The sequence below is a fragment of the Capricornis sumatraensis genome, chromosome 16 (genome assembly GCF_032405125.1).
Source record: "Capricornis sumatraensis isolate serow.1 chromosome 16, serow.2, whole genome shotgun sequence".
Lineage (NCBI taxonomy): Eukaryota > Metazoa > Chordata > Mammalia > Artiodactyla > Bovidae > Capricornis > Capricornis sumatraensis.
In genome coordinates this window covers 47,610,675-47,682,763 of record NC_091084.1, presented here as the reverse complement: position 1 = coordinate 47,682,763, position 72,089 = coordinate 47,610,675, and the positions used below count along the sequence as shown (strand labels likewise).

General features: G+C 38.2%; 5 protein-coding genes and 1 non-coding gene across 6 annotated transcripts; 5 read left to right on the top strand and 1 right to left on the bottom strand.

Annotated features, from left to right (window-relative positions):
• Positions 1 to 13,854: 13,854 nt before the first annotated feature.
• Positions 13,855 to 14,817, top strand: LOC138092860 (olfactory receptor 10A5-like). The gene has a single exon (XM_068988916.1). It carries the CDS (start codon positions 13,864 to 13,866, stop codon positions 14,815 to 14,817), a length of 954 nt encoding a protein of 317 aa, XP_068845017.1. The 5' UTR covers positions 13,855 to 13,863.
• A 13,190-nt stretch (positions 14,818 to 28,007) lies between these two features.
• Positions 28,008 to 30,362, top strand: LOC138092123 (olfactory receptor 10A5-like). Its single transcript, XM_068987991.1, has 2 exons — positions 28,008 to 28,938; positions 30,286 to 30,362. The coding sequence occupies exons 1-2, from the start codon at positions 28,008 to 28,010 to the stop codon at positions 30,360 to 30,362; spliced, it is 1,008 nt and encodes a 335-aa protein (XP_068844092.1).
• Positions 30,363 to 31,887: 1,525 nt separating this feature from the next.
• Positions 31,888 to 31,991, top strand: LOC138093329 (U6 spliceosomal RNA). Its single transcript, XR_011146062.1, has one exon. It is a non-coding gene; the product is annotated as a U6 spliceosomal RNA (small nuclear RNA).
• Positions 31,992 to 49,868: 17,877 nt separating this feature from the next.
• Positions 49,869 to 50,831, top strand: LOC138092861 (olfactory receptor 10A5). Its single transcript, XM_068988917.1, has one exon. The coding sequence runs from the start codon at positions 49,878 to 49,880 to the stop codon at positions 50,829 to 50,831; it is 954 nt and encodes a 317-aa protein (XP_068845018.1). The 5' UTR covers positions 49,869 to 49,877.
• A 12,356-nt stretch (positions 50,832 to 63,187) lies between these two features.
• On the top strand, positions 63,188 to 64,135 carry OR10A4 (olfactory receptor family 10 subfamily A member 4). Its single transcript, XM_068988915.1, has one exon. The coding sequence runs from the start codon at positions 63,188 to 63,190 to the stop codon at positions 64,133 to 64,135; it is 948 nt and encodes a 315-aa protein (XP_068845016.1).
• A 1,327-nt stretch (positions 64,136 to 65,462) lies between these two features.
• OR2D2 (olfactory receptor family 2 subfamily D member 2) lies at positions 65,463 to 66,449 on the bottom strand. Its single transcript, XM_068987990.1, has one exon. It carries the CDS (start codon positions 66,447 to 66,449, stop codon positions 65,463 to 65,465), a length of 987 nt encoding a protein of 328 aa, XP_068844091.1.
• Positions 66,450 to 72,089: the final 5,640 nt, after the last annotated feature.

Sequence of the window (72,089 nt, the reverse complement as noted above, 5' to 3'; positions counted from 1 at the left end):
AGCTCAATCCAAGTGCAAGAACTTTCAGTCCAAAGGGGAGCAGGCTGACATATAAACATTAGGACAATAGGTAATAACACATGCGTAATGATTAGAAGTAGTACCAATGTAAGAAGTGTGAGAAGGAGTCAAGGTTTAAAATTGTATGCGAGATAGGCATTCCAAGACAAATGAGTAGTAAGTGTAAAAGGTAACAGAAGCAAGTATTCCTAGTGTGTAAAAGCATAAACTCAGAGGCCTAAATGCCTGGATTGTAATCCTGCCTCTCTTCCTGAGTAGCTGTAAGATACTGGACAAGTTACGCAGCATATCTTGACTCCACGTTATCTACTGTTGCTGTTCAGTCACTTTTGTGTCCAACCCTTTGCGACCCCATGGATGGCAGCATGCCAGGCTTCCCTGTCCATCACCAGCTCCCGGAGCTTGCTGATGTCCATCGAGTCTGTGATGCCATCTGACCATCTCATTCTCTGTTGTCCCCTTCTCCTCCTGCTTTCAATCTTTCCCAGCATCAGTGTCTTTTCTAATGAGTTGGCTCATCGCATTAGGTGGCCAAAGTATTGGAGCTTTAGCATCCAATGAATAGTCCAATGAATATTCCAATGAATATTCAGAACTGATTTCCTTTAAGATTGACAGGTTGGATCTCATTGCAGTCCAAGGGACTCTCAAGAGTCTTCTCCAACACCACATTTCGAAAGCATCAATTCTTTGGGTCTCAGATTTCTTTATAGTCCAACTCTCACATCCATACATGACTACTGGAAAAAGCTCTGACTAGATGGATCTTTCTGGGCAAAGTAACGTCTCTGCTTTTTAATATGCTGTCTAGGTTGGTCATAACTTTTCTTCCAGGAAGCATGTATCTTAATTTCATGGATGCAGTCACCATCTGCAGTGATTTTGGAGCCCAAGAAAATAAAGTCTCTCACTGTTTCCATTGTTTCCCCATCTATTTGCCGTGAAGTGATGGAACCAGATGCCATGATCTTAGTTTCTTGAATGTTGAGTTGTAAGCCAGCTTTTTCACTTTCCTCTTTCACCTTCAAGAGGCACTTTAGTTCCTCTTCACTTTCCACCATAAGGGTGGTGTGTCATCTGCATATCTGAGGTTGTTGATATTTCTCCTAGCATTCATGATTCCAGCTTGTGCCTCATCCAACATGGCATTTCACATGAGGTACTCTGTGTGTAAGTTAAATAAGCAGGGTAACAATACACAGCCTTGATGTACTCCTTCCCCAATTTTTAACTAGTCTATTATTCCATGTCTGGTTCTAACTGTTGCTTCTTGACCTGTATAGAGGTTTCTCAGGAAGCAGGTAAGGTGGTCTGGTATTCCTATCTCCTTAAGATTTTCCCACAGTTTTTTGTGATCCACACAGTCAAAGGCTTTAGCATAATCAATGAGGCAAAAGTAAATGTTTTTCTGTAGTTTTCTTGCTTTTTCTATGAGCCAATGGATGTTGGCAATTTGATCTAAAAAATACAGATAATCACGGCACCTATTGCCTTACATTGCTGTGAGATTTAAATGAATTAAAACATATAAAACACTGTTGAAGACTAAAAAGTGCTATGGAAATGTTAAGTATGCTGGTATAATCCTGACAATGATGATGGTGATATCAGTGGTAATAATGAAAATGATAAGATGGGAGAGAAGTCTAGAGAAGATTGGGGTGGGGAGATAGACAGGGACCAAATATTCAAGTTTTCTTTGCTAGTACTGTGAATCTCACTCTGTGAACCAACTCCACTAAAAAATTTTGAGCACAAAGTAACAATCAGCTATGTGTTTGGAAAGACTGTCCTGGTTGTGGAGAATAAGTGGCAAAGGAAAAAAGCCTGTGAGACAGATACAATTGTCCGTGAGCCATAAACTCAGGGCAACACAAAATTACTTCTTAATCTCAGATTTTGAAGCCCTCCCTCAAAATGGGTCAGCAGAGGAAGCATTAAGCAGACCTGACTGATAAGAGGGAAATCACTGCTCCTCTGGATCCCACCCAGTCCTGTAAGCCTGCAGGCTATCAGGGGCTTGAGCTTCAGAGTCGGCCTGCTTGCAGCAGGATTTCATTAGGTGTGAATGTGCAGCCTGAGTTCATTACCCTCTCCCCACATCTGATCCTCTCTTTTCATCTAAGCTCTCCCTTCAGGCCCCCAGGGAGGCCCCTGGGAGCCTCCCTCAGCTGTACTCCCTGAACAGCAGTATGTCTCATTAACAACTTTTTAATGAGGTCACAGCCTGTGACTGCTCATTAATTGGCTGGTTAGTCTGCAGCCCCAGGGGTGGAAGAGACTGAAGACAGAAGCCAGTGAGAACAGAGCTCAGCCTATAGAGAGCTGAGGATAGGGAGAGAGAATTAACTTCCTTTTAGCAGAGATTCCAAGCTTTTACTCATGGGTCTCCAGGGTCCCTTTGAGCTCTCAGTGACTATAATTCTGCAAACTGAGGTCTGGACAGAGGGTGGGAGGAGTTCCAACAGAACCCAGTAATCCCAGACTTGATCCCAGCTCTTGGTCTCGAGAGATTCTTGTGGAAATCAAATGCTCCTCAGATCTTCTTTGATGCTTGGGTAAAAGGAATTTTGCTCTTGAAACTTTTTATCATCTTGCCTTACACAATCATGGATTCCTTTGCTATCTCCCTACATGTCTAAGTGGAGATTCTTTGTACTGTTTACCAAGTTCATTTAAACTGTACGTGTCCTGGGAGTTCAGTAGTTGGTCCTCTTCTATTTTTCTTGTGTACTATTTCTTAGAGATTCCACCATTGTCGAGATTTCAATATATCACTCTTGTGGCAATGAAACTTGAGTATTGGCTTATATCTCCCATGAGAATTATTACTAGTAATAATTGGCCTCCTAACTGGTCTCCCAGCCTTTGGTCATACTAAGTGTGTGTACTAAGTTGCTTTAGTCGTGTCCGACTCTGTGCAGCCCTATGGACTGTATCTCACCAGGCTCCTCTGTCCATGGGATTTTCAGGCAAGAATAGTGGAATTCTCTCCTCCAGGGAATCTTCCTAACCCAGGATCAAACCCACGTCTCTTGTGTCTCCTGCACTGGGAGGCGGGTTCTTTACCACTAGTGCCACCTGGGAAGCCAGTCATACTATAAAGACTTCTATATAGGCTCCACTCTCATTCATCCTTCCCACCGTCTCCGGAGTTCTTTCTAAATATGCATGTAATGATCCATCAAAACGATGTCCTAAATCCTTACAATTCACCCTCATCTGCAGAATGAAAGTATGTTCTTAGCATGTCATGCAGGCCTATGTGTAACCCAGCTCAAGCTTATCTTTCCAGTCTCCATCTTTCCATACTCCAACAGTTGAGTGCATATCAACAGTTGTCACACTGGTCAATTTTCTTTCTCCTTATATCATGCATTTCTAGTTTTTCTAAGCATAGTCTTTTTTCATTCTCTTCAACAATTTAGAATCTAAAAAACCTGTATTCAAATCCTGTGCCTGCTACTGAACAGCTTTAAATATCTATCCTTATACTTAATAATCTGTAAATGGGATGCAATGTAATAATATAACATATGCATAACCAGATTTAATGTATTTTGATATACAATAGAATTTAAATTACATGAGCCAATTACTCCCATTCTGGGAACTGTTTGATCTTTCTATAGTATCTCTTTCGATTCAAAGTGGAGGATGGGTTGTATAGAATTCTCAAGGATGTTTGCTATAATTGTAACATGAGAAATCTAATAAATGCTATCTCCTCCCAAGAAGCAGGGTGAATTAAATAGCTAACATTTATTGATAGGCAAATATGAGTTACACATTTTAAAATACAGTATCAGTTATTCCTCTCTGGTTTCATCACAATTTTTAAAATAGGATACTTGTTTCAAAAAAAGCAAGTAACTTATTCCATTGTCACAACTATTTAAGTATCAGACTAAAAGTTTCAGTCTCAGTATGAATCCAAAATATCAAGAAGTTTAAAAAATTTGCATATTACTTCTCTAAAATATAAAGGTATAACTTGAAAAGAGTTATATAAAATAAGTAAATTTTAAAAAATAATGTTTAACGCAGAAATTAAAATAGTTCCTAGGAGAGGGATAATGAGCAAAGATAATAAAACATAACAAAAAAAACAATATTGAAATCAACGTAAATAGAAATTATCTGATCTATTTGGTGATGAATGATTTCTCAGGGAGAATTAAAAGCTCTTATAAAATTACTTTTATTTTCTGAGTGAAAAATATAACTCTCACTGAATAAATATTCAATAAATGGAAGAATTTATGATTAAGCCTTGTATCTTTACACAATTTTTTCTGTCTAAAATTCCTCCATCTCATAGCTTCCTCCCTATACTAAGTTAATTTCAACTTATCTTTCAAGATTCAGCTCTAGCTGTATTCTCTGGAATAAAATGCTAATGTTTTCCTTCTAGAAACCCTCTCTGATTCCCATAGACAAAGCTAAGTTCACTAGCCTTTGTCACGCATATCTTGGGCATATATTGCCGCTAAAGCATTTAAGAAAATATTGTTAATTGTATTTTACATGCACATCTAATAGATGAGTATAAGGACAATCTCTCACGTTTATATTTCTTTGCCTGACACTCAGGAATACTCATAAATGTTGAGTGACCTCTCAGCCAAATGTTTTTCATGCTTTCCAGGTGTCTCCAGGACATTTCGGCTTATATAGGAAAGTATCTATCTAGCACAATGCTCTCAAACTATAATTTGTGAAATAAATTTTATGAAGATGCTTCCTTCTCCCTGATAATAGTACCAATAAACACAGCAGAGAAGTTTCCACTAATTTCCTCCCCAAAATGTTCTTTAAATATGCTTTCCTCAAAAGGGCCCCTCCAGTTTTAACCACCCAAACCCAACAGAATTGTTATCCAAACTGCCCAGTAAAAAATGTGAACATGAAAATGCCTTTACTGGTAAGCAGTTTTAATAGCTTGTGAGGGTTTATTTGCATACACTGATAAAAACAGCTCACCAAAAGTGAAAACCATCTGCTGTACTCCAATGTACAGCATGTTGTTTAAAACAACTTACATTACCCATAATGAAACCCATAACGATACATATGAATACCAACAATCAAACATGAATGATGCAACTATGATCCATGTAAAGAGAAAGAGATGCACTTGAGCACCCAACCACCCTACTCAACATAAATGTCCAAACCATACAGAACATGGAGCAAAGATCAGAGCTTGTTAAAGACATGCTGAACAGGTTAGCTAAGGGTTATGCACACTTCACAAGATAACTCCAACCCCTGTGTGATATGCCTACATGATGAAATTCTGAACTCATGCTTACTTAGAATAAAACACGAACTCATTTTCCAGTCATTATATCTAGACAATTATTTCTTATTATTTACCCTTCTTTTAAATTTAATTTTTCATTGATTTATGTTTACATTCCATCAGGAAACACGTGTACCAAATTCTCAGAGTACAATGGTGAACAAATGCACTGCTGTTCAGTTGGTGCTTATCCAGTAAATGGATCACAGAAATAAAATTAAAACATCATTCAATGTACTTTACTCTGCTATTAATATAATGCCACAACTTGATGACTGCTATTATGGAGTATACAACAAGTCTTCAACTCCTGAAAATTCTTCCTTAGAGACACTTTTTATTCATCTCTGTTAGTTCACATTCCCATTGCCAAAGCTGGCTATTTATTCCTCTTTTTGATTCCCCTTTTTGTTGCCATATCCTTTCAGTTAATCAGTGAATATTTACACACTGAGTCCGGAATGTACAACAAAAAAATGAACAAGATACTGCCCTGTAAGATTTCCTATGCATAGTGCTTCACTGTGCAATAATTCTACATGTTGGTAAGTGCTACAGTGGAACTACTCAACCAGTCTCTCAGTTCAGTTCAGTCATTCAGTCGTGTCCAACTCTTTGTGACCCCATGAATCGCAGCATGCCAGGCCTCTCTGTCCATCACCAACTCCTGGAGTTCACTCAGACTCACATCCATCGAGTCAGTGATGCCATCCAGCCATCTCATCCTCTGTCGTCCCCTTCTCCTTCTGCCCCCAATCCCTCCCAGCATCAGAGTCTTTTCCAACGAGTCAACTCTTCACATGAGGTGGCCAAAGAAGTACTGGAGTTTCAGCTTTAGCATCATTCCTTCCAAAGAAATCGCAGGGCTGATCTCCTTGAGAATGGACTGGTTGGATCTCCTTGCAGTTCAAGGGACCCTCAAGAGTCTTCTCCAACACCACAGTTCAAAAGCATCAGTTCTTCAGCGCTCAGCTTTCTTCACAGTCCAACTCTCACATCCATACATGACCACTGGAAAAACCATAGCCTTGACTAGACAGACCTTGCTTGGCAAAGTAATGTCTCTGCATTTGAATATGCTATCTAGGTTGGTCATAACTTTCCTTCCAAGGAGTAAGTGTCTTTTAATTTCATGGCTGCAGTCACCATCTGCAGTGATTTTGGAGCCCAAAAAGATAAAGTCTGACACCGTTTCCACAATTTCCCCATCTATTTGCCATAAAGTGGTGCAACCAGATGCCATGATCTTCGTTTTCTGAATGTTGAGCTTTAAGCCAACTTTTTCACTCTCCACTTTCACTTTCCTCAAGAAGCTTTTTAGTTTCTCTTCACTTTCTGCCATTAGGGTGGTGTCATCTGCATATCTGAGGTTATTGATATTTCTCCCAGCAATCAAATCCTGCTAATTCTTCCTTGGCAAAACTCTTCCGCATCTTTTGTTTGAATTCTCATTGACATTGCCTCTGTCAATGGCCTCAGTTCAGTTCAGTCACTCAGTCATGTCCAACTCTTTGCGACCCCATGAATCGCAGCACACCAGGCCTCCCTGTCCATCACCAACTCCCAGAGTTCACCCAAACTCATGTCCATTGAGCTGGTGATGCCATCCAGCCATCTCATCCTCTGCCATCCCCTTCTGCTCCTGCCCCCAATCCCTCCCAGCATCAGAGTCTTTTCCAATGAGTCAACTCCACATGAGGTGGCCAAAGTGTTGGAGTTTCAGCCTCAGCATCAGTCCTTCCAATGAACACCCAGGACTTGTCTCCTTTAGGATGGACTGGTTGGATCTCCTTGCAGTCCAAGGGACTCTCAAGAGTCTTCTCCAGCACCATAGTTCAAAAGCATCAATTCTTCGGCACTCAGCTTTCTTCATAGTCCAACTCTCACATCCATACATGACCACTGGAAAAACCATAGCCTTGACTAGACAGACCTTGCTTGGCAAAGTAATGTCTCTGCATTTGAATATGCTATCTAGGTTGGTCATAACTTTTCTTCCAAGGAGTAAGCGTCTTTTAATTTCATGGCTGCAATCACCATCTGTAGTGATTTTGGAGCCCAAAAATAAAGTCTGACACTGTTTCCACTGTTTCCCCATCTATTTCCCATGAAGTGATGGGACCGGATGCCATGATCTTCATTTTCTGAATGTTAAGCTTTAAGCCAGTTTTTTCACTCTCCTCTTTCATTTTCATCAAGAGACTTTTGAGTTCCTCCTCACTTTCTGCCATTAGGGTGGTGTCATCTGCATATCTGAGGTTATTGATATTTCTCCCGGCAATCTTGATTCCAGCTTGTGCTTCTACCAGCCCAGCATTTCTCATGATGTACTTTGCATATAAGTTAAATAAGCAGAGTGACAATATACAGCCTTGATGCACTCCTTTTCCTATTTGGAACCAGTCTGTTTCTCCATGTCCAGTTCTAACTGTTGCTTCCTGACCTGCCTAGCCAGGCCTTTGTTGCTGAAATGTTACTGTATAGGCCTCCTCACTGTGCTCATGGCTTCATTCTTTCTTTCCAATCTTCCTTCACACTCATGGCTAAGAACTGATTTACAAAATTTATAAATAAATATACAATTATGCAATGCTACCATAGCTATTAAGTAAAATCAATAATTCTCTGAAGAAGGTTAAGTGAGACTTTTAACATAAGGGAGGCAGAAAACTCTTTTCTTAGAAAGTAACGACCAAAAATCAGAAAGTCATTTCAGAAAATTGAGTAGGAGTTAACCAGGTGAAAATTAGTAGGAAAAACATTAGAAACAAATGAATTAACCTATGCAAAGATCCTAATGAAGGAAAGTTTGATGAATTAGTGGAAAATAAATAAGTCAGTCTGACAAATACTAAGTGTAGTTGCAGAAACAGTGATGGTAGAAGTAATCAAAGTAATGCTGTCATCATACACTCAACTGGAAAGCCCCTTTCTCTCCCTGATGGAAACCTTCAAGGCTCAACTCAAATAGTGTCTTGATCAAACCTGCTTTATATGACTTGGCATATTTTCTATACTTAATCCCTTTTCCTTTTCACAACAGGTATTAGGACATGCAGTAATTTTAAGATCTTTCTCTAGGTTATATGGTTATAAATTAATAGGGGAGGAACCAGAATGAAAGTATTATTTTGTTTCAAGTATCTTATTTTTATTAAAAATTAAATAAATTTGCATGATAAAATTAATTAAGAACAAAAGAATATACTATCAAAATATCTCCCTCTCAGGGTTGATCTCTGTTCTTCCCCACTTTCCTGACCCAAAGGCAATGACTACTATTAGTTCTTGGCATATCTTTCAAAAAATTTACTGTTTACACACTTTATATGTATGTGTATAATATTTAGCTCTATAAAACATATTTAATTTGTATACTGTGTATAGTTTCTTTCATCTTGCTTTTTTTAAAAAAAAATTTTATCTTGAAGTTTATTCCACATTAATATATTCACAGTTACACAGTATTGTAAGGGAGACAGGACACCATTGGGCTTTCCCAGGGACAGGCCTTCCCCCATATCTCCTGCTTTAGCTCCTGCGTGAAGTACCTAGATAATAGTATTTGATCAACATTTCCTGAGTTGTTTTGCAGATGTGAAAAAACTTCCCTCTCTTCAACAAATGGAAGATATTAACTACTTGACTCCTCCTGGAGCCTAAGGACCAATAATGCTAACCCCTGTGACACTACCTTGTTACCTTACCATCAGCCATTCAGAGAATTGTGCACAAGTTGATCAAAGACACTGCGACACCCCTCCCTTACCTGGCTTTTAAAAGTACTTTGCCAAAACCTTTCAGGGAGTTCAGGGCTTTTTAGGGCATAAACCTCCCATCTCCTTGTATGGCCTTGCAATAAAACTTTCTGTGCCCCAAATTCCAACGTTTCCATTTATTTGGCCTGATTTTGCATCAGGCACACGAACTTGCATTAACAGTATTCAATGGAAATAAAAATTTTTAATCAATTGCCTATTGATAGAATTAAGATAATTTTTATATTGCTTTACTATTAAAAATTGTGCTATAATAAGAAACAGTTTAACTTTTCCTGTGTTTAAAATTCTGTGACTCTTAAAGCCTAAGTGACTAGCTCTATCTTGTACTGCTCTCTGCTGCTGCTGCTGCTAAATTGCTTCAGTTGTGTCCAACTCTGTGCAACCCTATGGACAGCACCCACCAGGCTCCTCTGTCAACAGGATTCTCTAGGCAAGAATACTGGAATGGGTTGCCATTTCCTTCTCCAGTACTGCTCTCTAGGCTTTTCGAAAGCCAGTAGCCTCAATTCACTTGATCAACCTCTGGGTAAGGGCTGATAACAATGACCAGCCTACTATTAGCAAAAAAATAAAAAGATCCTATAAGAGAGGAAGCCTGTTTCAGTCTTTTCAGCAGTTTTCTTTTTCTTCCATCCTGGATTTTGTGTATGTTGTTTAGTCGCTAAGTAGGGTCTAATTCTTTGCGACCCCACGGATGTAGCCCTCCAGGCTCCTCTCTTCGTGGAATTTCCCAGGGAAGAATACTGAAGTGGATTGCCATTTCCTTTTCCATGGGACCTTCCCGGATCAGAGGTCAAACCTTTGTCTCCTGCTTGAGGTGGATTCTTTACCACTGAGCCTCCTTGGAAGCCACAATAATTATATAAATGCAGTTTAAAAAGAATGCAGAGCAATACGAATTTCATTATACAGGTCATCTTCTCTATGATAATAACAGAAGGCAACAGTGTGACAATTGTTGAAAGAAATCACTGCAGTCTACCTTCTTCCTGCAGGAAGACTACTTCAGGTCCCATGACTCACAGCTTGGCCTCAAAGATAATTTAACTTTCCTCTGCCCCCTTTACCTCTTTCCAGATTTGCTTCTAAAGGCTCTATCTGGCCTCCATTTCCTTTCTTTTTCTTTTTTTTTGTTCAATATTATTGTTCAATTGTTTTGCTAGGAGTCCAGATTCATTCATTCCAAGCACTCTTAAGCTCTTTTGGCAAGCCCCAGTGTTCAACACAAACATAGCCAGGGTGGATGAATATTATAGGTTACAGATCTCCATGGCCAAATTTTTAAAGTTGCATAGGACCTACTGTCTTTTCCAGTGAGGTTTCATTGCCTGATTAATCTACAAAAAATAGATATTAAGAGGCTTCTGAGCCAAAGCCAGGAACCAATGACCCCGTGGACTGTAACCTACCAGGCTCCTCCGTCCATGGGATTCTCCAGGCAAGAACACTGGAGTGGGTTGCCATTTCCTTCTCCAGGGGATCTTCCTGACCCAGGGATCGAACCCAGGTCTCCCGCGATGGAGGCAGATGCTTTAACCTCTGAGCCACCAGGGAAGTTGCATAGCAACTACTTAGTGTTAAAAGCTTAATTGTTTATTTGTTCAGTCCCTAGCTTCCCTCAATCATATGTAAGCTTTAAGAGCACAGGGACTTTGTTTTGCTTATTCTCTCTTTGAGGGTCTATAAACAATGCCTGGCATATAGTAATTACTCAATATTTGTTAATGAACATTACTGATTACCGGGAAGGTTATTATGAGATTCAAGATACAGTAATATATATGCTGTGTGTATGTTAGTCTCTCAGTTGTGTCTGACTCATTGTGAACCCACGGACTGCAACTCGCCAGGATCCTCAGTCTTTGGAATTCTCCAAGCAAGGATACTGGAGTGGGTAGCCATTCCCTTCTCTGCAGGATCTTCCCAAGCCAGGGCTCGAACCCAGGTCCCCTGCATTGCAGGCAGATTCTTTACCATCTGAGCCACCAAGGAAGCCCATATATGCTATAATAGAATATATTAACATCCTTGTTAATGTATCCCATCCTGTTCATACCAATCCTGTAAAATAAGCATATTTGTCTAAGCAATATGGAAATGGAAACTCAGAGAGTTTAATAAAGTTGCAAGGCGTCAGCAACCAGAGAGTTCCAGTGCTGGGATTAAACTTAGGTCACTCAGAATCCAAAACGTTTGTGCTTTTTCTCTACACAGTATCACACTCCTCGAGTATGGTTTTCCTTTCTTGAACTTCATCCTATTGGCATCTGACATTCCTTAGGGACTCAAAGAGTAGTGGAATCAAGAAAGGTCAGGTACCCTTGAGGAAGGGCAGGAAGAGGAGCAAAGTTGAGCCCAGAAACACCTGGGGGAAAATACAGGTGCCAGCCCTTCATGTGGCCCTGAGGACCAAAGAGGCACAGCTGGGAACAGATCTGTCACGACTGAGTGCAGGGCCAACCCATCTAGTCTGCTCACTCACACCAGACACAGGCTGCAGTGACCTGGTTTCAGGTCCAATCGTTAACGATTCATCCAGGAAAGGGAGTACGACTCCCTGGTACATTTTCTGGTTCTTCTGACAGCAGAGCCAGAGTTTGTCAAACACTCAGGGGCCTGCATGAAGCATAGGTATCAGGTAGAGCTGAACAAGGAAGACCTCCCTACTGGGCACAGGTAAGGATCTCATCAAGGGCCAAATCAACCCAGGCTCCTCTCAAGGTTCAGGTGCTCAGCTAGGCAAGGTTTGGTGGAACACCTAATTCCATTCCTCTCTCCACATTGGGACAATCATCAGTTTTCCCCCTTCCTGAGCCACAGTTTCCCCCTTCTTTGTCATAGGTGATATCTAAGACAACAAGCAGATTGAGATTACCCAGGGTTTTGTTCTTTTCTCCAGTTCTGTCCTGTAAATCTTTCTGGGTCAGAAAACTTCCAGTCACTGTAGCTTTGACAGAGCTTTGACAGATATATCTCCTGAAGTCTTAACTGTCCTCTAATTAACTCAGGGAAGACTTGCATCAGTGGAACAAGCTGGATCACATCAAGTACACTATTTCCTTAGGTCAATTCTGTGGGTATAGAAAGGCTAGAAGAGTGGGTTCCTCTTCCTAGGACAGTCAGTGAATGATTAGAAGAAGAATGTTTTTCTGGAAGTTCTAGAGGGACAGACAGGAGCCTGAAAGGTCTTTTGACTGTGATATGTGGTCTTGCCTTTTTGTTTTTATTTATTACCTGTCTGACTGCTTAAAAGATAGTTTCCCTATTCTAAGATTTTTCTTAAAAATAAATGACAAAGACCAAGGCATATTGGTATATTTCACACATTATTATATTGGTATATAATACAAACCTGTGTCTGTGTATTAAGGAATGCTTCAGTTTAAAAAGTTAGCTCAGTGATTTTTACTTTTTCCTAATTCTTTATTTTTATAATATTGTCACAATACAGTGCACCCTTGGTGTTCTGCACATCTTCAGCCAACTTCATTTTCATCCTTATTTCCTAGAAAGCCATCAAAGACATTACTAGTATCCCTTTTCCTTATACATTACCCCCACCAAGATACTGTATATTTGCTGTGTCAAGACCTTCACTGTGATTTTAATATAATTGATTATTTAAATATATCCTCCTTTAGATGCCAAGCTTCATGGAGGAAGAAAGCTTCACATCACCAATACTTCAATAGAAGTGGAATAGATATTGAATTTTCTCATATGATTTAAGATTCTCTTATTTAATATAGTCCAGGTTAATTATTTATTAATATTATCTTTTGAACATTCCCTCTAATCTTCCTCATATTTTTCACAGAATTTGTCTGAGTATCTGCTTCTTTTTTCCAATTTGTCCACTCTTGAAAGAGACGTAGTTGGACTCTACTGGGACATACTGTTTATCTACTTAGGTGTACTACAATACTCCTCTCATATCTTAATGTTGAAAGCCAGTGGATATTCTGAATTCTGACAATCGATTGTCAATTATAGCTTTGCTGGAATAAGGAGAAATATCCTAAGGTTGTTACCTCATAATCTAATTAGACAAGAAGGAATAAGCAGTACATGACTGGAAGTACTCTACAGTTCTTATATTGAAGGAGGAGAGAAAGAGCATTAAAACTATTACAGTCTGTAGATAGCCTTCCTTTGCATCTCACTGCCACATTTTCTACTACTTTGAGTCATGTCAAAACAAAACATGATAAAGCAATTGACTTTTTCTACTCTATACCCTCTCGAATACTCTTCATGTTTGCAGTCCTTAAATGTGTACATAAAGGTAAATCCTACTTTGGCAGTAGATGGAGAATATAAACACCATGAATCTTTAAAGAAGGGGGGATATATAATAGGTAAAAATGGAAAATTTCTACTGTTTTTCCACCTGACTCCACTCCATTGCCTCAGGACCTGTCTCACTTAACCCCACTACTAAGGTATTAAATGTGCAGCAGAAAATGAATGTATAGAGATATGATCCAAGTTGTTTTAGTAAATATGGTAACAAAACAGAAAGTGGATCATAAAGAGTAAGAGTGGGGAAGGATGAGACATTGCCCATTTCAGAACTCAGACTCCATTCTTTCTTCTTCATATTGATTCTTAGATAACACAAGGCACTTTCTGTTACAACTGAGATCCTGATTGTGCTTCTTTCCTGACACTAAGAAAGAGTCTGAAAACAAATCCAGAATCTGACTCTTCCAATCAAGAGTCTCTCTCCATGACCACACCTTCATTCATTTATCAATGGCTGAAGGAAACTGGACAAGAGTAGGTGAGTTTATCCTCATGAGTTTCTCTTCCTTACCTACTGAAATACAGTCATTACTCTTCCTGACATTTCTATTCATCTACCTGGTCACTCTGCTGGGAAACAGCCTCATCATTCTGCTGACCTTGGCCGACCCCATGCTGCACAGCCCCATGTACTTCTTCCTCAGGAACTTGTCCTTCTTAGAGATTGGCTTCAACCTAGTCATCGTGCCCAAGATGCTGGGGACCCTGATTGCCCAGGACACAACCATCTCCTTTCTTGGCTGTGCCACTCAGATGTATTTCTTCTTCTTCTTTGGGGTTTCTGAATGCTTCCTCCTGGCCACCATGGCCTATGACCGCTATGTAGCCATCTGCAGTCCCTTGCACTACACAGTCATCATGAACCCAAGGACACGTGCCAAACTGGCAGCTGTCTCCTGGTTTCCAGGCATTCCTGTAGCTACTGTGCAGACCACGTGGCTCTTCAGCTTTCCATTCTGTGGCAGCAACAAGGTGAACCACTTCTTCTGTGACAGCCCTCCTGTGCTGAGGCTGGTCTGTGCAGACACAGCACGGTTTGAGATCTATGCCATCATTGGAACCATTCTGGTTGTCATGATACCCTGCTTGCTGATCCTATGTTCCTACACCCGCATTGCTGCTGCCATCCTGAAGATTCCATCGGCTAAGGGGAAGCATAAAGCCTTCTCTACATGCTCATCCCACCTCCTTGTTGTCTCCCTCTTCTATGTATCTTCAAGCCTCACCTACTTCCGTCCAAAGTCCAATAATTCTCCTGAGAGCAAAAAAGTGCTATCACTGTCCTACACTATTGTAACTCCCATGTTGAACCCCATTATCTACAGCCTGAGAAATAATGAGGTGAAGAATGCCCTTGGCCGGACCTTCCACAAGGCTATGGGTGTCAGAAACTGCTTTCTGTAGACATTTTGAGGTGGAACTAAAGTTTATTAAATGAGGAACAATCAATTCCATGTTCGGGATTCCTCTCTGCCTCTGTTTTCGTCTTCTCTGGAACAAAACCCAGCTGCTGAAATGCCTGTTGAAAAGACCAGTGGAGGGAAGGAGCACAGAGATATATTATACCTATCATTATTATGTGCCATTTTCCTCTGTTTGCCCAAATGGACTTAACATTCCTTATCTTACTGGTACAAATGCTATTTTGAAACTTCTACGACCAATATATTCTAAGCATTTGCTTTGCTAATGTGCACCAGTGTGACATACACTGGGGACAGTGTGAAATTTCTTCTGATGTGAACTTGGGGACGTAAGAGTCTTCTTGATACTTTACTTTGTGTTCTGCAAGACTGACTCCATCAGTAGAAATACAGGCATGGATCCCCCATGCATCATTTGTCCCATTTATTCATTTCATTTCACATACCTGAGGCAGTTTTGGCTTTAAATTTGTTTGTATTTAGCATGGTAGAGAAAAGTGGATCACTAATCCCCACAACTATCCTTTCATAACTCCAATATCCTTAATCACCTCCTTTCAGGCTATTTTTCTGAGATAGAATGGCCAGAGTTTCCACTTTTCACTTTTGTTCCATACTGAGGTTTTTAAGCTTTGTTGAAGTAATTCCAAATTTTCACAAACTTAATTCCAGGCATGGTGCTCCTTTCAAGGCTTGCAATGGATCCTAGCTGTTCCTATATGCCTTATTAACAACTCTTATGCTTTGCTTACTTTAGTGCCTTTTAATTTTCAACTTTTGTGTATGTTGCTGTGAAAGTACAAAAGGCCATAAAACACAATTACTGCATTCAGAAGTTTATCATTTCATCAACATTTGAAAACATGAAAGAAAACTATGAACTCCTGAAATAACGAAATATTATACAACATAAAAGGGCCTTGCCTGTGTTCATATTCCACTCTGCCATTTATTTTTTGGGTGAATAGAGCAAAGTCAATAACTCTTCATACCTTTTTCCTCATCTGTAAAATTATGCAAATAGTAATCATACCTATCCTATAGGTTTTTTAAGACTAGATATTAATAATGTATTTATGACAGCCCATTCATATTGCAGATTCATATATAGGTTTTGGTTCTTGGCAATTGCCTCATCTGAATACCTTTATGAACTTACTTCTAATAATCTCTGACAATTATAGACATACTGCATGTACATTTTATAATTATTTTTATCACTTAATGTCATAACTGAGATTAACAGATTAGGCAAACAAATTATTAGGATAGATAAAGCAGTTTTCTTATCTAAAAACAGGTAATTGTGGTTAACTTTCACATAGAGTTGGTATAAGGATTAAACTGGGTAATGAATATAAAGCTCCTGATACCAATCATAAACATTTATTTTCACACTGTGACAATTATTTGTAAGAATAATATTTGAGGGCTATAAAACATGTCACCATCTGTAAGTGCCATTACTTTATATGCTTTATATGCTCCATAATTCATTGTTTATTGTATTCCAGTATAAACAGTAATGTAGTGAACATTTTAATATTTTAAGTTTTTTTTAAAAGTCTTCTTCAGCTACCATATTGAGATAAAATTCCAATAGTAGAATAGTGGGTCTAAGTCCCTGAAATTTTGTTTATTTTTCCTTTAATTATTGATCCATTCCTGTGATTCAAGCATTGTGTTCATTAGTATTTCCAGTGATAAATAGGCATATCTTTTAATGGCAAAGATGATAAGACATCAAGTAACTATAATCAGCCTAAATGTGTAATCACCTGATAAGTGCTTCAAAATATGGAGGAAAAAATGGTAAAGGTGAAATGAAAAATAGATAAATCCATATACAGTGGGAGATTTCTATACTCATTTCTCATTAATGAGTAGGACAAGTAGAAAGAAAATCAGTAAGAACATAAAACAATTGAGCAACACAAGAATAAACTAGTCCAAAATGATATTAAAAGACGCCATACTACACTTCTCATACCAAGTTAGTGTCTACTTATCATTTAGGAGTAAACTCCAGTGTTTTCTATCAATCTCTCTTAGATTCCTCCAAGCAAATCCAAGTTCACTCTCCTTTGAACACATGTGGCATCAAGCATGTGTTAAGCTCAGTTAGCACTAAGTTAATAAGTTAGCACTGTTAAGCATTAAAGATATCACAATTGTATTTTTCATAGGCATAGAGGACACTGTAAGGACAGTTCATCATTCATGCTTGTATTACTGAGGCCTAGTCCAATGCCTGGAATACAATGGGTACTTGGTTATTATATCAATGATTAAATGTATAAATCCTAAATAGTTTCCCTAGCTCTTAAATGTGAATTCCAGGTTTGCAGCTAAATCCAAGATATCTCTGCTTGGGTGTCAAAGCATATATCTAGCACCATCCTCCCAGACAATTTCCAAATCTTAAAAACCTTTTTCTTTTTAATTATCCCTCTTTTTGACCTCATCATTTGCTGACATTTTCTTTCATTTCATCAGTGGATATTCACAGACTGAATCTTGGTGTAACAGTAAACCAGGTGCTGCCCTCCCAGACCTCCTGGTTGTGAGACAGACACACACACAAACAGCTACAGAATAAAAAAGTGCCATGCAGAGTGCAGTACCATGTTGTAATTCTGCACTTCAGTAAAGGCTATCACAGAAGAGTTCAACCAGTTTCCTAATCCTGCTCATTCTTCCCTGGCAAAAGTCTTCTTGCTCAAAGATTGACTCAATTCACATATTCATTGCCAGTGCCATTACACACTGTTATATGACCCTAGCCAGGCCCTCATTTCTAAATTATTATCATGAGTCTCCCCAGTGTTCTCATTGCTTCTGGGCACGTCCCATTCCTGCTTTACGCTCACTAATAAGTACTGAATTTACAAGGATGAGCAAAACAGAGTCCTTGCCTCAAGGACATTATAGTCCAGTGGAGAGGAAAAGTATTAAAGAAAGAACTGCACAAATAATTATAATTACAAATTGAAATCATTACTATGAAGGAAAAGAATATTGCTCTGGAAAAAGAATAAAAGGAGAGAGTCATAATTTATAAGCATGATTCAGAGAAGACCTCACTGAGGAAGTAATATTTAGAGTGATATGAGAAAATCATGCAGGAGTTAACCAAGTAAAAATAAAAAGGAAAAATACTCAAAGCAAAAGAATTAGTATAAAGATTCTAAATCAACGATTGCAGAAATAGTATTGTGGAATGATAATGATGTTGGCTCATCATATAGTCAACTGGAATGCTCCTTCCTCACTCTAATGGAAACTTTCAAGTCTCAAATCAGGTAGCATCTTGATGAAACTTGCCTAACATGACATTCACCTAGGTTTATCAAGTTTTCCATACTTAAACTTATTTCCTCTTCACAACAGGTATTGGGACATTGAGTAATTTTAGTATCTTTTTCTAGATTATAAGACTAAGAATTAATGGTAGAGGGATGAGATAAAACTAGAGTATTATTTCAAGTATTTTATTAAAATTTTAATAAATGTACATGATAAAATTAAGTACAAAATAATATATAATCAAAAGATTTCCTTCTCAGGGTTCACCTCTGTGCTTTCCCACTTTTCTGCACCAAGGAAACAATTATCATTAATTCCTTGTGTATCTTCCTAGCAATTTACTATTTATATATTTTATATGTATATATGTGTAATGTTAGTTCTATGAAATATATAATTATATTTTATAATTTTTGTAATATTTATATCATGTCACTTATTTGAAATGGCTTTTATTTCAAATAAAATTTTATCTTGGAGTTTATTCCACATTAACATAGTATATTCACAGAAAAATAATATTACAATGGGAAATCTATCACTTTTAATCCATCACCTATTGATGGAGTTAAAATAGTTTTGACATTATTTGTTAATAATTGTACTATAGTAAGAAATAATTTAATCTTTCCTGTGACCCAAAACAGTATGATTCTTAAAGCCTGAATCACCAGCTCTATCCTGTACTGCTCTCTAGACTTTTCAAAACCAGTAGCCTCAATTAACTTGATCAACCTTTGGACAAGGGCTTATATCATCTGCTTATATGACTGCCTTAACAATGACTATCCTACTATTAGCAAAAAGACAAAAAGATCCTGTGATAGAGAAGTCCATTCTTTCAGCAGTTTTCTATTTCTTCCATCCTGAATTTGTGTATAGTAACTACTTAATCTTAAGTACTTAATTGTTTCTTTGTTCAATGCCTGGATTTCTCCATTCAAATATAAGCTTTAGGAGCACAGGGACTTTTTTTGTTGTTCATTTCTCTTTCTCAAAGTCTAGAACAACGCCTGGCATGTAGTAATTAGTCAATATTTGTTGATGAACAAACACTGGCTATTGCGAAGGTTGGAAGTTTATTATAACATGATATTCATGATATAGTAATACATATGTTATAATAGGGCTACCCAGGTGACTCAGTAGTAAAGAATCCACCTAGAATGCAGGAGACCCAGGTTTGATCCCTGGTTTGGGCAGATCTCTGGAGGAGCAAATGTAAACCCACTCCAGTATTCTTGCCTGGAAAATCCCATAGACAGAGGAACCTGGTGGGCTACAGTCTGTGAAGTCACAAAGAGTCAGATAGGACTTAGTGATTAGCACACACACACACATGCACATGCTGTAATAGAATACATTAAAATCCTTTTTAATATATCCCATCCTGTCATATCAACCCTGTAAAATAAGCATGTTATCTTTGTCTTAGCAATATGAAAATGGAAACTCAGAGAGTTTAATAACATTGCTACGCATCACAAACCAGAGATTTCTAGTGCTGGGATTAAATTTAGGTCACTTAGAATCCAAAATGTTTATGCTTTCCTCTATACAATATCACATTCCTAGAGAATGGTTTTCCTTTCTTGAACTTCATCCTACTGGCATCTGATATTCCTTAGGGTCCCAAAGTCAAGAAAGGTCATGTACCTTTGAGGAAGGGCAGGAAGAGGAGCTAAGCTGATACCAGAAACACCTGGGGGAAAATGCAGGTGCCAGCCCTTCATCTGGCTCTGAGGACAAAAGAGGCACATCTGGGAACAGATCTCCCAAGTCAGGACTGGGAGCAGGGCCAGCCCATCTAGTCTGCTCACTCACACCCGACACAGAGAAGGCTGCAGTGATCTGGCTTCAGGTCTGGTTGTTAATGGCTCATCCAGGAAAGGGAGCAGGACCTCCCTGGTACTTTTCCTGGTTCTTCTGACGGCAGAGCCAGAGTTCATCAAACTCTCAGGAGCCTGCGTAAAGCATAGGTATCAGGTAGAGCTGACCAAGGCAGATCCCCCTTACTCGGCACAGGTAAGGATCTCATCAAGGGCCAAATCAACCCAGGCCCACCTCAAGGTTCAGCTGCTCAACTAGACAAGGTTTGGTGGAATGCCAGAATTCTATTCCTGTGTCCATACCAGGAAAATCACATCTGCTTTTTGCCTCCCTGAGCCTTGATTTCCTATCTTTTTGTCAGAAAGCAAGATCTGAGACCACAAGAAGATTCAGATTACCAAAGTTATTGTCCAACTGTGACTCCAAATCTTTCTGGTTCAGAAAAATTCCAGTCTCTGAAGCTTTGACAGGACAAACACCTCTTCCAACTCTGAACTTTCCTCTAATTAACTCAAGGAAGACTTGCCTCAGTGGAACATTCATGAAGCAGAGTGCACTATTCTTTAGCACAGTTCCATGACTGCAGAAAGTCCAGAAAAGTGAGTTCCTCCTCCCGGGACAGTCAGTCAATGATTAACAGAAGGTCTAGAGTCTGTCATACAGAGTGAAGTAAGCAAGAAAGAGAAAAGCAAATATTGTATATTAACGCATATATGTGGAATCTAGAATATGGTATAGGTGAACTTATCTGCAAAGCAAAAATAGAGACACAGATGTAAAGAACAAACATATGGATACCAAGGGGGAAGGGGAATGGGATGGATTGGGAGATTGGGGTTAGCATATATACACCACTATATATAAAGCACATAGCTAATAAGAACTAACTTATAGCACAGGGAACTCGATGCTCTGAGATGACCAAGATGGGAAGGAAATGCAAGGAAGAGGGGATGGATGTGACTGATTCACTTTGCTGCACAGCAGAAACTAACACAACATTGCAAAGCAACTATATGCCAATAAAAAATAGATAAGGGAAGAAAGAAGAATGTTCCTATGGAAGTTGTGGAGGGTCTGGCAAGGCGTCTGTGCCTCGACCATGGACCAGAAGGTTCTGCAGTATCTTCCATCAAGACAGTCTGCCATCTCTCCTGCCCAGCAGTTTCCAGAAATTCTATGGGAAAGCCAATAGTTCATTTCATCTCTACTCCCTCCTCCTTCCCGGTCCTTCTCCACCAGAACCACTCACCATGTTTTGTCATGAAATGAAACTTCTAGTGAAAGTCGCTTTCAGTAGAAGAATGTGAGTGGACACGAAATCTAATGAAAACTCTAGGAATGATGAATTTTCTGAAATTCTTGTAGTCATTTATTATAAATAGCTCAGTCTGGATTTTCACTGGGCTTGTTCTAAGTATTAACCAGTTCCTTGTCTTAAAGAGTTTGCAAATTAAACTAGAAAATTCCAATTCAATAGATAATTAAAATAGAAAATTAAAGATAATTATTTTTAAAGCCAGGAATAACCCCATCTGGAAGGAGCACAGCGAAAACATACCTGAGTTTTAAAAAAGAGAAGGAAGAGGTCAGCAGGATAAAGGAGGCAGGTGTGCCAACAAGTGAAGTTGTGTGAAGAGATACAAAGCCGGACTGGCAAACTTCCAGCTAGCCTCCTGTTTTATATGGCCCATGGGCTAAAAATGGCTTTTAATTTTTTAAAAATGATTTAAAAAATCAAAAGAAGAATAATAGTTCATGGCATCTGAAAATTATATGAAATTCAAATTTTGATAAATAAAATCAGTATTCAGATATGCTCATTTGTTTAGGTTTTGTATATATTTGTGTACCTGTTGTTTTATGGGCTTCCCAGGTGGCTCTAGTGGTAGAGACCTGGATTTGATCCCTGGGTGGGGAAGATCCTCTGGAGAAGGGTGTGGCAACCCACTCCAGTATTCTTGCCTGGTGAATCCCATGGACAGAGGAGCCTAGCAGGCTACAGGCCCTAGGGTTGCAGAGAGTCAGACACGACTGAGTGACTAAGCACAGCACATTATAATATAGATTCAGTATTTTGTATGTGTGCGTTAGTTTAGACGTTGTGTAGTTGCAATAGAGATCATATGGTCCATATAGCCTAAAATATTTTGTCACCAACCTCTGTACAGAATCATGAAGGGAAGTAATTCATCCAATAAGTGCAAAAAAGCTGATGATGAAAGACAAAAGGTGAGACCTAAAATGTATTCTGTGTTCAAAATGTAGGCCTTGTTGAAAACCCGTGTTGCCTCTACTATTTTTTTTTTCATTATGATTCTAATTTCAGGACCTGAGTTTTCCTGCTGTGCAAACAATTTACGAAATTCCTTAGCTAAGAAATTACTTAACCTCTCCAAACTTCAATTCATCCATTAGCAACATAGGGAGGATAATAATAGCATCAAAATCAGACAGTTGTTGAACAGAAGACTATTAAAAAAGTAAAAATACTAGCCTAATTCTATTATATATTCAGCAAATAGTACAACATACAGTCATCATTTTCATTTTTATCATTATTGCTTTGCTGCTGTTATATAACAAAACTTAGCTCACTGTGGAGTGCTTGAATAATCGGAAAATAAAATTAGGAAGTAACTCATTCCCCACCACGTAAAGGTGATTTTTCCTAAAACTGGTATATTCTTTCAGTTGTTCTTCCTACATTTTTCTTATTTACAAAGTTTGAATTTACATGTACACATTTATTCTTGTTTTTTAATTTTAATATTATGTCATGGATGTTATTCAATAGCATTTCTTCAAAAAAGGCTTAGATGATTACATGATATTTTCTGAAGTCTTAGGTCATAATTGACCTAGTCAGTTATTCATTAGTGATTGTTTCCTGTTCTGACACTATAGAGATACAACACTGAATATGTTTATAAGTGAAATCTTTGTCTAAGGCTCTGATTATTGCTTTAAATGAGAAACACCGAGTTCTTGAGACAAAATGTATGAACACTTTAAGAGATTTCATTTAAATTTTCTAAAATGCTTTTCAGAAAAACTATACAATTTTTTACACAAAAATCAAAGATATTTTCTACCATACCACCTCCCGTATTAGCACTGAGCATTGTGATTATTTTTACTTTTCCGAGTTTGATGAGCAAAATTGAATTCCAGTGTTATTTATTGATTTGTCTAATTTGTATTTATTTTTAGTACTGGGAAAATAGAGTAATTTTATATGTTCATTTCTTATTGATATCTCTGGTGAATTGAATCTTCATTCCCTATGTTTTTGAGGGAGAGAAATCATTTTTAATCGAAGTATAGTTGATTTGAAAGGTTTTATTAGTTTCAGATGTACAGCATAGTGATTTATTTAGCACTTTTATAGATTATATTCCTTTCAAAGTTGTTACAAGTTAATGGCTATAACTCTCAGTACTATATATCCTTGGTTCTTACCTATTTTATACATAGTAATTTTTTTAATGTTTATTTTATTTTTTTAAATTTATTTACTTAAATTGAAGGTGAATTACTTTACAATATTGTGGTGTGTTTTGCCACACATCGACAGGAATCAGCCATGGATGTACGTGTGTCCCACCATCCCGACCCTCCCCCACACCTCCCTCCCTACCCATCCCTCCTAGTGGTCCCAGAGCACCAGCTTTGAGTGCCCTGCTTCATGCATGGAAACTGGACTGGTCATTCTGTTTGACATATGGTAACATACATGTTTCAATGCCATCCTCCCACATCATCCCACCCTTGCCTTCTCCCACATAGTCCAGAAGTCTGTTCTTTCTGTGTCTCTTTTGCGGTCTTGCATATAAGGCCATCCTTACCGTCTTTCTAAATTCCATATATATAATCTATACTTTTATAGATTATATTCCATTCAAAGTCATTACAAGCTAATGGCTATAATTCTTAGACTATGTGATATACCCTTGTTCCTTACTTATTTTATACATAGTGATTTTGTATCTGTTAGTCTCATACCCTTAGTTTGCCCCTCCCTCTTCCCCCTCTCCTTAGTAACCACTAGTTTGTTTTCTATATCTGTGAGGTTGCTTCTTTTTTGTTATATTCACTGAGTGAGTGAGTGAAGTCGCACAGTCGTGTCCGACTCTTTGCGACCCCATAGACTGTAGCCAATCAGGCTCTTCCATCCATGGGATTTTCCAGGCAAGAGCGCTGGAGTGGATTGCCATTTCCTTCTCCAGGTGATCTTCCCAACCCAGGAATCGTACCCGGGTCTCCCACATTGCAGGCAGATGATTACATTCACTAGTTTGTTTTATTTTTTTAGATTCCTTATATAGTGATATCATACAATATTTGTCCTTCTCTGACATGTCACTAATCATTGTGTTTTCTAGGTCCATGCACATGGTTTCAAATAGCAGAATTTCATTCTTTTTATGGCTGAGCAATACAGTCCATTATATATAGGTGTGTGTGTGTGTGTGTGTGTGTGTGTGTGCACAAATACTTTTGAATCAATGTTTTTATATTCTTAGGATATATACTCAACAGTGGGATTGCTGGGTCATACGGTAGTTCTCTTTTTAGTTTTTGAATAACCTCCATCCTGTTTTCCATGGTGGCTGCACGAATTTACATTCCCACCAACAGGGTACAAAGGCTCCCTTTTCTCCATATTCTTGCCAGCAAATTATTGTTATTTGTAGACTCTTTGATGATAGCTACTCTGACAGGAGTGAGGTGATATCACGCTATGGTTTTGATTTGCATTTATCTGTTTATTAGCCCAAGAATACCAGAGTGAGTAGCCTATCCCTTCTCCAGCAGATCTTCCCAACTCAGGAACTGAACCAGGGTCTCTTGCATTGCAGGGAGATTCTTTACCAACTGAACTATCAGGGGATCCCCCCAATTATTAGCCCTGTTGAACATCTTTTCACATGCTCATTAGCCATCTGTACATTTTTGGGAAAAAATTGTCTATTCAGGCTTTCTGCTCAGTTTTTGATTGGGTTGTTTGGTTTTTTTGATACTGAATTGTACAAACTGTTTATGTATTTTGGATGGTAACCCCTTGTTGGTCCTAATAACATTGGCAGGTATTTTCTTCCATTCTATGTGTTGTCTTTTTGTTTTGTTGGTGGTTACTTTCATTTTACAAGGGATTTAATGTTTATTAGGTCCCATTTATTTTTGCTTTTATTGATAACAGTTTTCCTTAATGCTCTTGTGACCCCTCCGCAGACCAGTAGACAGTTTTTATTATTTGTTAAATAATAATAATTTGTTGAATAATAATAATTTGTTTTATCTGTTACTATAGATAAAATTTCAAATTTATCATTGTGTTTTAAAATGTTAAGTGTTGTTTTGGGTAGCATGAATATTTCATTTTAATATTTGTGTTTATTCAAATACAAAGATTACAGTATCAAGATAAATAATATAGATACATGAAACAAAAAGAAAAAAGTTAAAACACTTATAACCACTACATTAATATTTTAACATTTAAATGAGTGCAATTGAGTTTTTCTATTTATGGATATGGACTTCCCTGATGGTGCTAAAGAATCTGCCTGCAATCCAGGAGACACAGATGTCGGTTCAATTCCTTGTTAGAAAGATCCCCTGGAGAAGGAACTGATAACCCACTCCAGTACTCTTGCCTGAAAAAGCACATGGACAGAGGAGCCTAACAGGTTATAGTCCAAAGGGTTGCAAAAAGTCAGATACAACTGAGCACATATACACAGAGCACACATTTATGGGTGTAATTTATATTTTAAAATAAGTTATCTTCACACTAAACATATTATTTTGTAACATACTCCATTCACGTGTATGCCTCCATGTTATTAAATATTCTTTTATAACATAATTCTAAATTTCAGCTTAGGAATTCATAGCAGAGATATAACAATTTATTTAACCAACTTGCTGTTTTTGTTCTTTTGGTTCATTTGTTTGCAACTACACTATCACAAATAAGGTTGAGAAAAACATTCAGGTAAACACAATTTTCACCCAAACAGTCTAAAGTTGCAGATAAGATATTGTTAGTTCAAAGTGTCTTTGATTTATATTGGGAGATTTATTTGTCATTTCTTACCTATCATGTTTATTTCCCTTAGTTTTTAACATAACTGAGTACTGCAATTGTTTAATCTTATTTTTAATTTTTACTTACTTTTTAGTAACCTTGAACATCTTCCCATGTTTTAGAGCCATTTTGATTTCAAATATATGATTATATTCTTCACATGATTTTTTTCTTTTCCCAATGTCTTTTTTTTTAAAGAATTTTTTTAATTGTGGCGAGAACACTTAACATGAGAACTTTTTAAAACATTTTAATTATACAAGACAATTTGTTAACTATAGGCACATTAGATTTTTAAAAGTAATTCATCTGACAAAACTGAAACTTTATACCCTTTACACAGAAACTCCCCTTTTTTTCTTCCTTCAGTTCCCTGGATGTCAATATTCTACTCTTAGAGTTTCAGGCCTTACATTTAAATCTTAATCCATTTAGCTTTAGCTTTTTGATTTGTGTAAGATAGTTTTGCGTTTTTGTGTGTAGCAGAAAAGGCCTTTTTGTTGTGGCTCTTGTGACTTTACTTTTTCATTTTTATTTGTTTTCTATCTGAATGGTTAAAGAAAAATTTCCCTATCCTCAAATTTAAAAGAAAAATAGCACAAAAATAAGGACACACTGGTATGAGTATATTTCCATTTATTTTGTTGTATACTGAGGAATACTTTCAGTTCAAGTGTTAGCTTAGTTATTTTCATATTTTTCCCAGTCATTTATTCTTGAGTAAACTTCATAATTTCATACAGCACCCTAGATGTTTTGCCTGTCTTTTAGCAAACTTCCTATTCACCCCTGTTGCCTAAGAAAGCCTTCATAGACTGCAGTAGGTACCCCTATTTCTCATACATCCCACCAAAGGTACTATGTATTTCCTGTATCATGCCCTTCATTGTGATTTAATATAACTGATTATTTGAACAGGACATACTCACTATCTACTTAGGTATACTAAAATACTCCTCTCAGATTTTAATTTCAAAAGCCAGTGGATATTCTGGGTCCTGACAATCAATTGTCAATTATAACTTTGCTGGACTGAGGAGAAATATCCTAAGAGGGTCACCTCATAATCTGATTAGACAAGAAAGAATAAGCATTATATGACATCAGGTACTCTGTTTGTACCTTGAAAAGGGGGAAACTTGCATTAAAAATGCTACATCCTGTCTTTGCATCTCCTTACCATTTTTTCTACTACTTTGAGTCACCTCAAAGCAAAGCATGATAAAACAGTTGAATTTTTCTATTTATATACCCTCGCAAGTTGTTTTAGGATTACAGTCCTTAAATATGTACAAAAAAGTAATTACGGGGACTTCCTGGTGGTCCAGTGGCTAAGAATCTGCCCTCCCAATGCAGGCAGCCAAGTTGATCCCTGATCAGGGAACTACATCCCTCATGCTGAAAGTAAGACTCAGCACAACCAAATGAATGAGTACACAAATAAATAAATGTTTTTTTAAAGTTAGCATTATTTCTAGTAATAGGTGGAGAAGTCAAACACCATGAATCTTTGAAGAAGGGGGAGACATAATAGGTATAAATAGAAATTTTCTACTGTTTCCCCATCTGACTCCACTCAATTGCCTCAGGACCCCTCTCACTTAACCATACTATGAAGGTATTAAGTGTGCATCAGAAAATGAGTGTGTGTGGATATGATCCAAATTGTTTTAGCAAATACAGTAACAAAGTGGGAAATGAATCATAAAGAGTAAGACTGGAGAAAGAAGAGACATCGTCCATTTCAGAACCCAGGCTCTGGTCTTTCTTCCTTGTGTCTTTATTCTCAGATAACACAAGACCTTTTCTCTTACAACTGAAATCCTGATTGTGCTTCTTTCCCAGACACTCAAAGGAATCCCAACAACAAATCTACAATCAGACTCTTCCAATCAAGAGTCTCTCTCCATGACCACAGCCGGGGGTTCATTCCTATATTTATGGCTGAAGGAAACTGGACAAGAGTAGGTGAGTTTATCCTCATGAGTTTCTCTTCCTTACCTACTGAAATACAGTCATTACTCTTCCTGACATTTCTATTCATCTACCTGGTCACTCTGCTGGGAAACAGCCTCATCATTCTGCTGACCTTGGCTGACCCCGTGCTGCACAGCCCCATGTACTTCTTCCTCAGGAACTTGTCCTTCTTAGAAATTGGCTTCAACCTAGTCATTGTGCCCAAGATGCTGAGGACTCTGATTGCCCAGGACACAGCCATCTCCTTTCTTGGCTGTGCCACTCAGATGTATTTCTTCTTCTTCTTTGGGGTTTCTGAATGCTTCCTCCTGGCCACCATGGCTTATGACCGCTATGTAGCCATCTGCAGTCCCTTGCACTACCCAGTCATCATGAACCCAAGGACACGTGCCAAACTGGCAGCTGTCTCCTGGTTTCCAGGCATTCCCATGGCTACGGTGCAGACCACGTGGCTCTTCAGCTTTCCATTCTGTGGCATCAACAAGGTGAACCACTTCTTCTGTGACAGCCCTCCTGTGCTGAGGCTGGTCTGTGCAGACACAGCATGGTTTGAAATCTATGCCATCATTGGAACCATTCTGGTTGTCATGATACCCTGCTTGCTGATCCTATGTTCCTACACTCGCATTGCTGCTGCCATCCTGAAGATTCCATCAGCAAAGGGTAAGCATAAAGCCTTCTCTACATGCTCATCCCACCTCCTTGTGGTCTCCCTCTTCTATGTATCTTTAAGCCTCACCTACTTTCGACCTAAGTCCAATAATTCTCCTGAGAGCAAAAAAGTGCTATCACTGTGCTACACAGTTGTAACTCCCATGTTGAACCCCATTATCTACAGCTTGAGAAATAATGAGGTGAAGAATGCCCTTGGTCGGACCTTCCACAAGGCTATGTGTATCAGACCTGCATTCTGTAGGCATTTTGAGGTATAACTAAATTGATTAAGTGAGGAACAATCAGTTCCATGTTTGGGATTCCTCTCCCCATCTATCCACATCTCCACTAGGCCAAAAACCAGCTATTGAAAGGGCTGTTGAAAAGCATAGTGAAGAGAAAGCAATATAGAAATAGATTAGTCCTATCATCACACCTGCCCCTTGAGAAACCTATATGCAGATCAGGAAGCAACAGTTAGAACTGGACATGGAACAACAGACTGGTTCCAAATAGGAAAAGGAGTACGTCAAGGCTGCATACTGTCACCCTGCTTATTTAACTTATATGCAGAGTACATCACAAGAAATGTTGGGCTGGAAGAAACACAAGCTGGAATCAAGATTGCCGGGAGAAATATCAAGAACCTCAGATATGCAGATGACACCACCCTTATGGCAGAAAGTGACGAGGAGCTAAAAAGCCTCTTGATGAAAGTGAAAGAGGAGAGTGAAGAAGTTGGCTTAAAGCGCAATATTCAGAAAACGAAGATCATGACATCTGGTCCCATCACTTCACGGGAAATATTTGGGGAAACAGTAGAAACAGTGTCAGACTTTATTTTTTTGGGCTCCAAAATCACTGCAGGTGGTGATTGCAGCCATGAAATTAAAAGACACTTACTCCTTGGAAGAAAAGTTATGACCAACCTAGATAGCATATTGAAAAGCAGAGACACTACTTTGCCAACAAAGGTCCATCTAGTCAAGGCTATGGTTTTTCCTGTGGTCATGTGTGGTTGTGAGAGCTGGGCTGTGAAGGAAGCTGACCATTGAAGAATTGATGCTTTTGAATTGTGGTTTTGGAGAAGACTCTTGAGAGTCCCTTGGACTGCAAGGAGATCCAACCAGTCCATTCTGAAGGAGATCAGCCCTGGGATTTCTTTGGAAGGACTGATGCTGAAGCTGAAACTCCAGTACTTTGGCCACCGGACGCAAAGAATTAACTCAGGAAAAGACCCTGATGCTAGGAAAGATTGAAGGCTGGAGGAGAAGGGGATGACAGTGGATGAGATGGCTGGATGGCATCACTGACTCGATGGACATGAGTATGGGTAAACTCCAGGAGTTGGTGATGGACAGGGAGGCCTGGTGTGCTGCGATTCATGGGGTCACAAAGAGTCGGACATGACTGAGCAACTGAACTGAACTGAACTGAACTGATCCTCACATCTATCAAATTCCTCTGCTTGCATATTATGCACTTATTTTTTTTCTCATTTGACATTTCTGTGGCCAATACATTCCAGAGTAAAATACATGGCATATTTAATCTGTAAATTTGCACCAAAGTGACTTACTTTGGGAGCAGTACGAAACTGTTTGAAATGTGAACTTGCAGACAGGAAGTTCTCTTGGCATTTATTGTGTTTAAGACAAATCTAACTCCATTTAATAGAAAAAAAAAGTTTATAATCCCTTAAGCACAAAATACTTCTCATTCATTCACTTCATTTTGCATGCCCCAAAGGCAGTTTTGGCTCCTAAATTTGTTGGTATTTAGCATGGACAGAGAAAAGTATATCACTTATCCCTGTAACTATGCCTTTCAGTTCAGTTCAGTCACTCAGTTGTGTCCAACTCTGCAACTCCATGGACTGCAGCACACTAGCCTTCCCTGTCCATCACCAACTCCTGGACCTTACTCAAACTCATGTCCATCAGGTCAATGAGGCCATCCCACCATCTTATCCTCTGTTGGCCCCTTCTCCTCCAGCCTTCAATCTTTCCTAGCATCAGGGTCTTTTCCTGAGTCAGTTCTTTGTGTCAGGTGGTCAAAGTATTGGAGTTTCAGCTTCAGTATCAGTCCTTCCAATGTTTATTCCTTTATAACCCCAATATCCTCAACCAACTCTTTTCAGGCTATTTCTCCCAGGTAGAATGATTGGAATTTCCAATTTTCCGTCTGAGTTTTTTTCCAAGTTTGTAAGTATTGTTAAAGTTAATTTCAAATTTTCACAAATACAATTTCAGTCATGATGCTTTTTTCTTAAAGGCTTATAATGGATCATATCTACTCCAATATAGGCCTTATTAACAACTGTTATGTTTTGCCTGAAAAGTAAATGTGTTATTTGTTCAGTCTTGTACAACTCTTTGCAACCCAAAGGACTGTAGCTTGCCAGGCTTCTCTGCCCATGGAATTCCCCAGGCAAGAATAGTGGAGTGGATAGCCATTCCCTTGTCCATGGGATCTTCACAACCCAGGGACCAAACCCAGGTCTCCTGGATTGCAGGCAGATACTTTACTGTCTGAACCCCCAGGGAATCCTGGGGGGTTTTGCTAGTGCTTTTCAATTTTAAAAATTTGTGTTTGTTGATGTGAAAATACAAAAGACCATAAAACATAATTACTGCCTTCAGAACTTTATAATTTAATCAACAATAAAAAATTATAAAAGAAAAACCATAAATCGCTAAAATAAGGGAATATTACTTTACATGAAGGGGCCTATATCATATTCTGTCATTTACTAGGTGGGTGACCATGGGAAAGTAAGTCAAATTCTTTATGCCTCTTTCCTCATCTTTAAAATGATGCATATAGTAATAGTGTCTATATGATAGGTAAGTTTTTAAGAGTAAATATTACATATAAAGCAATAAGCATATTGTCCATCCAAATATAGGTATTTACTCTTAGCAAGTACCTTATCTGACTGAGTCCCTCACTTTATAGCTAAGGAAAGCAAGGTTCAAAGATATTTTATTACATATGCTTAAATAAAATTCAGATGCCTTGAATCTCCATTCTCTTTTTTTTAGTACCATGCCCTGCAGGCTACAGTCCATGGGGTCACAAGAGTCAGACATGACTTAGTGACTAAACCACTGCCACCACTGAATAGCTAAGTAAGCAAGTAATTAGCTCAGATTCAAAGTAAAAGAAAACTTTAAAAAATAAGAATGGGTGCTCACTTTGGCAACACATATAATAATATTAGAATGATACAGAGATTAGCATGGCCACTGCACAAGGATGACATGAAAATTCATGAAGCATTCCATATTTTTAAAACCAGACAAAGACAACACAAAAAAAGAAAACAAGAGACCAATATCACCAATGAACATAGATGCAAAAATCCTCAACAAAATTTTAGCAAACAGAATTCAGCAGCACATCAAAAAGCTCATATGCCATGATCAAGTTGGGTTTATTCCAAGAATGCAAAGATTCTTCAACACATGCAAATCAATCAATGTGATATACCATGTTAACAAACTGAAAGATAAAAACCATATGATTATCTCAATAGAAGCAGAAAAAGCCTTTAACAAAATTCAGCACCCATTTATGATTAAAACTTTTCAAAAAGTCAGTATAGAAGGAACCTACCTCAATACAATAAAGGCCATATATGATAAGCCTACAGCAAACATTATTCTCAATGGTGAAAAGCTGAAAGCATTCCCCCTACAATCAGGAATCAGACAAGGGTGTCCAGTTTCACCACTATTATTCAACATAGTTCTGGAAGTTCTAGCTACAGCAACCAAAGAAAAAGAAGTAAAAGGAATCCAGATCAGGAAAGAAGAAGTAAAGCTCTCACTGTTTGCAGATGACATGATATAGTACATAGAAAACCCTAAAGATAGTATCAGAAAATTACTAAAGCTAATCAGTGAATTTAGCAAAGTTGCAGGATACAAAATCAATACACATAAATCACTTTCATTTCTATATAGTAACAATGAAAATTCAAAAAGAGAAATTATGGCATCAATCCCATGCACCACTGCAACAAAAAGAATTAAATATCTAGGAATAAACTTACCTAAGGAGACAAAAGAACTGTACACAGAAAATTTTAAGACACTAATGAAAGAAATCAAAGATGATATAAACAGGTGGAGAGATATTCCATGTTCCTGAGTAGGAAGAATCAATATTGTGAAAAAGACTATACTACCAAATGCAACCTACAGATTCAGTGTGATATCTATCAAATTACCAATGACATTTTTCACAGAACTAAAGGTCTGTCTAGTCAAGGCTATGGTTTTTCCTGTGGTCATGTATGGATGTGAGAGTTGGACTGTGAAGAAAGCTGAGCGCCAAAGAATTGATGCTTTTGAACTGTGGTGTTGGAGAAGATTCTTGAGAGTCCCTTGGACTGCAAGGAGATCCAACCAGTCCATTCTGAAGGAGATCAGCCCTGGGTGTTCTTTGGAAGGACTGATGCTAAAGCTGAAGCTCCAGTACTTTGGCCACCTCATGTGAAGAGTTAACTCATTGGAAAAGACTCTGATGCTGGGAGGGATTGGGGGCAGGAGGAGAAGGGGACAACAGAGGATGAGATGGCTGGATGGCATCACTGACTCGATGGATGTGAGTTTGAGTGAACTCTGGGAGATGGTGATGGGCAGGGAGGCCTGGCGTGCTGCGATTCATGGGGTCGCAAAGAGTCGGACAAGACTGAGTAACTGAACTGAACTGAACTGAGAACAAAAAATATTCATATGGAAACACAAAAGACCCTGAATGGCCAAAGCAGTCTTGAGAAAAAAGAATGGAGCTGGAGGAAAAACCCTTTCTGACTTCAGATTATATTACAAAGCTACAGTCATCAAGACAGTATGGTACTGGCACAAAAACAGAAATACAGATCAATGGAACAAGATATAAAGCCCCAAAATAAACCCATGCTCCTATGGGTACCTTATTTTTGACAAAGGAGGCAAGAATATACAATAGGGCAAAGAAAGCCTCTTTAATAAATGGTGCTGGGAAAACTGGACAGCTACATGTAAAAGAATGAAATTAGAACACTTCCTAACACCATACACAAAGATAAACTAAAATGGATTAAAGACCTAAATGTAAGACCAGAAACTATAAAACTCTTAGAGGAAAGCATAGGCAGAACACTCAATGACATAAATCAAAGCAAGATCCTCTAGGACCCACCTCCTAGAGTAACGGAAATAAAAACAAAAGTATACAAGTGGGATCTGATTAAACCTAAAAGTTTTTGCACAGCAAAAGAAACTATAAGCAAGGTGAAAAAACAACCCTTAGAATGGGAGAAAATAATAGCAAATGAAACAACTGACAAATGATTAATTTCCAAAATATACAAGCAGCTCATACAATTCAATACCAGAAAAACAAACAATCCAATCAAAAAGTGGGAAAAAGACCTAAACAGACATTTCTCCAAAGAAGACATACAGATGGCTAAGAAACACATGAAAAGATGCTCAACATTGCTCATTATTAGAGAAATGCAAATCAAAACTATAATGAGATATGACCTCACACCAGTCAGAATGGCCATCATCAAAAAGTCTGCAAACAATAAATGCTGGAGAAGATGTGGAGAAAAGGGAATGCTCTTGCACTGTTGGTAGGAATGTAAGTTGACACAGCCACTATGGAAGGCAGTATGGAGATTCCTTTAAAAAACTAGGAATAAAACCACCATATGACCCAGCAATCCCACTCCGAGGCATATACCCTGAAGAAACCAAAATTCAAATAGACACATGTATTCCATTGTTCATTGCAGCACTATTTCCAATAGCTATAACATGGAAGCAACCTAGATGTCCATCAACAGATGAATGGATTAAAAAGTTGTGGTACGTATACACAATGGAATATTATCAGCCATAAAAAGGAATGCATTTGAGTCAGTTCTAATGAAGTGGATGAACCTAGAGCCTATTATACAGAGTGAAGTAAGTCAGAAAGAGAAAGATAAATTTCATATTCTAATGTATATATATGGAATCTAGAAAAATGGTACTGAAGAATTTATTTACAGGGCAGCAATGGAGAAACAGACATAGAGAATAGACATGGACATGGGGAGAGGGCAAGAGAGGGTGAGATGTATGGAAAGAGTAACATGTAAACTTCATTACCATATATAAAATAGATAGCCAATGGGAATTTGCTGTATGGCTCAGGAAACTGAAACAGGGGCTCTATATCAACCTAGAGGGGTGGAATGGGGAGGGATATGGGGGGAGGTTCAAAAGGGATGGGATATATGTATACCTATGACTGATTCATGTTGAGGTTTGACAGAAAACAACAAAATTCTGTAAAGCAATTATCCTTCAATTAAAAAATAAATAATTTTAAAAAATAAAAGAAGAAGAATGGTGGAGAATGTTAATTCTTCAATCAGTTTAAATTCATTATTAACTCTGAATAAATAACAACAATGAGCAGTCCCAGTAACATCGGTAAATTCATCAAAAGCCACAGAAAACCATAATCACTTGCTTTACTTTTTAATTGACTGGTACTGATACTGCTCCTGAGGTCTTCAATTCCTCAAGGATCAGTTCTCACCAAAATGATAATTGTCTTAAGCAAGTTTATTTTCTCTAGACACATTTGTTTTGGTTGTTCCAGTCAAACATAATTTAATCAACTCATCATTGGTAAAGGCTTTCCTTGTTTGGCTAACAAATGAGCCACTTGGAAGCTTTGCTTGCAGCCCCACTTTAATTTTTCCTTTTTCATAAAGACATTCTGCCATAATAAGGTATTCCTTTGAGTTTCAAATTTCTCTGACTGTTGCTTTCTGTAAGTTGGAAATATTCCAGTGAGTACTTAGTGTAGTAATGTCTACATGTATTGTTTATGCTTGGCAAAGCCTGAATATCATTACATTATAAACACAATGATTTACCATTTAATTTGATGTCAGAATATTCTACACTCCTCTGCTCTTTAAAATGTGACATTTGATATAACTTTTTTTCTCATTCTAACTTGATATCTGTGCACTGGTAACAAAATAAATGTTACAGTACAGAAATACACATGGCACTCAAGGTGTCAAGCAATAACCTTATCACTGTGCTTTTCTTTTAAACTTGTAATATTTATTTTTTGCAAGAGTAATTCACTCTTAGCAGCAAACAGGGCCATGAACATATTCTTATAACTTGAAAACAGCTACAAAAAGAACTGACCAATTAAGCTGTGACCATTTCCCTTCTATGTTCACCTCCTAGCTCCTGGAAATTTTTTTCCAGTTTTACTGAGATATAATTGACATATAACATTTTATATGTACAGCATAATAATTTAGTACAGTTCTGAAAGAGATGGGAATACCAGACCACCTAACCTGCTTCTTGAGAAATCTGTATGCAGGTCAGGAAGCAACAGTTAGAACTGGACATGGAACAACAGACTGGTTCCAAATAGGAAAAGGAGTACGTCAAGGCTGTACATTGTCACCCTGCTTATTTAACTTATATGCAGAGTACATCATGAGAAACACTGGGCTGGAAGAAACACAAGCTGGAATCAAGATTGCCGGGAGAAATATCAAGAACCTCAGATATGCAGATGACACCACCCTTATGGCAGAAAGTGACGAGGAGCTAAAAAGCCTCTTGATGAAAGTGAAAGAGGAGAGTGAAGAAGTTGGCTTAAAGCGCAACATTCAGAAAACGAAGATCATGGCATCCGGTCCCATCACTTCATGGGAAATAGATGGGGAAACAGTGGAAACAGTGTCAGACTTTATTTTTTTGGGCTCCAAAATCACTGCAGGTGGTGACTGCAGCCATGAAATTAAAAGACGCTTACTCCTTGGAAGAAAAGTTATGACCAACCTAGATAGTATATTCAAAAGCAGAGACATTACTTTGCGGACTAAGGTCCGTCTAGTCAAGGCTATGGTTTCTCCTTTGGTCATGTATGGATATGAGAGTTGAACTGTGAAGAAGGCTGAGCGCCAAAGAATTGATGCGTTTGAACTGTGGTGTTGGAGAAGACTCTTGAGAGTCCCTTGGACTGCAAGGAGATCCAACCAGTCCATTCTAAAGGAGATCAACCCTGGGATTTCTTTGGAAGGAATGATGCTAAAGCTGAAACTCCAGTACTTTGGCCACCTCATGCAAAGAGCTGACTCACTGGAAAAGACTCTGATGCTGGTAGGGATTGGGGGCAGGAGGAGAAGGGGATGACCCAGGATGAGATGGCTGGATGGCATCATGGACTCAATGGACATGAGTCTGAGTGGACTCCGGGAGATGGTAATGGACAGGGAGGCCTGGCGTGCTGCAACTCATGGGATCACAAAGAGTCGGACACGACTGAGCGACTGAACTGAACTGAACTGAACTGAACTGACACATTTCAAAATGATTACCACAATACATTTAGTTAATATATCGCTTCAAATATTTACAACTTTGTTCTTGTGCATCCCCATGAGTTTTAATGCCCAAGCAGAAGATGAAAGTACCACTAATGTATGAACTTCAAACAACCATTCAGTTTTGATGTTATAGCATGAAGTAACTATGATATGTAAATGAATGAGCATGGCTGTGTTCCAATAAAACTTTACTTCTAGGTACTAGAATTTGGATTTTATATACCTTTTTTTTTTGCAGGATATATGATGAATACACATAATTGTATTTTTATACACTTGCAGTGAACAACCTGAAAAATAAAATTTAGAATTTCTGTTTGCAATTGCATAAAAAAGAATAAAACATACAAGAATAAATGTAACAGAAATACAAACCTTATACTCTGAAAGTTGTAAAACATTTAAGGAAATTAAAGACGATCTAAATGAAAGTAAAAGTATCCAAGGTTCATGAATCAAAAAAATTTAACATCATTAAGATAGCAGTGTGCTTCAGATTCATCTACAGATTCAACACAATCCCTATCAGAATCCCAGATGACAGAGATTCTTACTTTACATCATAAACAAAAATTAGCTCAAAATGGATCGATGACTTAACTGTAAGAGTTCAAACTACAGAGTTCTTAAAATACAGCACAAGCGTAAATCTTCATGATCTTAGATTTCGAAATGGATTCTTAGATATGACACCAAAAGCGCAGGCAAACAAAGAAAAAACAGTAAATACATTCAGTTCAGTCGCTCAGTCGTGTCTGACCCTTTGCCACCCTGTGGACTGCAGCACACCCGGCTTCTCTGTTCTTCACCAACTCGCAGAGCTTGCTCAGACTCATGTCCATCGACTCAGTGATGCCATCCAACTATCTCATCCCCTTTTCCACCTGTCTTCAATCTTTCCCAGCATCAGAGTCTTTTCAAATAAGTCAGGTCTTCGCATCAGGTGGCCTGGATTTTATATACTTTTATGTGTCAAGGAATATTATTTTTTTAATTTATTAACCATTTAAAAGCCAAGTAAAAACCATTCTTAACTCATGAACTATATATATAATACCTATGGAGGGTTGAATTTGGCCTGTAGAGTATCATTTGCCAATATCTGGGAAAGAGCATGAACCAGAAGCTAAAATGCTTGGGCTTTATCCTGCTTCTGTAACTTGACAACTCTGTGATATTGGGCAAGTTATTTAGCGCCTGTGCAACTGTATTTCATCTTCTTTAAAGTGAAGATAATCATAAAACCTATTCCACATCTTGGCTGAGAGAATTAAATGCATGAGTATATGTAAATCATTAAAAACCAAGGCTGAGCACATAGTAATTTCTATATAGAAAAGTTAAGCATTATGAAGATTCTGATGACAGTATTGGTGATGTTGATGACGATGATGAATATAACAAAAATTATTTGGAAGGGAAAACTAAACAGCAGTAAGTGTAGTGAGGTCTGGAGGAGTCCAGTCTTGAAAGGCCTTCTATGCCAAGGTGTTTGAACACTGTTTTGTGAAGTGGATGGATTAATTAAAAGGGTTTTTAGTATGAAGAAACTGTCAAGTGTGTATTTTGGAAAAATTACTTTGGTAGTGGTATGGAGAATGGGTGGCAAAGGGACACAGTCTGTAAGATAGACATCTGTAACTGGTCAAAGGAGAGATCATGAAACCAAAATTCAGTGCAAAGGAAAACCACCTCTTAATCTCAGAATTTGAAGTCCTCCATCACAGTGGGTGAGCAGAGCAGGCAGTAAGCAGAGCTGAGAGCTCAGAGAAAATCACTGCTGCTCTGGATCCCACCCACTCTGCAGGTCAGCAGGGACTTGAGCTTCAAAACTGGCCTGCTTTCTAGCAGGATTTCATTAGGTGTGAATCTTCAGCCTGAGTTCATTACCCTGTCCCTAGATCTGATCCTGTCCGTTCACCTAAGCTCTCGTTTCAGGCCCCAGGAGAAGCCACTGGGAGCCTCCCTCAACTGTGCTCCCTGGACAGCAGCATGTCTTATTAACAACTTTTTAATGAAGTCACAGACCGTGACTGCTCATTAATAGGCTGGTTAGTCTGCAGCCCCAGGGGTGGAAGAGACTGAAGATAGAAGCCAGGGAGAACAGAGCTCAGCCTAAGTAGAGCTGAGGATAAGGAAGAGAGAACTAACTCCCTTTAGCAGAGATTCCATGCCTTTACTCTTGGGTCTCCAGGATTCATCCCTTCCAGCTCTCAGTGACTGTGATTCTGCAGATTGAGGTCTAGAGGGACCAGGGACAGAGGTGGAAGGAATTATAACAGAGCCCAGGGATCCCAGGCTCAGACCAGCTCTCAGTCTAGAGAGACTGTTGAGGAAATAAAATCTTCTTTAGGTTTTCTTCAATGCTTGTGTAAAAGGGATTTTGCTTTTGAAGTTTTATCATCTTCCCTTCCATAATCATGGACTCCTTTGCTATTCCTCCATCATGTCCAACTTACTATGAAAGCATTAAAGCCGGGTATCCTATGGCAACAACTGAGGCCCCATGTAGGCAAACATTCCCACCTGTAGAACTTTGCAGTTCACTAAACTCTATAGTATTCTTGCAATTTAAAGTAGGGTATGAGTTACGCAGAATTCTCAATTAGTTTCCTTTTAATTATCACTTAGGTAAATTATGAGGTTCCCTCCTTTTGCCAAAGAGCAGGGTAAAGAAAGGAATTAACATGTAGTTACTGTCTGTTGCCTATTTGTGTACAAAGCATCATTTATACCTCAGAGATATCATCAGGATATATAGAACAGGGACAAAGGAACAACCAACAAGTGTCAGAGCTTAGGTATGAATCCAGGTCCCTATGATCTAAAATACCATGTTCTTTTCAATATAGTATAAATTCTCTAAAATATAAAGGTACAAATTATAAATAAGTTAGAAGGAAAAGGAAAGAATGATATGTAACATAGAAGGCCAAGAGGCTTCAAAAGGATCATAGGAGAAAATATTTTAAGACATATATAATCTTTGATGAGCTATTAATATTTCTTTGGGATTGTTGAAAGGACTAATAAAGTTTTTTTCTCTAAAAAAAGCTACTTGTGATACATGGTCTTCAACAAGAGGTAGACAGTATTATTATTATTATTATTATTATTATTATTATTATTATTATTATTATTACTAAATTTTTACATCTTTGGGCTTCCTTGGTGGCTCAGAGGGTAAAGCATCTGCCTGTGATGTGGAAGACCCAGGTTCGATCCCTGTGTCGGGAAGTTCCCCTGGAGAAGGAAAGGGCAACCCACTCCAGTATTCTTGCCTGGAGAATCCCATGGACAGAGGAGGCTGATAGGCTACAGTCCATGGGGTTGCAAAGAGTTGGACACGACTGAGCAACTTCATTTTTGTATCTTTACTTATCTCTCTACAATTCCTACCTCTCATTCCATACTCTGCATACCAAGTTAATATCTCCATATCACTTAAGAATAAACTCTAGTGTTTTCTTCTCTCTCTAAGCAAATCTAAGTTCACTTTCCTTTGAAAACATGTGGCATCTTGCATACATCATGATTAAGCATTAAAGACATTGCAATTGTATTTTTCACATGCGTGGAGGACACAGTAAGAACAGTTAATAGTTTATGTTTGTATTTCTGAGGCCTATTCAGTGTCTGGACTATAATAGGTATGGACTGACTGAATAAATGAATGTATAATTCCAAAATTATTTCCCTAGCCCTGATCTCACTGAAATTTGAGTTCTATATTTACAGCTGCCTCCAGGACATGTCTGCATAACTATCAAAACATATGTCTAGCACCACGCTCCCAATCTCCAAATTTCGAAAAGAATTTTCTTGTTACTTATCCCTTTTTTGTGACCTCATTATTTGTTGACACTCTTTTTCATTTAATCAGTAAATATTCAGACTGAAACTCGGTGTACCAATGAACTAGGTGCTGCCCTCTAGGAGCTGTGAGACAGACATATACACAAATAGCTACAGACTAAAAAGACTGTGCCATGTAGAGTGCTATGTGCGTGTGTACATACATGTGCACGCTCAGTTGTGTCCGACTCTTTGCGACACTATGGACTATAGCCCACCAGGCTCCTCTGTCCATAGGATTTCCCAGGCAAGAATATTTGAGTGGGTTGCCATTTCCTCCTCCAGGGGATCTTCCTGACCCAGGGATCAAACCCGCGTCTCCTGTGTCTTCTGCATTGATAGGCAGATTCTTTACCACTGAGCCACCTGGGAAGCCCAGAGTTCTGTACCACGTTTTAATTCTACATTTCAATAAAGGCTATCATATAAGCATTCAACCAGTCTCCTAATACCGCTCATTCTTCCTTGGCAAAATTCTCCCTGTTCAAACCATGGCTCAAATCTCATTTTCATTGCCATTGTCTTTATACACCATTATATAACACTTCATTTCTAAAGTAATATGTTGAGAGTGTCCTCAGTGTTCTCACTACTTCCAGTTTAGTCATTGGTAAGTACTCAATTTACAGGGATGTGCAAAACAGAGCCCCTGCCTCAGGGACATCACAGTCTGAAGGAGAGGAGAGATAATAAGGAAAGAACCACACTGATAAATATGTAATTGCAGTTTGATATCATTATTATGAAGGAAAAGAACATACTAATCTGGAGAAAGAATAAAAGGAGGAAGTCCTAATTTGCTTTTGGGATCAGAGAAGACCTCACTGAGGAAGTGATATTTAAAGTTCTATCAAAAGATTGTGTAGCAATTAACCAGCTAAAAACAAAAAGGAAAATTATACAAAGCAAAAGAATTAGTATATACAAAGATTCTAAGTCAGTAACTATAGAAATCGTGTTGGTAGAAATAATAGTAGTTGAAGTTGGTCATCATACAGTCAACTGAACTGTCCCTTCCTCTCCTTAATGACAACCTTCAAGTCCCAGGTCAAACAGTATATTAATGGAGCCTTATCATTTATGCCTATTGCCAGCACATGGCGTATTTCCTGTACTTTGCTTCATTTCCTTCTCAGGACAGGTACTGGGCATTTTATAGAAGAGAAACTAAGACATGGAATAATTTTCTCTAGGTCTTGATATTAGGAATCAATGGAATAAACTAAAATGGTAGTTTCCTTTTAAAAAAATTAAAATATAATTGATTTACAATGTTGTGTTAATTTCAGATGTACTGCAAAGTGAATCAGATATTGATAGACAGATAATGTATCTATATGTACACATATATGTGTATATATTTATGGGCTTTCCTGGTGACTCAGTGGTAAAGAATCTGCCTGCCAATGAACAAGATGCACGTCTGATCCCTGGGTCGGGAAGATCCCCTAGAGGAGGAAATGGAAACCCACTCCAGTATTCTTGCCTGGGAAGTCCCATGGACAGGGGAGCCTGGAAAGCTACAGCCCATGGGGTCACAAAAGTGTTGGACATGACTTAGTGACTAAACAACAACATACATCTATATATTCTTTTTCATTACATAGGTTATTACAAGATATTGAATATAGCTCCCTGTGCTATACAGTAGGTCCTTGTTTATTTTATATACAGCAGCTTGTATTCGTTAATCTCATACTCCTAATTTATCCCTTCCCCCATATTACTTTTGGTAACCATGAATTGATTTTCTAGATCAGTGAGTCTTCCTGTTTTGTAAATGAGTTCATTTGTATCCCTTTTTTAGATTCCACATGTAGGGGATATCATATGATATTTGTCTTTCTCTGTCTGACTTAACTTCACTTAGTATGATAATCTCTAGACACATTCATGTTGCTGCAAGTGGCAGTATTTCATTCTTTTTCATGGCTGAGTACTATTCCATTTTGTATATATAGCACATCTTCTTTACCCATTCATCTATCGATGGACACTTAGATTGCTTCTATTTCTTGGCTATTATAATTAGTGCTGCTACAAATATTTGGATGCACTTATTTTTTTAAACCAGTTCTTGTGTTTTTCAGATATACGCCCAAGAGTGAGATTGCTGGACCATATGGTAGCTCTATTTTTAGTTCTTTGAGGAACCTCAATACAATTCTCCCTAGTGACTGCACTAGCTTACATTCCCAACACTGTAGGAGGAGGATTCCCTTCAGAATGGTAGCTTTCTTTTGTTTTAGATATCTTTCCATTTCACTAAAGCCACAAAATTTGCTTATGACAAAAATTCACCAGACTTCTTCCTCCCAGAGGTGGAAATTAATTCCCCTTCCTTGCATGTGGGTTAGACTTAGTGACTTACTTCTGTGCAACAGACCATGAAAAGGAAATAGTAATAAGTCATGTTCATATATCACACACACCCTGGTGTGATGTGATGAGAAGAGTGCTTCACTCCTGTGATATAGTCCCCCTCATTCCCCCACAAAAGCCTAATCATGAAACAAACAGCATACAAACCATAATTGAGGGTGATTCTGCAAAATACCTTACCAGTTGCTATTCAAAAATGAAAAATAAGGGAATACTGAGAAAACACCACAGATTGGAAAAAATGAGAATATATGATGACTAAATACAACATAGTATTTTGGAATGAATCTTGGTACAGAAGCCAGTCATTTGTGAGTAAAGTGAATTCAACTAAGGCCTGCAGTTTAGTTAATAGTATTGTACCAATGTTAATTTTTTAGTTATGACAAATGAACCATGTTCATGTAAGATGTTTTACAATTAGATGAGAGAAAATAGATGGAGTATAGAAATAATTATTATTTCTGACTATAAAATTATTTTAAAACTTAAAGTGTTTTATATAAAAATTCAATCAACATAAAATAATATACAACCAAAAGTATAATTCCCTCTGTTACCCAAATTCATTGCCTAGCAGCAACTATTATCAATTTTTTATATCCTTACAGAAATTTTCTAATAAATAATTTCATATATTTCATTATATATAATTTCATTTTACATATTGAAAATTTCTTTATATAAAACATATGCAGTTTACATGGTATAATGTATCATGTTCTCTACCTTGGTTTTTTAAATTCAAAAGCATAGCTTCTACTTTGTCCATTGGTCTTACAGATATGAAGCAGTTGGGATATTAGAACCAACTCCAAACACTGTCCACAAAACAGAATCTGTTATTTTAAGTGGTAATTTCAAGAAATTGACAAGCAAAGTCCTGAAGATTTTGTAATGGATATTATTGATCTTGTTCACCTTGATTTTTTTTATTAGTTTTTTATTTTTTTAATTTTAAAATCTTTAATTCTTACATGCGTTCACCTTGATTTTTTTAAGTAAACTTTTTAAATTGCAAAGCATCACAAAACAGAAAGGTCTAGTGCTGGGATTAAACTTAGGTCACTCAGAATCCAAAACTTTTGTGCTTCTCTCTACTCAATACCACATTCCTAGAGTATGGTTTTCCTTTCTTGAACTTCATCCTATTGGCATCTGACATTCCTTAGGGTCCCAAAGGACAGCGGAATCAAAAAGGTCAGGTACCCTTGAGCAAGGGCAGGAAGAGAAGATAAGTTGAGCCCAGAAACACCTGGGGGAAATACATGTGCCAGCCCTTCATGTGGCCCTGAGGACCAAAGAGGCACAGCTGGGAACAGATCGCCTAAATCAGGGCTGGGGGCAGGGCCAACCCATCTAGACTGCTCCCTCACACCTGACGCAGAAGGCTGCAGTGGCCGGGCTTCAGGTCCAGTCATTAATGCGGGAGTAGGACCTCCCTGGTACTTTTTCTGGTTTTTCTGACAGCAGAGCCAGAGGTCGCCAAACTCTCAGGAGCCTGCAGGAAGCATAGGTATCAGGTAGAGGTGACCAAGGCAGATCTTCCTATTGGGTACAGGTAAGGCTTTCATGCATTGGAGAAGGAAATGGCAACCCACTCCAGTGTTCTTGCCTGGAGAATCCCAGGGACAGGGGAGCCTGGTGGGCTGCTGTCTATGGGGTTGCACAGAGTCGGACACGACTGAAGTGACTTAGCAGCAGCAAGGCTCCTGTCAAGTGTCGGGTCAACCCAGGCCCTTCTCGAGGTTCAGGTGCTCAACTAGACAAGGTTTGGCAGGGTTTGGTGGAGCATCTAATTCTATTCCTATTCCACACTGAGAAGACATCATCAATCTGCTCTCTGGGCCTTCGTTTCTCCTTTCTATGGCGTGAGTGAGATCTGAGACTGCAAAAAGATTGAAATTACCCAGAGATGTGTGTGTGTGTGTGTGTGTGTGTGTTTAACTTCCAATTCTGTCCTCTAAGGCTTTCTGGGTCAGAAAAATCTCATTCTGCAGGTTTTGACAAAACATATACCTCCTTCGAGTCTTAACTGTCCTCTCTTGTTGCAAAAGTTCTGGAGGGACTGACAAGGGAGACTGTGGCCCGGCCATGGACCGAGTTCTGCTGTGTCCCCCACCTCGAGTCAGGCTGTGTCTCTTCTTCCCAGTACTTTACAGAAGTTCTGGTGGCAAAGGTTGACACTGAAATGTTTAGGTTGGGTTCATTTTACATAGTTTGTCGAAAACCCAAGTGTTGCTTTTATTACAAATTTTTCTGATTATGGTTTTAAGTGCAGGTTCAGTCATTTCCATGTAATTTCCATGTAATTACAAAGTTTCTCAATCTCAAAATTATGTATCTACATTAAAATTCTGCATTCATCTCTAGTATGGGGAGGATAATGATGGCATTTAAATCACAGTTGTGAGAAGAAAATGGGAGAATGAATGTAAAGCATAAAGCATAAATCTATCACATTTTTAGTAAATATTGCAGCTTCATCATCATTATGATCATTTTCATTTTTAATGTTATTACATCATATAATAAATGTAGCTCATTCTAGAAAATTTAGTAATCCATAAAAATAGAAATAAGAAAGCACCTTTTTACAGCACTTGGAAATAGATCACTTTAAAATTTTGATTATAACCTTTCAGCCTTTTTATACAGAAAATGTATTTACAAAATTAGAAATTTAGCATGTATGTGCAGTTTGGGCATCTTATTTTTTTCATTAATATTGTACTGTGATTATTGCATTACACTATTAAGTGAAGTTGTGAAGTTGCTCAGTCGTGTCCGACTCTGCGATCCCATGGACTGTAGCCTACCAGGCTCCTCCATCCATGGAATTTTCCAGGCAAGAGTACTGGAGTAGGTTGCCATTTCCTTCTCCAGGAGATCTACCCAACCCAGGGATCAAACCCAGGTCTCCCGCATTGCAGGCAGATGCTTTACTGTCTGAGCAATTATTTAAATGGTTGCCTGATTTTCCTTAAATTCATGCTTTATAAGTGAATCTTTCATTCACCTATCTATTAATGATCATTTTCAAACTATCACTATAATGGTCAGCATTGAACAGACACGTAAAATCATTGCCTCCTATTCTTCTACCAGAGGAGTTCTTGAATCAAAATGTATGAACATTATAGGATCCTCACACAATTTGTGACAAACTGAGGCTAATTCGCATAGCCTCAAACAGAATAAGATATTCCTTTCTAACCAACCCTTACTAGCACTGAATATTATACTTTTCAATATTTCAAACTGAAAAGAAATTAAATTTCTATCTTAATCTTTAACTTTATTACTAGCAAAATAGAGTAATTTTCATATGATTACTGGCCATTGGAACTTTTTGGTGAAATAAATCTTTGTGTCTTGTATATTTCTTTTGAGGAGTTTGTGTCATTTTAAAAGGGATTTCTATGCTTATTATATATTAGGTAGCCAAACAATTTTTATTATTTGTTTCCATTATTACAAATATTTTCCTAGCTTGTCATTAAGTTTTCCCTTTTGTTTATGGGTTGTTTTGTGTTATAAGTGTCTTGTTCTTAATAATATTCAAGTATTTGTTCTTCAAATTTAAAAAAATACATTTTCACTGTGGATAATGTAAAAAATATAAAATGTGAAGAAGAAATTTTAAACTCTTGGAATTATACCACTAAGATGTTAATGAAGAAACAGAACTGAAGGCTTTCTATATGTATTATGTAATACATATATAAATTTTCTAATAAAATAAAGCATTTAAAATAAATGCTTAATATTAAATATACTATCTTGTAGCACACTTTATTAACTTAGCAAAAACTTATTGAATATTTTCTCATGTCATTTGTTATTCTTATAACATACATTTTAATTACTTCATAGTATTCATAATATAGATGTGTAGATGTAACAGTTTATTTCACAATCTATTTTTATATAGTTAGATCGTTCTTTATCATTTATTTGTTTTAATTACACTATTATAAATAAATAGTGAGAGGAGCATCCTGGTATATAAAATTTGCAAATAATCATAATCTAAAATTGTAGATATAAAATTGCCAGTTCAAAGAATCTCTGATATATAGTGTAAAATCCACTTATTGTTTGGACCTATAATGTTTGAATGTTTATATTTCACATTTACCCAAAATAAATACCATGTTTAAAATTTTTTAAGAAAAAATGATCGCCTTTAAAAAATTGTAATTAATTTTTGTTGACTTTGAACTGATTTTCTCTTCTGGCATTTGATTTCTGATGATGTGAACTGAATGATTATAGGTTTAGCTAGTTTTCCCTTTGGTAATTTGTAACAATATGTTGACATTTATATGCATTGTCTCCATTAAAATTTATCTTTTAATGTCTATGTTAAATTATTTGTGTTTAAAATTATTTGATTTTTATATGTTAAAATCAATGAATATTTTCTTTTTTGGATTCTGCTTTAGAATACATGCTGAGAAAGAACTTCAGAAAGCTAAATAGCTACCTATATTTTCTTCAGTTCAGCTAAAGCTTCATATTTACATGTAAGTCATTTTCTATGTTGGGTATATTTTATTGTGCTATTTAATGTAAGAATATAACATTTACTTTCCCCTCAAGTTGCCCCAGAGCTGTTTATATATGCATTGGTCCAGGGATTCATTCTGTTTCAGTTATGTGCCTAGAGTGATAGTCTTCAAAGCATGCACAAATAAACATAATAAAATATTGTAATACTATGAGGAAATATAATATTATATGGTAACATTATAACATGTTTAAATACCTGCCGATGTATATGATCCCCACCTTTCAGAATTTTATGTTTCTTTGATGTGTACTATCTAGGGTTTTTAGTTACAATTAGTGCGAAGGAAAAGGAAAAGCCTGCCTACTCCACCTTTATAGACACAGAACTTCCTGATTTATTTTTTTCCTTTGCATTTGGGCCAGAGTTTTTGTTTGGTTGCAGTTTACAGAATTTGTTTTAATTTGTTGTTTTGTTTTAATCATTTGTTAGGTTGGTTAGTTAATAGAATTATTCCCCATCCTCAAAATCTTAAAAAAGTTCATATAAAGACATATGTCTGTGTGAATCTTTTAAAATTTGTTTGCATTTAGGGATTCTTTCAGTTCAAAAAGTCATGTCTTCTTTTAGCTCAGAGATGTTTATTTTTCCTCTGGTACTTCTTTGAATATTCTTTTTCTTTTCTCCTTTGTTACATATTCTGGAATGCCTATTAAATTGATTTTATTTGCTGTATTTTACTTCATTATTATTCTTATTATTTTTGTCTCTATTATTTTTTCTCAATAATTTAGATATAAATTCTCTTGTGTTCTAATTCATTAATTCAGTTTTCTTAAGTTTCTAACACTGGACTCTATAATCTTTCAATTTTATTATCAAGATTTTCCCCCAGGTAGTCTTTTCTAACTGTATCCTTGTTTCTGTTTTACTTTGTGTCAACTTTGGTTTTTACTGCTCCTAATAATGTTTTATTTCTGTTACTAAACGTGTATTGTTCTTACTATAGTTCTCCATCCACATCTAATTCCCTTTCATTTATGCTAGTCTCTTGGCCAACATCATTTTCCAAGTTTATCTCATAATGTCTCCATTAAAATTTAGTACTTTAGATGACCAAGATGACAAGAGAAGAAGAACCTCTTGATAACCAGTTGCACATTAGAAGCAAATAATGTAAAATAAGGATCCAATTGAGTTTGGACACCTTGATGTTAGTGGTGTTGATTGTCCTCTGGATCTTCAATGTGATTTGGCAAAAATTCCAATTGTAATTCTCATAACCATTAATGACATAATCCCCAGATCAAGTCAAAACTGTTCAATGAAGCATGGTTTAATAGAAATCAGAGTACTTCAGAATCCAACAGATGTAGTTTAGACTCCAGATTTGCCACTTTAATTGCTATTTATTAACTTCTCTGGGGTCCGTTTCCTCATCTGTAAAATGCACATGTATAAGGATAAAGCACATACATATGTTAATACATACTAGCTCCTCATTCACCTCCCAAATTCTAAACAGGCAAAAAAAGATTTATGAAGAGGAGAAAATTAATTAGATGCATTGATCTGCATCATAATCATAAAGATATTTCTAAAGTTATGATAAATTCACATGTATGTGTTTTTTAATGAAATCATGAACATTGTGCTTGTTTCTCAAAAGTCTATGTGTTTTTAGGAATATCACTGCCTCCCAAAATAGACCCTTTGGTGGCTCCTTCAGGGATGCATGGTTCTGATTAGGCATAAACTTTCCCTATATGTCAACGTACAAATAGAAACGTATCAACTCTTCTGAAACCTGACCTAGGGCCATTTCAGAGCTCATGCTGTGGCCATTCTTCCTTGTGCTTTTATTCTCAGATAACACAAGATAATTTCTCTTTCAACTGAGATCCTGATCTTGCCTCTTTCCCTGACCCTAAGAAGGATTCTGAAAAACAAATCCAGAATCTGACTCTTCCAATCAAGAATCTCTATGACCACAGCTGGGGGTTCATTCCTATATTTATGGCTGAAGGTAACTGGACAAGAGTAGGTGAGTTTATCCTCATGAGTTTCTCTTCCTTACCTACTGAAATACAGTCATTACTCTTCCTGACATTTCTACTCATCTACCTGGTCACTCTGCTGGGAAACAGCCTCATCATTCTGCTGACCTTGGCTGACCCCGTGCTGCACAGCCCCATGTACTTCTTCCTCAGGAACTTGTCCTTCTTAGAGATTGGCTTCAACCTAGTCATCGTGCCCAAGATGCTGGGGACCCTGATTGCCCAGGACACAGCCATCTCCTTTCTTGGCTGTGCCACTCAGATGTATTTCTTCTTCTTCTTTGGGGTTTCTGAATGCTTCCTCCTGGCCACCATGGCTTATGACCGCTATGTAGCCATCTGCAGTCCCTTGCACTACCCAGTCATTATGAACCCAAGGACACGTGCCAAACTGGCAGCTGTCTCCTGGTTTCCAGGCATTCCTGTAGCTACTGTGCAGACCACGTGGCTCTTCAGCTTTCCATTCTGTGGCAGCAACAAGGTGAACCACTTCTTCTGTGACAGCCCTCCTGTGCTGAGGCTGGTCTGTGCAGACACAGCACGGTTTGAGATCTATGCCATCATTGGAACCATTCTATTCGTCATGATGCCCTGCTTGCTGATCCTATGTTCCTACACCCGCATTGCTGCTGCCATCCTGAAGATTCCATCGGCTAAGGGGAAGCATAAAGCCTTCTCTACATGCTCCTCTCACCTGCTCGTCGTCTCCCTTTTCTATGTATCTTTAAGCCTCACCTACTTCCGACCTAAGTCCAATAATTCTCCTGAGAGCAAAAAAGTGCTATCACTGTCCTACACTGTTGTGACTCCCATGTTGAACCCCATCATCTACAGCCTGAGAAATAACGAGGTGAAGAATGCCCTTGGCCGGACCTTCCACAAGGCCCTAAGCCTTAGAAACTGCATCCCATAAGCATTAACAAATAATACTAAAGTTTATCAAATAAGGAACAATCAGTTTGATATTTAGAATCCTTCTGCCTATCTCTGTTGTGATGAAACCCACTGCTGAAATGAATATTGGAAAGCTCAGTGAAGAGAAAACATCACAGAGGTAGTTTAGACCTATCAAAACCACCTGGAAAATTCCTCTGCCTGTCCAGTATAAACTACATTATTTTCTTATTGTCAATTTAACACTTATGTGGCCAAATAATTCCAGATATTCACATTCCTCTTTCCATACTGTTAACAGTATGAAACTGCTTATAATCCTAGCATGGGAACACACATAATAAAAAAGGGCAAAACCCATGGAAAATCACCATGTCAGTTTGTCTTCCTTTGGGCAAATCTGACTCCGCTCATCAGATAGGAAGCTCTACTAGTCCTCCTCCGGTGCATAACTCTCCTTTCTTTAGTTTTCATGTCCCTGAGGGAGTGTTAGTTCTTTTAGGCTCACTGGTTGTAGTATGGATATTGGAAAGTGGATCAATAATTCCCATACCTACACCTTTATAATGCTAGCAACCTCTTTATTCCTCATTCTATTTATCCTAGGAAGAATGACCTGAGCTTCCATTGGCTCTCTAGATTTGGAGTGTCAGTGGTTATTTGTTTAAAGGTCATTTTTAATCATTAATTTTGTTTAGGTTCTTAACCTTGTTGAAGTAATATCATAAATTTCAATCATGATGCTGGTTTCATCAAAGGTTAAAACAGACCCAGCTAACTCCAGCATAGCTCTTCTGTAACACAAAATATTCCTCATTCTTTTTAAAACTTCATAGTATTCTATTTTGTAGATATGTCATAGTTTATTTGATGAGTCTTCTACAATTACAAAGAATAGTTTTATGCATAAACCTTTTTATATTTTTGCCAGTGTACCTGACATGTGGAAATCTGGAAGTTGGGTTTATTGGCCAAAGTGTAAGTATATAGTGTTTCTATCTTGGCAAATTTCTTTCCAAACTTATTGTACTATTTTATACTCCCAACAGAAATTTATGAAGGTTCTTTTCTCCCCAGAGCCACAACAATAATACTTGTCATCAATCATTTAAAATATAATAGGTGAAAAAAAATCACTCAAATTAAGTGAATAAATTTTGAAGAATACAGAGGAAATAGGTGAGTACGTCAGAGGAAAGATGCACTTCATTTAGACTTCTGATTTCGTGGTTTAGATGATTTGCAATTGGTGATGTCTTGGTACTCTGTTTTCTCCACTTGAAAGCTTCTTTTGACCTTCATTTTAACCAAATCCATTTTATATTTCAAGGTCTACTACAACTCCCCAAGCAGCTAAACTACTCTTTGCTCAGTCAGTTCAGTCGCTCAGTCATGTCTAACTCCTTGCGACCCCATGGACTGTAGCACATCAGTCCTCCCTGTCCATGACTAACTCCTGGAGTTGCTCAAACTCATGCCCATCGAGTTGGTGATGCCATCCAACCTTCTCATCCTCTGTCATCCCTTTCCCCTCCTGCCTTCAATCTTTCCCATCATCAAGGTCTTTTCCAATGAGTCAGTTATTTGCATTAGGTGACCAAAGTATTGGTGCTTCGGCTTCAGCATCAGTCCTTCCAATGAATATTCAGGACTGATTTCCTTTACAATTGACTGGCTTGATCTCCTTGCAGTCCAAAGGACTCTCAAGAGTCTTCTCCAGTACCACAGTTCAAAAGCATAAATTCTTCAATGTTCAGCTTTCTTTATGGTCCAACTCTCACAGCCTTACATGACTATTGGAAAAACCATAGCTTTGACTAGATAGACCTTTGTTGACAAAGTACTGTGTCTGCTTTTTAATATGCTGTCTAGGTTGGTCATAACTTTTCTTCCAAGAAGCAAGCATCTTATAATTTCATGGCTGCAGTCACCATCTGCAGTGATTTTGGAGCCCAAGAAAATAAAGTCTGTCACTGTTTCCACTGTTTTCCCACGTATTTGCCATGAAGGGATGGGACCAGGTGACATGATTTTCATTTTTTGAATGTTGAGTGTTAAGCCAGCTTTTTCACTCTCCTCTTTCACTTTCATCAAGAGGCTTTTTAGTTCCTGTTTGCTTTCTGCCATCAGGGTGGTGTCATCTACATATCTGAGGTTATTGATATTTCTCCCAGCAATATTGATTCCAGCTTGTGCTTACATCTATTTTAAGTTTGTCAATGGACAAATTAACTTCTGTATATACTATCCTATAATTATTTTTATATGTTTGCCTTTCCCCAATGTACCTGTAACTCTTTGAAAATGAATTCTATACGAGTGTTTCTGTTTTAGTATAACATAGGCATTCCTGAAAACTTTTTGTTTTGCAAAAGTCACGTTGAGAAATAGGGTTAAGGCAGGCTTCTCAACTTAATGGACATGAGATTGAGTAAGCTCCAGGAACTGGTGACAGACAGGGAAGCCTGGCATACTACAGTCCATTGTGTCACAAAGAGTCAGACATGACTGAGCGACTGAACTGAACTGAACTGAGGCTTCTCAAAATATATGCTACTTTGAAGCTAGAGGTGGAAAATGAGGGAGAAGGTTGGTATTTTAAATATGCCTTGTGGAAAAAGACAAGCATGTATGTGTAGGCATTGTGCCAGATGCTAAGCAAACAATAATAAACAAGTCAGATGTGGCTACCTCTTTCAGTAAGAAACATGAAGTCAAAAGTCTATTCCAGAAGCATTGTAAGGAATGTCTAGATATGCATTAGGCTGCTCGGGTTAAGCCATAATCAGTTGGAGGAACTTTTATCTCAAACATGGACATCATCTTACTCCTTCAATTTCAATTCCTATTCCAGAAGGGTTAAAGATTTTGAAATGTTAGCCTTTTCATCTTAACCAGTAGTTGATAGCCTCCCCTACTGAGAGCATCCTAAACAAACTGCTTATGGTTTTCATTAATATTCTCCCGTTTGCTTAGACAATGATTATTGAATTATCCTCTTCATGCCTCTTCTGACCTCTCCTGAGTCCAGGTCAGAAACAGTCCTATGAAACAAGCCCAATAAGAATCAAAGTGAAGGAGATGTAAAAGAATACTAGTATGGAAGTATTAAATCACTACCTTGAAGATACCTGCACTCCCATATTCATCGCAACACTTTTCACAATAGCCAATACATGGAAATCTAAGTGTCCATCAACACATGAATGGATAAAGAAAATTGGCATATGTATACATATACGCAATGCAATATTAATCAGCTGTAAAAAAAAAAAAGGAAATCTTGCTACTTGTGACATCATGAATGGAACTTGACAGCATTATGCTAAGTGAGATAATTCAGGCTGAGAAAGACAAATATTGTATGATTTCACTTATATGTGAAATCATCATATGTGAAATCTGAAAATACCAAACTCAAAGAAACAGAGATTAGAATGATGGTTGCCAGGACCTGAGTATGTTGAGGTTGGTCAAATGGCACAAACTGAGTTTTAAATAAAGTTCCGGGGAGCAAACGTACTGCATAGTTACTCTAGTTAACAATACTGTGTTATATACTTGAAAGTTGCTAAGAGAGTGTATCTTAATGTTTTCACCATACACACATAAACATACAGCTAATTATGTGAAGTAACGGGCCTGTTAACTAACTCTATTGAACTCTTGTCACAATATACCCATGTATCAAATCATCACACTATACGCCTTAAACTTACACAATGTTCTATGTTAATTATATCTCAATGAATCTGGAAAAAAAAATAAAGAATACTGATATGCTCCTCTAATCTCTCTCTGGTGAAAACCTTGGAGAAGAGACAGACCACTGGGTTTTGTTCCTTTTCTCTTGTAGCCTCACAAGTGCAGGAGAAGTTGAAGCTGCAATTAAACCTTTCTCCAAGGAAGGTTTCATGCAGAATCTTCATGAGATTTTGTACTCTTGGGAACCCCTCAAAACTCATACCTGTCAGAAAGTGAACCTATGACCTCTCCTGAAGAAGAGGAAGTATTGGAGGAAGTCACTTCCTTAGAGTAAACAGCAGGCACCAGGGAGTCCTGAGACCCAGCCTGGAATCCTCTAGAGTGAATGGCGCAGGCCCAGCCCAGAGCTTCTCTGGAGTGACTAACGCTGCACAGCTCAGACTGCTTTACAGCTGCTGGCCCCTCGTAGCTACCGCAGTGTCTGGGACACTGGGACAAAGCTTCTTTGAGAATGTGACAAGGCAAACCTGAGTTCACCAGCAATGTGGACCAGGACAAGCACAAGCCAGAGTGTCTTTGGAATGATGGCTACAGACGCAGTACAGGACTTTTCTGGGGTAGCTTGAACAGACATCACCACAATTTAAAACTCCCCTGGAGTCACCCATTCAGACACAATCCAAAGCTGTTCTAGAGCGACTGATACAAACCAGGGCTTCTCTTCAATTTGAAACAGAAAAACCTCACTCACAGGAGGTAAGTGAAGGATGAGAAGGCCGGGCTCAAACTTGAAATCTGTGGCTCACCACCAACAAAGGTGTCCTCTTTGACACATTTCTGAGAGATAAGAAAGGTGATCAGAAGTCTCAAGTAAAACACATGGGGTTTTATAGAATTTGACAAAAGAAGTATGACAAAAGAAATCTGCTAAAGAATAGAAAACAGTGATAAAATGTGTATTGTGCTTGAGACTGTTGAAAGTATTTGCACATGAATTCTCTCATCTCATATCCACAACCACCTTGTCAGGTGGGTAGGGCATTTATAATAACTGTCATTTTATAGTTGGAAAGAAACATAACTCAAAAAATGTCATGTTGGTAGCTCTATGTCTCACATCTAAAACACATAATAACCAGAGCTTTAGCTCCCCCCAGACCCTTGCCATGATAACTATGTGGTCTCAAAGTATCATTTATGTGGTAGTTTCACAAAGTTCTCTTGGGTGTGTTAACTAGTTCTTCCTTGTTGAAACAAAACAGAATCTCCCAGATGTCATCCCTGAAAGGAGACAACCTGGATAGAGACATAGCTGGTCACACAACTTCAACTGAGAGGAGCAGGATTTCGAGTTTCCCCATGATGTCCCCTTCCCCTAGGAAAGGAACTCTCTTCCCCTCTATCACCCCTTCCTTACTTACTGGGAGAAAACAATTACAAACAGAAGAGAACGGTGAAAGACATGGAAGAGAAAGAGAAGGAAGTCTAGGTCGAAAGAAAGGAATATAGAGGAAGATGAAGGCAAATGAAGGACAACATGGCATGAAAAGTGTGGGAAGGAGGCAGACACAAAGCCAAGAGTCCTGCTCTCACATTGCGCTTCGTGCAGCCCCAGGGTCCTAAGGAGACGCATGAGGGGGCCTTTTCAGGGGCCAGGAGAAAAGTGAAAGCCAAGCAAATGGGTCTCTTAGCCCCGGTCCCTGCCCTAGTTCATCCTCATTCGACTTCAAGTCTTGAGATTTCCCCAAAGACTTGGTTTGAAAGTAAAGGGAAGGAGATCCTCTGCTTTAAAAGTCAGAAAAACTACTGTTATGCATACGTAAATTCCCTCAGCTTCCTTAACTAAGAGTTCAGAAATTCTTTTTGATAACTTCTGAATTTGGAGCCCGAGAACCTTTTCTTTTCTGGACTCTTGTCACATACTATCTAGTGTCTAAGTAGTATCATCAGGAAATTCTCAAAGTATGTTTGCTGCAGTATTCCTCTAGTTTCAACTGTCATACGACTTGGCCACACCTCATTGGATTGCTTTCTATCTGCCTAACACTGCTTTACCAAAAGGTTGGATTTAGAGGCTTCTTGTAACTATAGAAACTGTAGTATATATTTTTATATTATGTATATAAATTATATATATTTTTATACATGTATATATAAATTATATAATGGGCTTCTCTGGTAGCTCAGCTGGTAAAGAATCCACCTGCAATGCAGGAGACCCTGGTTCAATTCCTGGGTTGAGAAGATCCCCGGGAGAAGGGAATGGTTACCCAGCCCAGTATTCTTGCCTGGAGAATTCCATGGAGAGAGAAGCTTGGAGGACCACAGTCCATGGAGTTACAAAGAGTCAGACATGACTAACACACATACGATTTATAATATCAATAATATTAATGACTAATAATTCAAATGTTTTATAATTTTACATTTATTTCCGTATCTCTTCAGCTCAGTTCCGTTCAGTTGCTCAGTTGTGTCAGACTCTTTGCGACCCTATGGACTGCAGCACGTCAAGTTTCCTTGTCCATCACCAACTCCCAGAGCTTGCTCAAACTCATGTCCATTGAGTCGGTGATGCCATCCAACCATCTCATCCACTGTCGTCCCTTTCTCTTCCTGCCTTCAATCCTTCCCAGCATTAGGGTCTTTTCCAATGAGTCAGTTCTTCTCATCGGGTGGCTAAAGTATAGAGTTTCAGCTTCAGCATCAGTCCTTCCAATGAATATTCAGGACTGATTTCCTTTACAATTGACCAGCTTGATCTCCTTGAAGTCCAAGGTACTCTCAATAGTCTTCTCCAACACCTCAGTTCAAAAGCATCAATTCCTCGGCGCTCAGCTTTCTTTATGGTCCAACTCTCACATCCTTACATGACTACTGGAAAAACCATAGCTTTAACTAGATAGACCTTTGTTGTCAAAGTAATGTCTCTGCTTTTTTAATATGCTGACTATGTTGGTCATAGCTTTTCTTCCAAGGAGCAAGTGTCTTTTCATTTCATGGCTGCAGTCACCATCTGCAGTGATTTTGGAGTCCAAGAAAATAAAGTCTGTCATTGTTTCCATTGTTTTCCCATCTATTTGCCAGGAAGTGATGGGGCTGGATGCTATGATCTTCATTTTTTGAATGTTGAGTGTTCAGCCAGTTTTTTCACTCTCTTCTTTCATTTTCATCAAGAGGCTCTTTAGTTTCTCTTTGCTTTCTGTCATAAGGGTGGTGCCATCCATATATCTGAGGTTATTGATATTTCTCCTGGCAGTGTTGATTCCAGCTTATGCTTCAACCAGCCTGGCATTTCGCATGATGTACTCTGCATGTAAGTTAAATAAGCAGAGTGACAATATACAGCCTTGACGTACTCCTCTCCCAATTTGGAACCAGTCCATTGTTCCATGCCTGGTTCTAACGGTTGCTTCTTGACCTGAATATACACTTCTCAGGAGGCAGGTAAGGTGGCCTGGTATTCCCATCTCTTTAAGAATTTTCCACAGTTTGCTGTGATCCACACAGTCAAACACTTTGGCATAGTCAATATAGCAGAAGCAGATGTTTCTCTGGAACTCTCTTGCTTTTTCTATCCAATGGATGTTGGAATTTTGATCTCTGGTTCCTCTGCCTTTTCTAAACCCAGCTTGAACACCTGGAAGTTCTTGGTTCACGTACTGTTGAAGCCTGGCTTGGAGAATTTTGAGCATTACTTTACTAGTGTGTGAGATGAGTGCAATTGTTCAGTGGTTTGAACATTCTTTGGCATTGCCTTTCTTTGGGATTGGAATGATAAGTGACCTTTTCCAGTCCTATGGCCACTGCTGAGTTTTCCAAATTTGCTGGCATATTGAATGCAGCACTTTAATAGCATCATCTTTTAAGATTTGAAATAGCTCAACTCAAATTCCATCACCTCCACTAGCTTTGTTTGTAGTGATGCTTCCTAAGGTCTATTTGACTTCACATTCCAGAATGTCTGGCTCTAGGTGAGTGATCACACCACCACACCATATCTCTTACCAGCTAATAATTTAAAACACTGTTAAAAGGATTTTTACAAATAACAAAAAAGATAGTGATGAGTTTAATCCATCATGGAATCCCTAAGAATTTCATGACAAAGAGCTCCATTAACTTTTTAAGATATTAGTGCACATGGACATGTTCAGTTGCTCAGTTTTCGGACTCTTTGCAAACTTATGGACTGTAGTCCGCCAGGCTCCTCTGTCCATGGGATTCTCCAGGAAAGAACACTGGAGTGGGTTGCCATTCCCTTCTCCAGGGGATCTTCCCAACCCAGGGATTAAACCTGGGTCTCCCCATTGCAGGCAGATTATTTTCCATCTTAGCCACCAGGTGACCCCAAGATGTTAAGCCAGGTAACAGATGACATTAAGATAAATGCTAACTACTCATTCAATAAACATTTACTGTTATTTTGTGGGTACTAGATACTGTAATGTGAAGATAGTGATGGATATGCTTTGGTTTGTAGCTTAAAGAAGTGCACAGTTTGCAGGCAAGGACACATATAAAGATAATTGTGACACAAAACCATTATTATAATAAGAGTATTTTAAAATCCTGGAGGAACACAGGAAAAGAGTAATTAGTTATATCCAGGAGTTGGGAATGATCAGAAAAGATTTTATTAAGAACTTGACATTAGACTTTGGGTTGAAAAATAAGTATTTATATGGTTTACATGTGTTTCACCTAAGGCATTTGATGAACTTTTTATGAGACTTTTGTTACTATTTTAAAGAGATGCATTCCAGATGAGAGTACATATAACTGTGTTTATTTATACCCAACCATGTCCAAAATGATTTAAGGTCGCTGGTAAAAATATAAGGCAGCTTTGCTATTTGTCTAAAGAGTAGAGAATAAAAATTAATTTCAAACCATTTAGAAATAAGCCTTGAGTTATGTGTCCTAGAGTCTTGGCTCTGTCCTAAGAAATATTTTGATTAAATATGTGAGGGAACAAGACTTTTACGGCACACTGAGTAATGCAATGTTGTTATAATGGAGTAAAGCTTTAAAAATGTCTGCTCAGTACACAGCAAAAATAAAAATAAACAAAACAAATATAACTTGGAAGATAAAATCTAATGTATCAGTTAGGAAACACACACACACACACACAGGCCTTATATGATTATTGGTTCAACTAGAGATCCAATAGTATCATCAAACTGCTTTGATAATAGTTAAAACTTAGGCTACATTAATTATTAAGCACTTAGAATTAAGCATTCTGCTAGCTGCAAAAGATACAATGATGAATGAATACATTTGTCCTCATGATGTTAATAATTATATAACATAAATAGATGCACACATACACAATTATAAAGATGCTCTAATAGCAGTTTACATCAAGTGTTGAAAGAGTAAAAGAATAATCCCTTGATCTGGCCGAGGGAGGACAGGGAAACTTCACAAAGAAAATGATGTTTCCACTGAGACTTGCAAAATTAGCAGAAAGTTATGCATAATTGCTGGAAGAGGTTCCCAGAGTAGAGTGCCACAGGCACAAAGGCAAGGAGGGGTGAGAGGACACCAGGTGTGCAAAGAAAAGAAAGTATTTTGGTGTGATTAGAGCATCAGCTCTGTTCAGTTCAGTTCAGTTCAGTCGCTGTCGTGTCCGACTCTTTGCGATCCCATGAATCGCAGCACGCCAGGCCTCCCTGTTCATCACCATCTCCCGGAGTTCACTCAGACTCACGTCCATCGAGTCCGTGATGCCATCCAGCCATCTCACCCTCGGTTGTCCCCTTCTCCTCTTGCCCCTAATCCCTCCCAGCATCAGTCATTTCCAATGAGTCAACTCTTCGCATGAGGTGGCCAAAGTACTGGAGCTTCAGCTTTAGCATCATTCCTTCCAAAGAAATCCCATGTTTGATCTCCTTCAGAATGGACTGGTTGGATCTCCTTGCAGTCCAAGGGACTCTCAAGAGTCTTCTCCAACACCACAGTTTAAAAGCATCAATTCTTCGGCACTCAGCCTTCTTCACAGTCCAACTCTCACATCCATACATGACCACTGGAAAAACCATAGCCTTGACTAGACAGACCTTAGTCGGCAAAGTAATGTCTCTGCTTTTGAATATACTATCTAAGTTGGTCATAACTTTTCTTCCAAGAAGTAAGCGTCTTTTAATTTCATGGCTGCAATCACCATCTGCAGTGACATCAGCTCTGTATGGGATTTCAAACTGGAAAAATAAGCAGAAATCAGAGAAAAAGATCTTTTAAGAATTTTACTTATTCCAAGAACAGTATGGAGTGACTGAAAGACAGTTAGCAGGTAAATAACCTTGTTTGAGCCGCTGTCAGATCACATCCAAATCAAGAATGGATCGAAGAGAATGAGATAGAGTCGGGTTCCTAGCAGATTCTAGGCCAAAGGAAATAAGAGCCAAAACCTAAAGCCATGGTGATAGAGATGGAGAAGGTGATGTTGAATCAGTCTTCAGGAAGAAAAATAATCGAGTTTGGGGATGAATTAAGAATTTTTCACCCAGTTCCTGGGGACACAGCCAGGTGGCATCATTTCCTGAAATGAGGTAGATGAAAGTGAGGAGGAGAGGGTGGCGGAGGTTGGGCAGGAGGAAAATGTGACTCACCAATGATGTATGCAGTCTTTTGTGTCTAAATTCCTTATGAATGCGGCTCACTGTGCCTACACACTGCCTATATAGGTATTTCCCTAATTATTTCATATCTTCTTCATTCTTCAATTAATAACAAATTACTGGGCATGTGCCTTAAAAGTTGAATAGCACAATTTCTGCTCTCAAGGAATATACCCCCTAGAATATGAGATGGAGACATATATTCATGATTATTCTAAGATAAGGACTGTGAAAGTGGTATTTCAGGTCTCCAATGGTGCTAACACCTTAAAATGTTCTGCCCTTCTAGACGTAATCTTCCCTCTTTTCTCCTTTGCTACCATCCTATGCTGAGCACTCCAGCTTAGTCTCACCTGTGAGTTCAGATTCATTTCCGTTCTCAGAGAGGGGGTGAAAATTCCACCTAACAGGCAAACCCATGGTTTGCAGTCAGATGCCAACCCTTGCTGGCTGCCTAACTTTAGGGAAACTACTCCCTTCTCTGGGCTTCATATTCCTTGGATGTAAAGTGAAACTAGTAATAGTCCCTACATCTTCTGGTAGTTGTGAAACAACCATAACACTTGCAAAACCCTCAGAGTACTGTCCAGTATTGACTTGGTGCTCAGTAAATGTTCATTTTTACTATGAAAATAAATAAGATTTCAAAAAAGTTTCTATAAAGTAAGTAAGTGATGCCCAGCTTGAGATTTTTTAAATGAATAGGAATCAGGAAAGAAAATTAAAGGACTCTTTCTATTTTGCTCTTTACCTCCCTCCTTCTTTCACCACCTCGACTTCGTCTTGCATCTGCTCAGGACTTTACTCAAAAATCATCTTCTCAGTGAGACCTTCTGTGACACACCGCACACTCTAAATCCTGTCTTCTCCACTGCTTTATTCTTCTCATCATCTAACATAATAAACATTTTATTCATATAACTTAATATAACCCACATTTCCTGTTAAAAAGTGAGTTATATTTTTGTTTGCTTTATTTACTAGTATATTATCTTCAATATCTAGAGCAGTGTCTGGCACACTAAAGATAATCAATATTTATTGAATAAATTATTTTTTTCTCTTAGTGATTGAAAATAAAAGGCTACAGTGATTTGGGGGCAATATATTATATAAGAAGTAGATCAATGGTGAAACCTTCTGATTCTTTTTCACAGGATTTAACATTATTAGTCACACTTGCATGTTTGATTTGGTCTTTATTAATGTGTAAAATTTGCTTCATATTTCCTGAGAGTCAAGACCCAAGATAACCAGTAGAAGCTGATGAAAGCATTCATACATAACATACCTGTCTGCTCTCTATGGTCTGAAAGTATTTTGAGTCTATGTTCTCTTTGCCTGATCACATATATCCACAAGCAGGGGGTTTAGTCCTGTGATCAAGAGAAGCCACAGTTCCTATATTATTCATCTTCTTGTTTAAACTACAATTGTCTGAGTTTAGAAATGTCTGAGTTTAGAACTGATTGAGTTTAGGAATGATTCTTCCAGGATACTGAACTCTTCCCAAGTATGAGCTGCTCCAAACAGGGACACATTCAGGTTTCCTCCTCAGGGATCATTGGTAATAGTTGACTCACTTTCCTTGACTTTCTCCTTCCATCTTTCATTTTGCAGAAAACACACCCTCACCATCTTTCTGCCATTGAGACCCTTCTCTTCAGCCATGGTTGGCCTGGCTTCATATTTAGCAATACTGACTGTTGAAGAGAGATAGAATAGAAGGACAAAAATGAAGCTGTGTCTTGGACCATCCTCTACTGAGTAAAGAAAAGTTAGGACATGTATAGATATATATGGTATGCCTCAGTTCAGTCTGAAAAAAAAGTTTACATTCTTCAAAAAAACAAATGACTCCCATAATCAGACTTGTTTTTAACATTGGAAAGCATAGCTGTTTGAGCTCCAACAATAATAAGAGGATGAAGAATGAGGCCATGGGAATTTCCCTTTCTAAGTGTGTAACAAAGTCTAAATAACATATGGAGACTGCCACCTTCCTGGGGTGTGAATGTCCAATAAAATCCTGAGCAGAGGAATGATGCGGGGAAACGGGACAGTCGTCAGGGAGTTTGTTCTTGTGAGCTTCTCATCCCTGTCCTCTCAGCTACAAGCTCTGTTGTTTCTCCTTTTTTTGACCATTTACCTTGTTACCCTGATGGGAAATGTCCTCATAATCCTGGTTACTACAGCTGACTCTGCCCTCCAAAGTCCTATGTACTTCTTCCTCAGGAACTTGTCTTTCCTGGAGATAGGTTTCAACTTGGTTATTGTGCCCAAGATGCTGGGGACCCTGATTATTCAGGACACAACCATCTCCTTCCTTGGCTGTGCTACCCAGATGTACTTCTTCTTCTTCTTCGGAGCTGCTGAGTGCTGCCTCCTGGCCACCATGGCGTATGACCGCTACGTGGCCATCTGTGACCCTTTGCGCTACCCAATCATGATGGGTCGCAGGGCCTGTGGCCAGCTGGCAGCTGCCTCCTGGTTCTCAGGATTCCCAGTGGCTACTGTGCAAACCACATGGATTTTCAGCTTCCCTTTTTGTGGCCCCAACAGGGTGAACCACTTCTTCTGTGACAGCCCCCCTGTCATCGCACTGGTCTGTGCTGACACCTCTCTGTTTGAACTGGAAGCTCTAACAGCTACTGTCCTGTTCATCCTCTTCCCTTTCTTGCTGATCCTGGGCTCCTATGTCCGCGTCCTCTCCACTATCTTCAGGATGCCCTCAGCCGAGGGGAAGCGCAAGGCCTTCTCCACCTGCTCCTCCCACCTTCTGGTTGTCTCCCTCTTCTACAGCACTGCCATCCTCACATACTTTCGACCCCGGTCCAGCAACTCTCCTGAGAGCAAGAAGCTGCTGTCGCTCTCCTACACGGTGGTGACTCCCATGATGAACCCCATCATCTACAGCTTGAGGAACAGTGAAGTAAAGGCTGCACTAAGGCGGGCCATCCGCAGGACCTTGGGCTTTCAGAAACTATGACTGACTTAGATGGAAACTGAGGGGGTAGAACACATAGGCAAAGGAAAGAAAAGCAAATTCCTCAAATACATCTTTGGTCTCTGTTCTTTCCAAGAGCCACAGTATACACACTGGGACTTTGGACTTTCCATTGGGATCCATTAATGGATGAAAGAACATGAGTTATAAATGCAATAAAGAACTTCAGTAGGCCCAGAATTCTCTGGGACTGGGGTACCGATGTCTCTGAGGATGCTATATTGGTTTACACAGATTCGCAGTCTGGTGGTTGACGACTTCATTACTTCTTGTCATTTCTTATTTGCTTTAACTTTTCTTGAACTTCTTCATGTCATTTTATAATTTTCTGCTTTATTTTCTTTTGTACATCCAAGAATTCCACCAGTAACTTTCAAAGATCTTCCTGCTTAGAAGATAAATTAATGATAATTATGATAATAAATAGTAGTTTGCTTCATTCTTTCACTCACTTTTTTTTTCAAAATCTTTGGGTTTAGAATCAAACTTTCAAAAATTTAAGAACTCAAAATGTCAACAAATTTTTATTCAGCATATGTAAGACCTTATTTAGACCCTGAAGACACATGGGTGAATAAGACAAATTTCTTGCCTCATGGAATTTATATTCTAGTGAGAAAGAGAGAAAATAAAATGATACTTTAAATCCACCATTTGCTTGTAAATTACCCATGTTTAGAAGGGTATGATTTGAGGACTTCCTCTGCTACCATAATTGGTCTGTGCCTCATATGGGGAAAACTAATTCACTACATGGAAAACTGCCTTAATCTCAAACTATCCACCTTGAATATGGGAGTTGCTTGACAGAAAGGGTGTAAAAAAATCCCAAGTTAAGTAGATGTGGACAGATTATGGGAAACTACTATGAATAACCCAGATTTTTTGTTTCTAGATTTTTGGGGGAGTAATGTTATTATGATTGGATGGAATCAACTGTCCTTCTTAAGCTTGCATATCCCTCAACAAATTTTGCTGCCCCTTTAAGACTTTGTCAGTGAACATAGTTCAGTTCTAGACTCTTGGCAAAGAGCAGACTTGGGACATGGGCACCGTAGCTTTGTGTAAAGTATTCATAAGAATTTATTGATAATTCATTGATATATTTATTGATATAAAATGGGAGTGTTTCTCAGGTGATTTTTTTAAAAGACTGACCAGAAGGAAGCAGAGCATCCTTTCTAATACTCCATGAATTATTGTCCTTCTTCTTCTACAAAGGGAGTGCTGGATAAAGGATGGAACATGGGTCCACACATGAGTACCAAGGATGAAAGTTACCATATTCCAGTCTTGCAGAGGCACCTACTCAGCCAGTCTTAGAAGTAGACAACCAGGAGGTTCTCGGTGTCTGGAAAACTCCAAACCTGCATGGGAAATTCTTTGTGGTTACTTTCCTCAGAGCCCCCTTCACATCCTTGTTCCTCAGGCTGTAGATGAGCGGATTAAGCATGGGAGTCACCATTGCATAGAACACAGATACCAGCTTTTCCTGTTCTTTGTAAGACTTTGGTGTCATGTAGGTGACAATTGCTGACCCATAAAAAAGGATGACCACCACAAGATGGGAGCCACAGGTTGAGAATGCCTTGAGCTTGCCCTCAGCTGACCTCATCCTGACCACAGTCACTATGATGCGGCCATAACACGCCAGGATTAGAGAAACCGGTATGAGGAGAATCACAACCCCCATGAGGAAAATGGCCATCTCTGAAGTGTAGGTGTCTGTGGATGCCAAGATCAACATTGCAGGGGCTTCACAAAAGAAATGAGCAATATTATTGCTGCCTTGGTAGGGCAGCCTTAGTGTGAAGGTGGTATCCACCACAGACACCAGAATGCCACTGGTCCATGATCCTACAGCCAGCTGGATGCTCACCCTCCAAGTCATGGTGCTAGGGTAATGCAGAGGGTTGCAGACAGCCACATATCGATCATAGGACATCACCGCCAAAAGGGCACATTGTGTACACCCAAAAATGAGGAAGAGTAGAAGCTGAGCTGCACAACGTGTGAATGAAATCACTTTCTGTCTGGATAGCAGGTGGACTAGGGCTTGAGGAACAATGTTGGTAGAGAAACAGAGGTCAGCCAGAGATAAATTGCAGAGAAAAAAATACATGGGTGTGTGAAGCTGAGAGTCAACCTGAATAAGGAACATGAGAAGCAGATTTCCAAGCACAGTGACCAGATAGACACCCAGGAATAAGGTGAAAAGCAGCTGTTGGGTGTGTTGGTCATCAGAGAGTCCCAGAAGGAAGAATTCTGTCACCTGCGTCTGATTTATCTGTCTCATAGTTTTATCAGTGTGAAGTCACTATACAGTATATATAGTTGGATATAGCCTATAAGATTATACAATTCAGAACTGGAAGGCTTAGAAATTGCCCCCAATCATACCAACCATTTTAAGAATCCCCTTTATTAGGCTGTTAGAAAATGACTATACTGCTTTTTTGGAATTTTTTCAATGTTGCAAAACTTAATACTTCATAAGATGGTACATTCATTTCTACTGTCATCTGACAAGCATATGGTAGATCAAAAGAATCATCTTCATCCTTCTCTATCTGAACAGCATACTTCTAACGATAAAAACAATAGATTGAATTCACTTGTAAAGTCATGAAATTTAATTTCTCTTTATTATCAGCAAAAACATTTGAGTCTTATTTTGCTCTCGTGACACCTCCCCCATCTCATGATGGTATAGATATTTTTTTTTAGTCTCTCAAACATACAAATCTTCCTATTGTTTCTTCCCTGAAAAACAAAACAAAACAAAACAGTCACTCACCAAGGTATAAGAAAAAGAACCAAAGCACCTTGTAGAATTGATGTTTTTTTCTTGGACAAAATAATCTATTTTGAAAGAGCTAGGAAACCAAGGGATAACTCTCTATGGTGTGCTATAATCTTTCTGAATGTCCTGTCCCCCACTTCAACTGGAGCTCCTGAATATAAATCTTAGCCATTAGTGAACTTCCAAAACACCATTATAACATAATTTCCATTTTAAGCCGGCACCCTGTCTGGTTTGTTTCAGACTAAACCGCACTAATCCACCACTTCCAGCACAACATCTCTCGCTTGTTATTGCCTTATCATCTGTCTTGCATTATCTGTCTACTCTTCTCAGAGACTAAAAACTCCTTTGATAACTGTGTCTATGTCTTTTTCATTTTTGAGTTCTTTAAAAGACATAGCGTAGAACTTGATTCAATAAATTATATTCCATGAAGTAAATAAAAATAATTTGACCACATAGTTTTTAGTCGAGTTGTTTAGAAAGCCTAGAGAGACTTGCAATAATGTGGGAACAATAATAAAATTTTTTCTGGAGCTGTTGCAAAAAAGAAAGGAAAGAAATTTACTTAAGACTAAAGTTTAGAACCCTATGCAAGTTTTGGGCTATCAGTCCTTTATGTGTTTGGTAAAGGTGATTCAAAGTATTTTTTTTTAAGATTTCACATTAAAAATAAATTTAAAAATACATACATCAAATAGAATGCATAAGATTACCAAGGAAACAGTTACCACAACAGTTTTGGGGAAAAAAACTATGTGATATAATAATACGTGTGGCTCTTTAACACATTAAAACTTAGGCAGATCTAATAATCAGCTTAGTTTCAAAATGATGAGCCTAAATAAGATTTTGAGGGTAACTTCAACAACTGCAGTATTATTTTAAAATACTTCTAATTTCTGTTGGTGATAAAGTCATGGATACTGCTACATCCAAACAAGAAAGAAATTTCAGTAAAGTAAAAACAAAGGAGATTGAAGAACCCTCATGGAATTGAAGAATTTCAAGTTAGGAAGTTGTGGGCTAAAGGAATCCCAGGAGTTTTCTCAAAAAGTCATAATTACATTCTATGTTATCAGATAATGGAGTCTTAGGTTTCTGGATGGTTCTAGATGGGTCAATATGATAAAAGATTTCAATTCAACATTGAAATAATAAGCAAACAAATAAACATTAATAAGAACAATCTCATCTCTGCTTGATGGTCATTTGTGGCTTCCTTATCCAATCCCAAGTCACTTTTCTAGCTATTTTTCCTGCCACATTCCCAGGACACACTGCATTTTTAAACCTCATTGGTTTTTGCTCAGCATAGTCTCTCTATTAACAGATAAGCCAGCTACGTAGAGATAGCGTTGTTTTCCTTGAGCATTCAACACTCTTGCAATATTCAATTACCTGATTTCTGAGCATTAGTGGCCAACCACGTGCTTAGTAAAGGGGATACAGATAGAAGACCCAAAGCCAGAGGCCCTCAGATAGGAGGGACCAAACTATAGTCATGTTTCATCTCTAGTGCCATAGTCGTCCCTAGAACAACATAGATTCACAGCATATCACAGTTTAATGAATGAATGTACTGGGCCAAGTGAGTTTGTATCACCTAACAATTACTTACATCAAAATGATATAGAATTGCTTCTAAGGGAAATATAGTCTGCTGTCAAAACAGCTGATATAAAAATAAATTTTGAGAACAAGCTATGTTAAGATAGATACTTTCAGAATCGTCACGCATTTAGAGAATCCCAGGGACAGGGGAGCCTGGTGGGCTGCCGTCTATGGGGTCGCACAGAGTCAGACATGACTGAAGCGACTTAGCAGCAGCAGCAGCAGCAGCAGTAGTGGAAGTTATTACTTCATAGGTTCTTAGTCTCCAGGATATAGTTCAGTTTGGGTCCTTTAGACTTAAGTTATTTCTCTGCCACACATCCTTCCCAGAATAGAAATTAGTGCAACTGTATCAATCATGTGACTAGATCTCAGGGAAAATTAAATGATAAGCAAATATCTTTCTGTTTTGATGCAAAGAAGTAGAGAGCATAGAACTAAACACTTGTTGCAAAGTTCAAAGTGATGCCTACAATCAGTGGTTAACTTATTGAATGGCCAGTTACAGGATATTGATAATTTCTATGCCTTCTTCATCTGCTATAGATTTTTCAAGATCCCGTTTGGGAAAAAATATTTCGGAACATTTTCTTTTCTGACCCACACATTTTCTCCACTCCCAACTCCCAGTCACTCCCAACAAAACAGACATAGACTCATACACAAATACACACATTCTCAAACATCTAGTCTATCCTAGATACATAAGTGTACCTATAGCATCATAACTCTTAATGAATTATATTGAAATTATTTTCTTTCTCTGAGACTGTAAGATGTTCGAGGGCAGGGACCTCAACTGAATCATCCTTATTTAGAGTAAATAAGATAAATCCTGGTACAGAAATAATTAACTCACCTTTTTTGAATTGATTTGACCTGAGCCAGAGTAGCAGGGGACAGAGAGGTCAGTGTGAGTGAGAGATGAGTGTGAACTGTCAAAGGGTAGCAGCTCTCATGGGCCCTGGGAGTGCAGCATTAGAGGGCGACACTCTGACCTTGCTTGATTTGTTTTTAAAAGCATATTATTCTCCCATGCAAGCATGGAAAAGAAAATGTCCCCCCAGGTGACTGCAAATCTGCCCCTAGAGTCAGGAAGCCTTTGTAAGAAAATGATGTTTACTGTCAATCTTTCTCTTGTGTTATTGTACCTTTTCCTCGGATTCAACATCAGATTGTAAGTTCATTTCTCTAAAAATGACATGTGTTACTGGATGCGGAACAGGACGACAGGGTCACAGAACCAGGCATTGTCTAATCTGACATTTCTTTTAGGAAGAGGATACTGAGGAAATCCATAGGAACCAACAAAAAAATATACTAAATTTATTTTCTGAGGCCAAGATCTTTTGGACTCAAAATCACCTAGTCCCTATTTCCCATACCTATTTACTGTCTTCCATGCCCAGCTCAACAGAAGCATGAGAAGTGTAAGAATCCCCATGGAAGTTCTGCTTATGTTTCCGTCAGGTGAGAACCACAATTCCTCGTCACAAAGAATGTGACATTGTAATTGTGGTTTGATAAGGTAAATTCACTGTGGAAAAAACCTTGCCTAGATCTATGCCAGAAGATTTAGCAGTAAGAATCAGACTGTTGGGACAAAATTATTAATAGTTGAATTTTAAAAATCGAATCTATGAAGAGATTTAAACCAGTTCACTCCCAATATATGCCAAGTTATCCCCTTTGTTCAACTCATACCCTCTCTTTTCCTCCCCCTAACAATCATATCAGCATTTTCTCATCCAGTGGAGAGAAAACAAAAAAAAAAAGATCGCATTAGCATGTTAAAGCCAGTAAAAACATCTCACTGTTGAGGGGAAAATTGCTGCAGGTGTATCAGTTGCAGAATTAGAATAGCGGAGACTGGGGTATTGTGTTATCAAGTTAAATTGCTCAGTAAAATCTCTGAAGTCAAGATCAAGGACAAAGCAGGAAAGGGAATCCGCACATCTTCTGTGTCTTCCTGCTCTGTCCAAAGTTCTTATTGATCTGGAGGCATATTGTGCAACAATAGTTCCTTTTAAATGAGCTAAACACCGGAATACCAGGAGCAGCCTCTGGAGCAGCTGAAGTGCTCAGGAGAATTTGAACCATTAGGGTAGATCCCGAGCTGCATTCCTCTCAGAAGGTTCCCAAATGGTTATAAGGAGAACAGAAAATAACATTTAGTAAGCACCCACATCTCCATTTACAAGCCACATTACCAGTTTTTCTAACATGTCTTTTCTTTGGAGAAGTGTTTGTAATTAAGTACTATTTTCTGGGGATTCCCTGGTGGCTCAGATGGTAAAGCATTTGCCTGCAATGCGGGAGACTGGGGTTCAATCCCCAGGTCGGGAAGATCCCCTGGAGAAGGAAATGGCAACCCACTCCAGTACTCTTGCCTGGAAAATTCCATGGATGGATGAGCTTAGTGGGCTACAGTCCATGGGGTCACAAGAGTTGGACACAATTGAGCAACTTCACTCACTCACTCATTGTTTTCTGGAGGAAAAATTATCAAGTTGCAACCCAAGGTCTATCACATAGTCTGTGTATGATTTTGAGCAATTTTATAATTTACTGAATGCAAATGTAGTATGCCTCAGAAAATAACTAGATCCTCTCATGATTAACATTTAATAACACTTTATTTTCACATACAGTATTTTAATAATTTAATAGTAAGCTATAGACATGATGCCCAGAATATATAAAGAACTTCTACAGATTAGAAAAGTCAGAAAATTCCAGTTTTTAAAATGGGTAACAGACTTGAATATGTCTTGCAATATAGAAAATAGTTCATAAGCACATGAACAGCATAATTAGACACCAGAGTGTATAAATTTAAACCATAGTGAAATACCACTAACCCTTAATAAAAATCCATAAAATGACTGAGGATGTGGAAAAATTTTTATTGCTGATTGGAGCATAAATTGGTACAATGAATTTTAAAAGTCCTTTTGGAAGTATCTTTGAAAACTAATCTAAGCATATGTCTTCACTCCAACAACCTAGTAAATTTTTTTCTGAATATATACCATATAGAGATGCATGTTTATATTTATCACAAGATATGTACAAGGATGTCATAACTCTATTCAAAATAGCTACAGGTGGAAACAATATAAATTTCCATAGACAACAGAAAAGATCTACTGTGGTACAGTCAAGCACTGCAATACTATTAAATAATTTTAAAAGGAAGACCTACTGCTATATATATACAACCACACAGATGAAACGCACAGCATGATGTTCTGTAAAAGAAGCCAGACATACAGAGAAGTAGGTACTGCATGGTTCCATTTATTTGAAGCACAAGAACAGGAAAACCTAACCTTTGCTTTTAGAATCCCAAATAATGGTTACTGTTGAAGGAGTGTTGACTAGGCGCATTTTGATAAGCTGTGAATGTTCTACATTCTGACCTACATAATGGTTATGTAGATGTACACATATGTAAAAACTTCTTGAGCTATACTTAAGACTGGTTCACATTACTGTGTGTAAGTAGCACCTCAT

Excerpts from the sequence above, each read along its gene's own strand:
- OR10A4 (XM_068988915.1), top strand. The coding sequence starts at position 63,188 with ATGATGCGGGGAAACGGGACAGTCGTCAGGGAGTTTGTTCTTGTGAGC.
- LOC138092123 (XM_068987991.1), top strand. The coding sequence starts at position 28,008 with ATGGCTGAAGGAAACTGGACAAGAGTAGGTGAGTTTATCCTCATGAGT. Across the intron at positions 28,939-30,285 it reads GACCTTCCACAAGGCTATGT|CAGTACGAAACTGTTTGAAA; the intron begins GTATCAGACCTG and ends TTACTTTGGGAG.
- OR2D2 (XM_068987990.1), bottom strand. The coding sequence starts at position 66,449 with ATGAGACAGATAAATCAGACGCAGGTGACAGAATTCTTCCTTCTGGGA.
- LOC138092860 (XM_068988916.1), top strand. The coding sequence starts at position 13,864 with ATGGCTGAAGGAAACTGGACAAGAGTAGGTGAGTTTATCCTCATGAGT.
- LOC138092861 (XM_068988917.1), top strand. The coding sequence starts at position 49,878 with ATGGCTGAAGGTAACTGGACAAGAGTAGGTGAGTTTATCCTCATGAGT.